Genomic DNA, 72089 nt, shown 5'->3' with positions numbered 1-72089 from the left:
ATGGTGACAATACACAGGGCCACCTCAGTGATTTGTTTTCATTGTGTTCTGAATCTCTCAGCCAACCTTCCCATCTGAGCACAGAGAGAAGGATTACAGGATTGTTGAGGTTTTAAGGGATCTTTTTAAGTCACCTGGTCCAGCACCCCGTTCAAGAGTGGTAAATGAGAGCTGGTTGTCCATGTCCATGTCCATGTCCAGGTGACTTTTTAATATCACCAGGGATGGAAACTCCGCAACACCTCTGGGCAACCTGGGCCAACGTTTGGTCACCCTCATGGGCACATTGTAGCAAAATGTGCGAAGAAGCAAGTGCTCATCTGCATCACTGAAGTCCACACCTGTAAAAATGCCTGCTGGATTTCAGGAAATTGGACAGTGTGTTAAGTCACCTGAGAACTTGAGATATGATAAAGATGGGACTGTTGTTCAGTTATCTCCTGTCTAAGGTGATGTAACTCCTTGGGGAAGAAGAATGTATCCACAAGAAAAGCCAAACACAGCAGCTGCGTTGAAAATCAGCTCTGGCTGGATCCGGAGTGGGGAAGGCCATAGCGCACAGACTCATTTGCAGAGGCCACATTTACACACACTTCCCCACAGCTGAGTTGGGGAAGGAGAGTTTTTGCATGTGTGATGGTGAAGCCTCTGGTGTGGTTAAGACAAAGGAGATGAACACCCACCACTGGCGGCTACAGGCAGACACTGTGGAGCTGGAATGGTCCTCCCTTACACAAACTGTCTCAGTTGTAAAACTCACAACCACCCTGGGAAGGTCACACTAACACAGAACATTCACAGAAGAGGCCGATGTCATGTCTTAGAAGGTGCCATAAACCACCCAAGACCCCCAAGTCGCCCCCCAGACCCATTCCTGAGGCCTTCCACCAGAGGGCTGCGCCTGATCCAAGTGTTGCAACAGATCCAGAGTCTGCTGCAAAAGACAGTGTAAAACTTCTCCCTGCAGAGGAAATTCCTGGGCATTCCCATCTGTACCTGAACATTTATTAACCCACTGAACTCTATGTTTCATGGGACTCCCACCACCAGAAGACCAGAAGAAGAGGACCAATGGGGCACCATTGGATCCACAGAGGTCATGACCTCTTTCTACTTAATCTGTCTCTCTGTCACTTTCTTTCTCTCCCCAGGTCTCTTATTTTCCTATTTCTTGCTATCTCTCTATCTCACATTTACTTTTAAATAAAGTCTACACTATTGACTTAGACATGTGGTCTCATTTGTACCTTAATTTGTACAGAAGCATCTCTCTAATAATGGTAATAATCGGATCATAACAACCTTTTTGAAAACAGGAGAGACACTTGACACACTTGATCTGTCTACTCCTAAAAGAAATGTCTGTGAACATAGTTTGGCTTTAAAACCTCAAGGGTTTGGTGGCTCCAAATAACATTTTTTCTGCACTTTAATTCAGATAAACCTCTACATTTTATGTGACTTAAATCTCAAGGTATCTGAAACACTAAATATTCAAAACAAACCAATATCCCTTGTCCTCCTGGACTGGCATCTTCCACTTAACAATATTGTGATTTTAGAGTCCAGGAGTTAACCTCAGCTAAGAGAACTTTTTACATTATTGATATTTTCCTAATTTGGTACTTTGAAATATGCCTCAGTCCAGGACACTACTACAGTAAAATAAATCACCATAATCTCTACAGTAGTCAAAGCTTAGTGAACCATTAAAGACAAACCAGCTCAATGAACCAGGCAGCAACAACAAAATAAATGTACACTGAAAGCATGCCTAAGGCAACAACAATTTTTTTCCTCACTCCCATCTCTACTACTGACTTTAACAAAGGACAAAAAGCTCCAATAATTTATTTGCTGGCCTTCCCGCCTGGACTTCCAAGACTTTCAGCCAAATTTTCAGCATAGCCTCTTGGTTTCACAGTCTCCACCGTAAGTTCAGTGTTATGCAAAAGCACTGATTGCTTTCCATTCCATTTCACCAGATGGTATGTGCAGGATGAATGTCTACCTCTGATAATACTATTTTTGTGTGTGGATCCTTGTGTGCAAGCATGTGTATGAGGTGTTTGCCTACTTACCACAAAAAAATGAGTTTCATTCAAGACATTATAATTGCAACTCTACTGCACTGACCAGAGTGGAAGTCCCTCTTGGATAACTTCAGAAAGCTGCAGTTTACAGTTCACTGAGCTTGCAGCCTTCAATCCTAGGTCTTCTTTAGCCTGTTTAGCGCAAGTCTATCCAGTGTGCAGCAGGCATGGCATATTTGTTGCTATGATGGAATCTTTTTCAAACTCTTTAATAAGTGACAGCTGTCATTAATGTCATCTAGAAATGACTGAACAAGAAGTCATTGGTCAGTATGAGAGTTCATATAATATTTTCTGTAAACTTGCTGCCATTACCGTTAGGGAAAAAAAGTGCACCCCATTTGAAGAACAAAAGAAGTCCCATTATTTTATCTGCCAACTTCATCTACAGGGATATACTGAGTTCTTTGGTTATGAGTGCTTTACTGTCCTTGAGAAAGATGGAATCGGATTTCACTGAGATGTACAAGAAAACTGACTATACTGATGAAATATGGGTAGGGTATTATCAAAGCTTCTGAAATGATGTTGAGCTTTACCTCCTTTTCTTTCATACATAGTTTGCATTTCCTACTAGTCACAACCAGTACCAAGGCTGGCCATCCAGGTAGCTGGAGGACTGCTGAGCAGTAGTTGGAAGAGAGCAACTAAACTGCTCAGCAGAAGTCTTTGCTACTCTCTGAATTTCATTTCCCAAAGTCTCAAACTACCCAAATGAGAAATTAATTACAGTATTTCATAATATTACAGATGAGTTTAGGTGAACAATGAGTTCTTCCTTTCTCCTGGGATGTCTGCAAGGTGGAAACTAGACTTGTAGACACATTTCCTATGTCTTTCCTAATCAGGCAATGAATACGGGAGAGTTGTACCACTTCATAAAGAAAGAAAAGACAATTTTAGCTTTTCAAGTTTCAGAGCAAAGCTTGAAAATGCAAAACAGGTAGTGTCCAATGGCTCCAAAATCAGATGGCAAATACAGTAATGCTGACTTTGCTAAGATTTGAAAAGCTTCTTATTTTACGCTGAAAGCCAAGTGTGAGAGGGAGCATATGATGCTGCTTTTGTGATATGCTTTCATCTCTAGGGCTTCACAGATGATGCAATGGCAATTGATATGAAGATACATGACTTTTGGCATTATTGATCACGTCTGCACTATCAGACGTGATCAATAAACTAACTGGCAAATGCCTAATCCCAGCATGCATTAGGTTTTAGCAAGCAATGCAGTCAGAACAATTTGGGGTCACTTTTGGTTTTGGTTTAGGAGAATTATGAAGGGTTTATTGGACTCTGTTTGTTGAACTAATATTACCCAACAGCCATGAGAAGATAAACTTCAAAAACAAGTTATAAAAGCGTCAGCTCTTTGTCTCAGTGTTCCCCATATTTTAAAGATGAAATTTTGTTTAACCATGAGTCTCCTCTCTGCATGTTCTCACTTGGTTTATGACTTGAAGGACATCTGAGAACAACGTGGGGGAGTAAGACAGAGGCCAGCTGCTTGCGGCAAATAAAGCATCAAGAGTTAGAAGTAAAAATAACAATGAGGCTACTGTGTTCAAGCTATTAGCAAAAAAGGCCAAAATTGGACTTTAACTGAAGTCAAAGCATCCCTCAAAAAAGCTGGCGTACTATTTAACCTGGTGTATATTTTCAGTTATTCACAAAACTTGATATAAACACTGTCTACATTTATCAGGTACAATCACTTGCAAAAACCCCCATGTGACCTAGTACATTTCCAGAAGATAACATGGGTATATCAAGATCATATTTGGAAGAAAGAGTATTTGGCTTAATAATATTTTTCAGAATACACAAAAATGCATGTGAACATTATTCTACCCACAGTGTCAGTATTGTTCTGACATAGTGGCTCTCAGAAAAAGCACAGGTAGCAAAACTTCATTTCCCCAAAAAGCACTTCAATTTATTTTAAGTATAAAAACCTAATTTAAAATAATGTCAGCATCTTTTGCCTCTAGAATATGAGGCTCAGCATCTTTAAATTATTTAAGAGTTCCTTAGAGAGTCAGTTGTGCTTATAATGTCAGATTTGCTCAAAGAAATGGAAAGAGCAAAGCAAAGTGTTGAATAAGGACTTCCTGTGTGATTTTACGAAGTTATTTTTTACTGCCTGTAATTGAAGCAGCATTCACACCTCACACCATTTTAGCCAAAAATATATGTTGTATAACTGTAACTTGTTTTACTTGGTTGTGTTTCTTTTTTTTTTCTTTCTCTTTTATAAATAGAGTAGCTCTACTGAACTGCTCCTTCCCCCATGAGGATTCATTCACAACTAAATACAAGCTCTATCAAGACTCAGTTGAAAGTACACTTGTACAAGGGCTTACAAATTCTATGTATGTCTCCTCCTAAAAGGAAAAATACAAACTACAAAGGAAAGAGTTTACTATTACCATCTCTGACATATTTTGTTTCCCTTTTTGTGTTAGAAGGAGGAGAGCTAGTACTCATAAAGCCACCTTAGCAGTTTATATTCAAACAAATGATGAATGGCAGGATTTGTACAGAGTCACATCAGTGTCACAGTCTGTCATTACAAGTACATTTTCAAGATATAGCCAAAAACTTTATCCTAGTATCAGCCATAATATTAGGTTAGATGAAAATAAAGATTCTTGTTAGTGTTCTCTTTTAAATTTTCATAGTGTTATCTTTTTTGCTAGGCATTTTGGAGGCCTCTGGATAAACCAAGTTTGTGTAAGACATGTTATATTTTCCTGTGCTTAGGTCCCAATTTATGGGTTTTTTAAAAATATGCTTCCCAAGCACCAGTATTTTATCAGTAAAATAGATAACGGAGGTGAGAAATTATAAATTACAAAAATTAGAAGAATGCCAGGTACATATTTTCATTTAAATACTCTATACACTTGCCACACTTTGTCTTAACTTGGATATCTCTTTCTAATTTAATGAGATCTCACAATTCCTAAAACCAATTTGAGAGCTTCATCCATGTTCTGAACCTGTCTTTAATACCACCATACAGTTGTTGCAATTAGAAATTTGGCATGCACTTAACTGCATGTATCTACAGAGGAATGTCTTCATCGGGATGCATTCCTGTTTTCTGCAGCTAGCTGCACCAACATGCTGATCAGCAGCACCTCATGTTCTCTCTGCAACTTAGATATTTCTTATGGCTCTGTAATTAAAAAAAAAAAAAGAAACTACCAATCCGTCTTTGCTTTGAGTCTCTTTCATTACTAATGAGGAAATTAGAGTACACAGAGAACATCTATCGTAACTAGAACAAGGAGAACAGGTCAGCTCCTACTTTACCTCAAAACACCTTGCACTGGCATACTATGTACCGTCTGTGCCTGAAACACTTTGTATTTGAACTAGAGCACAAGCTCCCTGGGGAAGCAGCACATAACTTCATTTGATTTTGATCTGAGTGCAGTCATTATTGACTGTACACAACAAAAGGGATTGTAGCATTCATAACATTAATATTCTGCAAAGGATTTCTCATTACCTGTACAAATAACGCTCCTTTTAAACAACAGCAACAAAAGACATCCCAAGTGCATTTACACAGTTCATATGATGACATTCAGTGACCATACCGTCTGACCCAAGGAGCTTTGGGCAGCAGTCTTGGCATCTGAGCACAGTCCTCTCTGCTTTCACTCACAGGCTGCCAGCCGACTTGAATCTTGAAACTCACCCAGAGCCACACTTCACTGCTGCTGAAGTACAGCTTTTCCTGCAGACAAGAGCTTCTCTCCAGGGTGAACAGTTCTCCACTCCTCAGTACTGCTCAGAAGCTTAGCTCTGGGTCTGAGGACAGTCCTTTACAGAGTAAGCTGCAGGCTGAATATTTTTAAATGGATCTGGATATTGTGAATTATAGAGCAGCAGCAGGAGCAAAAAAAATTAGGTGGCAGAAATCTGTGTCATTGTTTCATGTGTTATCTTCACCATGGACAGATTTTTCTACTCACTCTTCTCTTAACTTTGACCAACATATTAAGTATTCTGTGCCCAGTGAGGTGAAATACAATCAAATAATTTGTTATGAAAGGTAACATTTTTTTCCTGTTTAGAGATCAGCCAACCCACGTAGATTAGTCTTAGTCTTAGGAGGGTCTTAGATTAAGGAGGAGCTGAAGACCCAATACATGCACCACTCACTCATCTCTTGCTTTCACTCTTTGACTTTAATATACAATTTGAGATTATATTGTATGGAACTAAATGGCTCAAGGCAGATGCTTAGCTTTAACCTTTCAATTGTAGATTGAAACCTTACACTTGGAATAGCACTTTATTCACATAGAAGTTGGAAGTAGGGTAGATTTAAAATTATTCATTATTTCCTGGAAACAAAGATTCCTCACATATTCCTGAATTCAGTTGGACCACTGTTTTTTCCTTCACACTTCAACTTCCCCCTTTTCCCTCAGCAAATGATTTTGTGTAACACAGGAGAATTAGGAAGAATTATTCAGATTCTAACATTAACCTCGGGCTGTACTGTTTTGCCTTTCCCTTTTTATCCCTCCCACCTTTAATTAAGATATCTCTAGATATCTCCTCTATGTATTGTGACAATCTCATCTGGTACAAAATAGTGAAGCTACACTGAAGGTCACTGTTCATTGAGATAGCTATGGATTCCTTAGCCTTCATTTTAACGTCTGACTTCAGCTTCTGTAAGTTCCCTTCTCCTCTATCCCACATCAGTAAGCTGGCTGTGACACAGCCCTCTTGGCATTGCAAAAAGGATGCCTTCTTTGTCTAGATCACTTGCAGCAGTGCTTGGACAGCAAAGGGGCCTTTGAAGTAAATTCATGGCTTCTTTCAAAACCTCTCTGCATTTCAGAAAATATATTGATTATTTTGGTAGTAAGTTCAGTGACTAATTTCTCTTGAGGTTGCAGGGAAAAATCAGAGAGGAAAAAAGTTGGAGATGATAGCAGAAATAACATTTTGATTTATTTTATTTCCTTGCTAGCCTCATATTCTATTGTCATTTTTATTGTTTTTATCGATGAAAGTAGAATGTTCCCATTGTCATCTATTACTACACAATACAAAATAGCTTTTTTCTTAGTGTTCTATGTAATATTTTGTATGTATTCATTTTAACAATTGTATGAAAAAATCTTGAACGTATACTTGAGAGTTTATTCAAAGGTTGTCATAAAAGGAATGAGAAGGCATAATAACTTTCAGTTTGAAAATGGCACTTGAAAGATTGTATATCATATGTGGAATCCCCAAAATGTGTTTACAGAGGTCTCCATCAGCTCTGAGTTTCCTCTCTGCCTACACCTTGGTTTAGTTGAACTAATTTTGTTTGTATATAGCAAAATACCTTGTGAGATGCCAGAGCATTTTTTTTTTCTTCATAATGAGGAGAACTAAAAAGTATTGAATGAATAGGAAAATCCAACACATAACAGCTGCACATTTTGGATGCCAGCCAATTTTTAACTCAGTTTTCAGTCTGGAATAGAAATATATAATCTCCCACTGGTAGCTTTAAGATAGGAGTTTACAAGATATACTCCAATGACCTCATATCATAGCTCAAAGTTTAATGAAAATTATTTCCCATATTCAAATGAATCTATTTCTAAACTGCGCATAAAAGTCAGAAGAGTTCAAATAATCTCTCTGAGCTTCACCATAGGGTGAATTAGAAATAATTTAATGTGCAATATGCATTAAGAATCACAATCTTTAGCAAAGAGCACCACATACCGATTTCGCAGATTGCAGAGCACATAACACAGAAAAAAAGGAGTGGGGAAGGCAATGCATCTCTGTACACAAAGACTCAGTTTGTGACCGTGTAAATGAAATGGTGTGCATAAACATGCATAAGAACTATGCACCTATGACTTGATAATTTCAGCATCTCCAAGAACTTGGCATAAGTTTTATTCACCATGCCTGCAAAAAAGTTGTGATTTTGAAATAGGTGAAGAAAACCACATTAAAATATGTAGTTTGACTCTCCTTATCTAAAAGCATTTTAAACTGTTTTTTGTAAAGGAACCTTTTTCCCAAGAATATACCAGTGAAAAAATTCTTCCCCAAAATCCCACAATGTGTCTTTGGTTTTGTTTTCTAGTAGAATTTCTAACATCTTATCTATAAGATTCCGTGTCTTGCAGAATATATATATGAAATAAAATTATGTCCCTCTACACAGGGTCATCCAGTTCTATGTACCCTGATACAGCTACCTTTATTTAAAAATCCAGCAAGATCATTTCAAAAATTCGTTTTTGATGGACTCTCTTCAGATTTTACTATTTGAACTGACAAAGAACCTCTTGAACAATTGTTGCTTATTCTGCAGAAAACTTTTACTCCAGGTTCAAATTTTGATCCATTATGTCTAACCTAGATAATTATTACCCTTTTCATGCAATAGTGTTTTTACCAATGCCCAGATTGCAGATTGGACATGGTTGCAGTTTCTTCACCTATAATTTTGTAAAAGATCAGTAAGGTAAAATTGGAGTCCTCTGTGACAATATATCTTTTCTGAAGAGGATTGTTTTCATAATAAATAATCTGATACCATAAATTCTATTTCACATATAACATGCCTGAAAATATTAATACAATTTTTTCCTCTAAGCCTTTCTACATACCTGTCACGACAGAAATTAGCTGAAGAGTCTTCATCATAAAGTGCTATTTGTCAAGCTCAGAGAAAAGAATATGGAACAGATCTCAGTAGTATGAAAGATTGTGAAGAATTAACAACATCCAGTACATGTGAATTTTATAGTTTATGTTATGGTGGGCTTTGGAGACTTTGTGCGATGATTTTCAAAGACACAAATGATGCTTAAAACAGATGACGAGTATTTTCTAAGTCATTGATGAGCTTAGAGGCAACTACTCAGTTTATGTAAATATTTCCTTTGATGAAAATGGTTCTGTAAAAAGCAAGTAGGGCAAATACTGTGGAATATCAACAGTTCAGAGGTTTTTCTGGATTTTAGTACAATCATCTGTTCACTGAAATATTTTAAACTTTAAATGAGGATAAAAGATATTTGCCAGTGCTTTTTTAAAAACACCAAAACTCTATAAAACTTGGAAATAACTTGACTGTTCTAAGAGTGAGAATACAAACAAGGTTCAACTGTTAATAAAACTATAAATAAAAAGTTAACATGAAATACTGAACTATGCCACATAATATAAATGAGAATCACAAGGTACAGGATGTAGTACTCTCTGGTTATTTATACTTCTCTCATCCAATACAGGGTAAGCTCCTTAATCTACGTTACAGCAGAGATGACACTAAGATATATTGAATCCATACCCTTTGAGTGAAATACTGTTTTCTGATTTTAAACTTTCTTTCAGGGCCACATTATACAATTTAATGATTATAATGCATATAGAAATGAAAGAAAAGTAAAAGTATTTTCTGTCTTTGATACCATATGATCTTCTCTTTTTTTCCTATTAAATATTTGACAACTAACAAGTAATTCAAGGAACTATAATTCTACATTTCTGTTGTGCGGATAAAGCATCTGTTTCTTTAGTACTGGAATCACATTCTAGAGAAGCACAAAATTTAGGTTTTTTCCTCATAGTATTATAATTTTAGAGTTGATTTTACCCCATCATATTTTCATTATAATATAAAGGTATTTTAGCACTTAATAATATCTGCTCTGTAAAATATGTTGTTTAAATTTTCAGCTTCAACCAGAACACAATGTGCTGAGTCTGAAAGGAAAAGGGAGAGATGCCCTTTTTTCTTCTGAAGAAACCCCTTATTTCTGTTTGTTAGATCAATTGCTTCCATACAAAACACTAAGGAAACTCCACTGATTTAAAGTAATTATTTCTATTGGCTAAAGTATAGCTAATTTAGTTCTTGTTTCTCAAATGAAGGTTTTTTAAACAATTTTGATTGACAATGTGGCAGATTTTTTACAAGGAATGGTTATCTAGTGGAGACTACCATGTTACCAGTTTTTATTTTCTCTGGTATGCACCAAGAGTCATGTTTAGAAGGTCATTGCAATCAGTGAGTTACTGACAATCTCAAATTTATTCATGTGCTTCAGGGATCTGTTGGACTGAGGCCAGAATTCCCATCACTTGCAGCAGAAGCAGACTAAGGGCAGAATTTATTTCATGCTGACGTCTTGATATTTAGTGAGTATAGTGCCTTGTAGAGTTGCAGCTGCTACTCTACACAGGTCTGCAGTTTCTATGTTTCTTCCCCCAGATCAGGACAATATTATCATCCAGACAGCTTTTGTTCTGAAAGATTTCTTTTTCATGAAACCAATAGAGCAAACATCTTTGGCAATAAAAAGTACTGTTGTTCAACACCTATTTTTTCTGCAAGCATGAGATCATCTTGTTATGCATGACACTTCATCAACCTTCTGATATCAGTCTAACAGAGAAGACGAAATATTGATATTGTACATAATATCCATTGAAACAAATGCTTGGATCCCTCAAGTTTCTTAATAGAAAAAAGATGAACATCTGGTGCAGTAGTAGAACTTTTCATAGGCCTATCAGAATAAACCAACATGGAATGATTTTTAATTCTGTGCTATAAGGCTTTTTAATTTTTCTCTGAATTAATTATAAAGCAGGATAAGAGTATCATGACAGTGCACATTTGGCTGCAAGTTTAGACTGCATGACCTGATTTGGATATCCTCAAGAGAACTGTTAAGTGCTCAGTGTTTTGAATACCTGAGCTTTTCATACAGGCATCTACTTTATCTACACCACTATCATCAAATTCAGAATTTTCCTGTTCCTTGAATTGTGATGCAGAATCACATTCCTGAAGTACAACTGAATTTCCTCTGACTTTCAGACTATGGGCATTTTTGGTAGCCTGAGGGATATGCCGTACTTATTAAGATGAAATGTATATTTGGAAATGCAAACAACACTGTTAGTATTTCAAGTAAGTTTTTGTAATACAGGAATTTCTGCTGACATTAAAAGCCATACTTGGGTTATTTTGAGAATACCTTTTGCTGCTTGGGATATTTTGAGAATACCTCTACTTCTAATATGACAAAAGATGACTTTCATGACCTCATAAACCAGAAACATGAAAGCATTAGTAAAAACTGCTTCATAAAGAGTTATCAGCCTGCTCTCAGTGAAGGTGTTCAGATGTGGTAAAATTTCAAGCTGAACACACTGGACAACTTCATATACTTCTAGCCAGCAGTGCTGTAAATTTGATAGTAATGGATATATAAGCTTAAACAGGACAGAGGGAGTTTTTTTTTTTTTTGTGTCAACATAGTCCATAATAAATATTTTAGGACAGGAAAATATTACACACCTCCTCAAATCCAGCCACACTTCAGAATCTTGTTTCCTTAGTTATTACCATTGAACATTTGTTCTGTGTATTGTCCAGTCCTGTCATTTATTTTTGTAAGTGTGATATTTAGTTCCATTTATCCAATGAAATCAGTCACTTTAGGATCTTAGTATTTTTAAGACACAGAGGAGCTATACTCTGCATTTCTTTTCATTAATTATTTATCTTTCTGCAGGGTGAAGTGCTTCACATGTTCCATTCTTTCCCCTCTAAATGCATAGTGGGCCTTATGAAATATGAAGCACCTGGAAAAACAGACTTAATTGTAGGTAAGATGGTAGTCATTTTCTTGTGGAGGTGCCTGCAGGAAAGCTTAGAGAAAAGTTTTTGAAGATCATACTCCTGTTCAAAGGCAGTAGATTCAAAACTGTCATGGACTTCTGAAGGTCTAGGATCACTCTCATCATAAATTCTTTAAAATGCTTTTGGCAGCAAAGATTTTAGGAAAATAAAAATTGAAGTATCTAGTTCTTCATGCAGTTTATATTTAGATCAGCATAACTCTTATAATTACAATCTAAGGAAAAGAGAAAGCATTTTTTTTTCCTGGAAAATATTCCAAACCATATATCTGTTTGGAGAATTGAGACTATCAAATGTTCTTTGATTGAGTTAAGGTAATGCCACATTTTAATTAAATGTGAAATAATGCCTTCATAATAAATATAGACAAAGTCCTGCAAGAACTTAATGGGACATACAGCAACTTAAAAATCTATTTCTGATTACAGAACCAAAGAATAGGTATACATAATATATTATAAGCTAAAGTAAAGACTCCATGTAGATATAATTTTCTCATAGAAACTACTGGAAGAAAACATAATTCCTACTATTGGCATGCCATTTTCATATTGTTGCATCCTCCGGCTTCTCTCTTTGCCTCACTGCCCTGCGCCTGCCCCCAGCCTCAGTCAGTTTACAAAAGATTTCGTGCATTATAATGGAGTTGAGGTAGCAAATGAGGAAATATTTGACTCACAGAGATGAGAGTGTGCAAGTCAAAACTAGAGAAAAAACTTCTGCTGGGAAGAGGAATGGAATCATCTCAAAGAACATAGCTTTGAGTGTTACTTACACAGAAAATCCACAGTGTCTCAGGATTATTCGGATGCAATGGAAGTCATAGGTGGACAGTGGTTTGGGTAAGGTTGGTCAATAGTCCTCATGCTGAAAACTACTTTGGCAAAACAGTTTTATATTGATCATATATGTACATCTTGCAAACCTCTTAGATTAAAAGTTATTGGTCCAAAATGTTCCTCGCTGCATATAGTTTATGTTCTATTTACAAGTCTGATAGCAGATGCTCTCTGGTTGAAAGGTCACCAAGAATAATGCACAAACTGTAATTGAAAGCAAGCAAAATGAAAAAGGATGAAGGGGACAGAATTGTTTCAAGTCTTGGGTGCTCTGGCAAATCATCCAGCTCACCTTCATGGTGTACTCTGGAGAGCAACCACTAGAGAGCACCTAGTTACAATGACATGAGTACCTCTGCTGAAAGTCAGGTACTGACTGAAAGTCATTAAGTAAAAAATGGGAAATATTTTTTCCATATTTCTTAGTTCTCAGGGATTTTGTGAGCTAAACAGTACTCCAAACACACTCACTAAAGAATATTTTTTAAAAAGACAAGAAAACAATTTATTCATCGCCTTATTAACAATTTCCCCAGCCAGCTGGAGCTTTTAACCAGGTGTAGCTCATAGCTCTGGAAGGTCTAGGAGTCATGCTTTCATTCAGGTTGTGATTAAAGCCACTTGTTTAGAAACCATGGGAAAAAGTCTTTCCCAATTGACATCAGGGTCCCATGAAGGGTGGAGGTCAAGGAATAAATATTCAACCATCAGTGGCCACCTATAATCTTCTACTTATTGCAGTAGCTCATCAAAATATCTGCATGGTATGGGAGGTATGGCTGACCTCCACAGAAGGCACTTAACAGGCTTGTGGGATTTTCTGTTACTTCCAGTACAGACAGCCAGAGTCTGGACTAGAATTAGTAAAGGTACCAGCTGGACATTTCTGCTAATTGGTTTAGACGCATCTTAGTATCTTACTGAGACATCAGGATGTTTAGACTCCAGCTTTTCTGTTTAACAGACAATGGTGCTGGAAGGCACTTACTGTTTCCCTGCTTTCTTGCGTGGTGAAAGGCAGCAGCAGAAAGTAATCTGACTCCTCCCTTTATTGTATAAAAATATCTGCTTGTATTTAATAACAAACAGGAGCACTTCCCATCAGTTTGCTGCATGAGTAGAAGACCATTCAGCCATATGTTTTCATAAAATCCCAATGGAACACTTGAATCATTATTACTTCCACAGACAAGATGATCATTAGCATACTTATATAGGACAGACACAAACTTGTCTGGCAACTGAATTTTAACTATAATTTGCAGTTTTACAGCATCTTTATTTGTGATGCACCGAAATAAAACATTCTGAGAAAGACAAGAGTGATCTGCTTTTTAAGACTTACTAGTTACGCTAAACTTAGGAGATGGTTGAAGTTTAGCTGGTTTATAGAAGATAAAAATCACAAATTACTATTCTTTCATATAATTAATTAGGAAAAGTCCAGCCTAAATAACATCAGTTTTTTAATACTCCCAGTATAAGGGCAATTTTGAGATAAAATGAAATGGAAATGAGCTAGCAATGTGATATCAGTTGGACCAGTGTCCCTAGAATCTTTAATCTGTATGTTAAATAAAAACTGCACAAGCCCATTCAAAAATTTTTTGATGAAACATATCTATTAAGAATACTGCTAAAGGAACTGACAGAATATAGTTCAACGCTAAAGTAAATTTGTTTAGAGCATTTAATTTTTTCTAGCTCTCCTCTCCTCTGGTTTTTTAATTCAGACTTCAAATATTCAAAAATTCTTGATAAATGCTGTGCTGATATCTGTGCTACAGGAACAATCCTGAAAAGATGTGCAAATCCAGCAGCAGACAGACCTTCTATGTGTGCAGGGCAGACCTGAACAGAGTAGCCATTGGGAGAACCTTTTTTCCCAAGGTGTGCTTCCTGCATGGGCAAAACCAGATTATCTTATGCCTACGGTCTTCTTGCAACAGTGGAACAACACTGTATAGCCCAGATGAACTTCCATTGCCTTAAAAACATCACTAGACATGGGTGTTACAGGAAAGGAAAAAACACTGTCTTTCTCAGCTTTGAGTATGAATCCATTGTACCTGGGCCCTGGGAAAGTTAGATTTTACTAGATTAGATTTTACTAATTAGATCTCTAGATCTTACTCCATATTAAATCTTTTAGCCTGGCTGCTGTGACCGAACACGGTGCCCAGTCTTTCTCCTGCTTCTGTTCTCCAGTATTGTGTTGCACCACGAAAAATGCAGACATTTCCCAGCCTGCTCAGTATACTTTTGGCAGCATTATGCCTTCACAAACATAACAAGTGCAAACCTAAGTTACTCACACCTAAGGGGTATTGATTAATGCACTAAGACACTCATCTTGTGTGCATTGAGACCTTCATCCATGAAGAGGCACTACGTTGATGTGAGTAAACCAAAGAAAGTAAGAGCAAAAGGAGGAAAGCAAAAGAGCAGAAAATAATCCCTCTGAGCAATTTGGGCTTGTTGAGACGAACACACCCGTATGTAGTCTGAATTCAAAACAAAAGAAAACAAAGTAAAACAACAAAAATATTAATAAAAATAACAGAGTGTGACTAGATGAGCAATGATAAACAGTAGGAAGCCTAATGGTCCATAAAACTTTTTTTTTCCCTGTGTACAATGAGAACTGTGGAAGCCAACAAAGGAGAGACTTGGAAGGAAACCATGAAGAAAAGCATCCTCCCAGGGTCCAAACCCACATAAGTACTGCACAAATACAGAACTGCACTGATGATGCTGTCAGCCTGTTGTGGCTAAAGGCCACTGTGTCCTCCCAGAAAGCATCCTAGATGAGGCTGCTTCAGCTGGGACCACACCACTCGGCACTCAGGCTCCGCACAACAGAGTTGGGATACGCCCACAGAAGCCATGCACACATACACCACCAGATAGCTGTTGGGTGCGTCACCAAGTGTAAAGAGGCGGGAGGGGTCCTTCACATAAAGTTCCACGGGAGTTTATGGCTGAGTGCATGAAGAATTCCAGGGGTGAAGGACCCAGAATACAGGAGCTTCCAGGGTATGAGGGTGACAAGGGGCAGGGAGAGCATCAGGGACCAATGGTTTGAGGGCACTGGGGCAGTACATAGGCGGGGCCATGGTACAGGAGCCAATGGGGAAATGAGGAGGGAGGAGTCAAGGACCAAGCGCTAATGGAGAAGCGGGGAAGGGAGAACATTCTAGAACATGAACTTATAAGGGGTACAGGGGGCGGAGGGTTAGCAAACCAATTGGGGTAACAGAACTGGGGGTACATTGACATAAAGTGACAGAGCACCTTGGGGGAAGCCCTTTTGGTCACCCTGCCTTAAGGCTTACCCAAGGGGGTTGATTCAAACTTCGGGGCTGTCTCATGACCCCCAGGCCCACAGGCCGCCCCTGCCATGGGGGCAGCCACTGCAACACGCTGATTTGCACCAGCCAGAGAACCGTATTAAAATGATGATTCTGCCATGTAATTTGAACCCTGATTACGTATGTAGCTCTCTACTCAGTGGTGATCCCAGTCTGCTTGTTTTGTTCCCTTTGTGTTTCCTTAGTCTGAAGGTTCTCCAAAGAGTTGAAGGTGGGTGTTACAAAATGAGAGCCTTCAGTGAAGTACAATATGTTTACTATCAACAGCCCTTAAACAAATTCAGTGTTTCGAGATTATAAAATGGGGGTAATTTCTGTTTTCCATTGACAAAATGATCCACCAAATTAATTTTTCAAATACTGAAATGAAAAACAAATATCTGAACATTAAAGTCTGAAAAGCTTGGTGCCTATATTTTTCTGTGTGTCTGACAACTAAGTTGAGGACTGTTGTTTCAAATGCTTTCAGCTATTAATTATGTTTCTAACAATATTGTAGATCAAACACTCTGCGATGAATTTGTGGTTTGATTTCTTTTTTAGTACAATGATTACAAGCTGTAAACAAGTTCCCTTTTCCCTAAAGATTATATAACTTTACAAGAAACAGAGGGGAGGGGTGGAGGGTGTGGAACAAAAAAGAAAGAGAATCTATTGAAGTACAAATAAAAAAGGAATGTTTGATATGATTAATAAGGACTATATAATGGGTTTCACTGGGATATGGAAATACATTCCACAAAGAGAGCAAAAACCTGTGTGAAGGGGCTCAGAGAAGGGCAGCCTCAATCTGTTTTTCTTTCCCGTATCCTTAGGGTTGTTGTCATCAGGCCAGGGTGTAAGAACAAATAGTTGACTCAGGTCACCTGGAAGTCTCCTTAGGAGTTACTGCAGTTAGAGGAGCAACTAATGGTCTTACTGTTTCATAGGCTGATGGAGAGAATAAAAAGTAGGAGGTATTCCCTGTATCCAATTCTTGTGGAAAGAACACAAGTATAATTAAGAGACACTGTTGACACTTAATGAAGACGCCTCCCTACAATATCTAATTCTATTCATCTTCTGTTGAGTGCTTTCACCTTATTAGTTGCTTGTCCAACAGACCCTTGAACATCTGACAGCCTGTTGGATTAGACATCCTCTAGAAATTTGCCTTTGTCTGGGACAGCAGTGAGTATGCCAGCCTCAGGAAGCCAGAATATCTCGCCTGTGTCAGGTGATCTAGTAGCACCTGTCATGAAAACAGGTTTAGGACAAAAATTTACATTCTACTAAAAAGCAAGTATTTTCAGTAATGGAATAAACTTACGTGAAACAAAAATTTAAATCTTTAGAATGCAATTTAATGATTACTGTCCTCATTAGCTACCCTAACTTGTGAGGCTGTCTCATTAAACCTGTCTCAGATCTGTTGAGACTTCTCCAAAACCATGTAGAAGTCCTGAAGCCCATTTTCCCCATCTCTATCAATGAAGATTGCTCTTGAAGTAGTTCAAGCAGAGGTTTGAGCAATCTGCTGCTTGTTTAGTCTGAGATGCATTAGTTCATTTAGATGGTAGTTTTGTTCTACGTTCCTTTTGATGAAAAAAAGTATTCTCCCATAATAATTTGGAGCATAGCTTTCTGGACTCCCCAAATCTAACTTTGCCAAATTCAGTGAACAATTTTATTTCTTAATGAGTACAGATTGGTTGCATATTTGTTTTGCCTACCTAAAAGCATTTTACGACATTTTAGTAAACCCAGTAAAAGAACCAGCAAATACATATATCCCTCACTAGAGTAATAATTTTAACTTTCTATTGAGGAATTAGGACATACTGGATTTTATATAAATTCAGCAGAAGAATGCATTCTCTCACTACTACATCATTAGACTTGGGGTAATTACCCAAAGTCAAAGGTCATAAACCTGTCATATAAGTAAAATCTGTCATACTTATTTTCACAGAAATTGTAGCTGTGACATGTCTGTGCTAATATACCTTCTTTCCTTAATGGGAGCTATATACCAAAAATACCCTAAGGAAAAAATCCACACTAACACAACTACTTTAAGAAGACATAGCAATAGATGACACATTTTTCTTCCATGGTTTAATATGATATATGTATCATTGCTGCATTTTATTGTGCAGAATTTTATTAGTAAGCATTATTTCAAGTAGAGGACTGAGGAGGAAGCCAGTTAATTCCCACCAGGTGCATATAAAATTTTTATTTATTTCTAAGTAAAGCTTTTATTTTCTTCCATCTAAAGTTTTTGTTATGTGGACTTTCAGAGGAAAGGGGCCATATTATTGTCACATTTTAGGTTCCTTCATCAATCTGTGTATGAAAGTGATTAACCCATAGTGCTTCTGCTTCAGTTTTAAATATTAATGTGTTCTTTTTGAAATGCAATATTCTAGGCCTTTTGGTGCACAGCGTCTTATAACATTAAGAACACCTGCAAATCTGTAAGTGATTGTTTCAAGGACTTTGGCACCAGTGACCCTATGACCACAAATGCTACATTTGAAACTTTTGTTTAATGCTTTTACTGACTAGAGGGTTTTATTTTAATGCAACATTTTCACTGCTTGTGTTCTTGAAGTTGTCAAATCATACCTACAAATGCCTTTCATTCGGAAGAGTTTATACAAAGAAAAGCAAATAAATATTTTTCAATCCCTTAATCTTTCATATCTTAATAAGTAGCTTCCCCTCTTTCAAGCTAGGCCATTTCATTATCAATTATTTTAAACTTTCCCTTAAATAATACCATAAAGGAACTTTCAAGGGAATCTGGAGGGCTCATTAAGACCCCCCATAACTAACCTTGGACTTTTTAACACAGTTCCTCCCTTCCTTAGCCTCACCAACTTGAAATGCAACCAATCCTTATATCATCATTTGTCTTGAAAATCTAGTTCACAACTGCAATTCTCTTTCCAATTCTCTCATCCAGAAATGTGTCAGAATAATTCACAATTGCTTCTATCACTGCCTTTGAAAATTTGTTCCATTATTCAGTAATCCTCTGCATAAAGAAATTTTGTCTGAACTGCTTATAGATTAATCCTTTCTTTTAGATCTATTTATTATCTCTGATTTTGTGTAAATTATTATCTCAAACAGTGCCTTAGTGACAGTCTGGTTCTCTTCCTTCAGGATTTTACATGGGCCTAATTAAGGCCTCATTCTCCTAAGATCTATGCACTCCATGTGTCTGAATTCAGATATTTTTAACATCTTTTTCCAGTGAATGAAAGTGCCTTTTCTTTTTCATCTCTTACAGAAAGAAAGCCAACAACAAAACCACAAGACCAGAATCAGAGGCAGATACTTGTTTACATCAGTTTAGCAAAGTGAAACATATGAAAAAGCCCTCATGTTTGACAAAACATCTTAGCATACAAGTGTTGGGGTCCCTTCCCCCTGCCATGGAGCCCTGGGAGATGGGTCCTGGGGGGGAGACATGGGGTTTCCCTGCCCCTGGTCAGCCTCGTTCCCCATTGGTTGGTTTGTGTTCCCTGGTGCTGATAACTCCAAGGACCCTCGGGTCCCATGACTGTGGAGTTCCTGGGCAGGGCCCCGGCCATGCGGCTGGAGAAATAAACATCTCTGAAACATCTACCACGAATCTGTCCATATATACTTCATTTCCACGGGACTCCTGGTTTGAAATATACTTGTTGCAGTAATCCCCGCTGCAACATACAAGGAGTCTCCTGGCTTGGTTGCTCTTAATACAGTTGTGACAAAAGGAGACTTTCAGGAGTCTTCATCTGCAACATCTGTTCTCCACTACACAGCTCTAATGAACTGGCAGAAATACAGGTACTTGGTTTCATCTCTGTTAGCATCAACAGGACTTTGTAAAGGTTTTCTTATGACAGGTGTTTTGTATTTCTGCAGTAATGGAAGTAGCAATTTAGTGCTCTACCCTTTTCTGAACAGTCCTCCATTTTTTTGTACCACTATATATTTTTGTACTGTGTCCAGATGTCAAAACAATAAGCATGGGGGGTGTGGGGGATGGAAGCAGTAAGTTAAGCACTCAACACAAATATGGATTAATGGGTTAGCTTGATGGCTGCATACTTGCATAAATCTCTGTATATATTTTTCCTGCTCCCACGAAGACTTTGTTTACTCCAATAGGTTCTGCATTATATTGGTTTTAATTCATCATTACTTCATAAGCTGCTTTGAGATAAATATACAGACCTGAAGGATCTACATAAAGACAAAGTTTCTGCAATTCTTTAAAAGCATTGGACATCAATGCTATACTTGGTCAGCTCTACTGCTTCTGATTGTCCTAGGTAAGGAGCATTGTCAGGAATCTCTGGTGATGCTGTCTTTTCTTTTATTATAGCACTTTAAGTTGGTACTGCACTTTAAATATATGAAACACTGACTTATGATTCTTCTATATACAGTTATAATTTCCTTGAGAAATTTTACCTGCAGAATCTTTATGGAGAGTGTTGCATCATCTTCGGCTTGTTCTGATTTGCTAACTAATTGTATGATGTTGATTGTGTTGATGTTGCTATCTATTTATAGAATACCTGGGGTAAATTACTCAAAAATTACCTTATTTAAATCCTAAATGGCAAAGATAATAGTAGTCAATACTCCACAGACACTTTTCTTTGTAACCATCAACTGGGTACCATATCCGCTATTTAACACTTTTGTCCTAACTTTAGATTACAAAATATTAAATTATTTTTGTTAAGGTGAAAAATTCCTATCATTTTAAAAAGAAAGAGACATCATGTTTTAATTTGGCATTACACATTCAAAATGGATTCTTAATGATTTGTCAATTTCACCACGCTATTAATTTTTACTTTTCCATAATGCTGAACTTCTGCTTGAGAGCTGCATTTTTTGTGATGTTTCTGGGGTTGATAAAAAAAGAAAGAAACCAAAGGAAAATGCCCTTCCTCCCCCCAGAAATACCATGTCTCATGTCTTCCCCCAACATTTTGATTTTTCAACAAATGTGTTTTCTATTAACTCATAACAAAAAATTATCCACTTCTTTTCTATAGCAGTATTTTTATTATTATCTTGCACCATAGTTGTATGTGTTATTATATTTTAGTTTTCCTCTCCACGGTTCTCTCGCTAACACTAATAACAGTTGGTCTTTTCACAACAGTGAGTTCCGGTTAGGGGTGAGTAAAAGTAACTTTTTGTCTGTGCAAAAGACTCTCAAGAAGCCCACTGAGTTTTCAGTCTTCACCTTCTAACCTAGAATCAGAAGACATGTTATTATTAACCCTGTTTCAGAAGAAAAAAGCCAACAAACTATGGAGGTGTAGCATGTGGAAAGAAAACAATTTTATTGCTTTCCATTTCTTTTCCTTTTTGAACACCTGAGGAATTTTTAATTTAGATTTTTCCTAGTTTTAGATTGAGTATTTAAAGTACAGTAGTTTAAGATTAATGCATTTTTAAGTAATAAAATCCTAATTTTTCATTTTAGAAAAGCTATTTGGAGGAAATGTTACTTAAAATTTCTACAACTGAAAAACTGTTCTAAGTTGTTACTCTCTGCTAAGAAAATCCTAGTTCTGTTGAATTGACATTTCACAACAAAAGTAACAGTTTCTACCAAGCCTCCATGTTTTACAGAAGAGATGAGTATGCTGTGTAAAACTGCTCAGTAATTTCATACTTACAGGAAGTGGAGGAATTAAAAAACTGCACTGCATTCCTTTTGTAATATTATCTCTGAATCTAAGTGTGTTTTCTTTTTTTTTTTTTTTTTTTTTGACATGAACATGGTTCCCTGCTGGCTCATCTTTTTCAGTTAATTGTATTTTGAACATTTTAAACTTCCTGCATTTTAAAAACTTACTCTGCCCTGTTCATGTCTAAATAAACAGATAGATAGATAAGGGGTGGACATACACTTACATAAACTCTCATGGGATGTCTGTATTTTCATCATCCTACTTTAATATTTTATATTTTTGCTCTACTGATGTGTTTCCTTTAATCCCTCTGTGAAGCAATATATTGCAGATATTTTTACTCCTGATGTGCTATTACTATGTAGCACATTTTTTCTTCTAACTTTCTGTTTTCTGTAATGATTATCCTACCCAGGTCTTCTTGTTTTCTGATTTCATACTGTCCACAATTTTTTGTGTAGTCATTGTACAGCATTGTCAAAAGATCTGTACTAGTTTGAAAACAAACCAGTGGGAGATCGCAAGTCAGAATTAAAATTTAATAGGAAAATTAAAATGCAATAGTACAAGAACACTAGGAGAGTCAGGATACAACCTGACACCCTGTTAGTCAGGGTGGTGGTAGCAGTCCAGATGAAGTGGTCCTGTTGAAGCAGTGATTCTGTAGAAGGGTCTGGTCTTCACTTGAAGGTCCAGTGGTAGCTCTTGTCCTCTGGGAATCCAGTAGGCAAGGCTGCTTGTGCTGTTCTAAACCCCAGATTACATCCAGGTAGGCATTCTTGGCTCCTCCCCCTGGGCGGAGCATCTCACAATGGGTTGATGTTATTCTGTGAGTCATGCCATGGGTCCTTGATAGCACATTAAACAGAGATAGACCCCGGAGGGAGTTACCAGGGATGAGTCATGGTAGGAGATAACAAACATTGCCCCACCTGCTTTAACAGCTTGTGAAGATGATAATCGAATACATACTATTGGTTACATCTTACATTGTAACCTAGGACAAGATCATAGACTCACATTCTTAAAAAACAAAACAAACTGAAATAAGCCACTCAACAAATATTTAACTTTTTGGTAGTAAAGATTCTACTTTCAAGAGTCCTTTTCCCCACCTTTCATTTGTCTACTATGCCCAGAGATGTGGTAAAATCGCCTACCTGGGCACAGACACAACCACATTCACATATCCCAGTAGATACACAGTGAACTGAAGGAGATTTCAATCAAAATACAAGCACAGTGATACAATGATGAAATTTAATTTTGAATCAGGATTTTCTGAAGTTTCTGTTTGCAGACAGTATTTCCAGATTTACTGCAAGGCACTTTTTTTTTTGTGTGTGCACTTTAAACCTAGAACATAATGGGTTTTTGTTGTTGAAGAAATATATACCTGCTTAGGCATTCTCTTCTCTGGTGTACATCATCATCTAGTCTGTTATCTGCTCGCCCAAACACTTTATACAGCTACTTCATGGGTCTTGAGCAACTGTGATCTCATTTGAATAGAGCATTTTAGGGAAGCTAAGAAAATAGAGCATTCTCCACTGTTTCAATTATGAAAGCAGATGAATTGCACCCACAAAAGAGCAGCAATAGGTTTTTTTTGTTTCATTGATAAGATAAGGTCTGAACTTCTTGGTGGTAAATATACACCTGTGATATTTTCCAAATGCAACTTTAGCATAACTACCCTCTGCAGTCACAGTACAATTCTGCTTCTGTAATCACTTTCCCCACGCACTCCCTCAGGAGGTAAAACCCTCTCCTCTCCTGGGTTGAGGTAGCTGACATGCTGAGAAGACCAAGGAAGATGCTCTCCCAGATGCTTAACTTGACACAGTCCTGTTGTTGTTTTACTTTGGTTGTTTTCCAGCTATTTTAGAATTTCCTTCTCCAAAGAAGCCTTGTTTTTTTTTGTTTCTGTACACCAGATGGAGCAAAGATATGAAAATCAGCATTTTGAAAAATTTATGTCAGCTTAGTTCCTACGTTGAGTAGATTAGCGGAATTATAGAATCATAGAATGGTTTGGGTTGGAATGGACCTTTAAATGTCATCTACTTCCAACCTTACTGCTGCAGGCAGAGACATCTATCCTAGGTGAGAACATTTTTGTTCCCAATGCCCACACACTTCCGGTGTGGTGGAGCAGCCCAAAGGTTGGGTCCTGGGTGGTGCAGAGCTGTCAGCAGTCAGACTTGCAGCAAACTGAATTGCAGCAACAAAGCTGGTGAAGTCTTAGAAGGAGTGGCTGAGGGAGCCAGGGCTGTTTAGTAGGGAAGAGTCTCATGGGGGAACCTTTTGTTCCCTGCAACTGTCTGAAAGGAGGTTGTGGCAGTTTGGAGGTTGGGCTCATCTTCCAGGTAACAAGGTCAAGAGGAAATGGTCTCAAGTTGCATCAGGGGAGGTTGAGATTGGATAATAAACACAATTTCTTGATTGAAAGTTTGTCAGGCATTGGAAAAGGCTGCCCAGGAAAGTGGCTGAGGCACCATCTCTGGAGATATTTGTAAGATGTGTGGATGTAGCACTTAGTGACATGGTTTAGTGCTGGAATTGACAGTGCTTGGTTTACATTTGGACTCTATGATCTTAGAGGTCTTTCAAACCTGAATGAGTCTATGATTCTACTCTAAATAGTGCTGTCAGGCTGGGGCCCAACAGAGCTATTAGGAAATACTAGTTTTCTTCCCAATGTCTTTATTTCTTGCTTACAGTGTGTTTTTTATCATGAAACAAATTTTAATTAAAGGTAAATAAATGAAAATCAGAAAAATTAAAAAAAAAATGAAAGTATAAAATACGTTATTCTGTGCACAGCCTTCTAATACATGCAGCAGATATATTAACATTAGTATTCAGATCTGTGGAACAAAATATTATTAAAGCAACTGAAGAGTTTTTAATATTATAAATATGTATGACTTTGTAGAACAGTAAGGAAATATTCTGCTCAAAGCTCTCCTAACGCTGAACATTTTAATAAAACTTACAGCATTTTTCTACAAGTGCTATAAATTATCCACTTTAAAATTAGATAAAAACTATTTGAGAAATAATTGTGGGTATATGTTCATTAGATTAGAGTTGGAGGACTGAGAGATAAGGGCATTAGGTCAAGTCTTTCAATCTGCCTCCAGATACTCACTTCCACTATAATACCTATAAGCACATTATGGCAACAGAATCTCAGTGTTTAGAGAATTCAAATTCATTCCCACTCTCTCACTACTAGACAGTCATTCTTGCAGTGTGTACAAAAACACAAACACAGAATTTGAGTATGCTCATGGCATTTCTCTCTTGCCCCTTATTGCCCCCCATACTTTTTCTGCCTTGTCTTCAGGCTGCCTGCTGAAGAAAATCAGCATGCAAGACTTACCAAGCAGTAAGTAAATGTTGATTCAGACTGCAGTATTTGCTTAATAATAGCGTTGCTTTATCCTTGCTTTTAAGTTAATCACAAACAAACCTCCTTCAATCCTTGCCAGGAAGCCTCCCATAAGTCCATTGCAAATCATAGACATAATCTGTGTAAATAATAAATCTGCTTGAATCTTATGCCAGCAACACCTGCACCAACACTGATTACCAGACATGTAATTACATTTTGTTTGTATTTAAATAGATTTGCCTCTGCTTTCTGTAGTGGAAAGTGCCTCACCTCCCCAGTGATCGAGGGCAGAATTTCTTGACCTCTCTTTGGTTCCCTGATGTGAGTGGTCACTGAGGAAAACCAAAGTGATGTCAGACCATGAGGTTGCACCTTGTTCAGTTCTGTCTGAAGTTAGACGTCAATGTGTTGATCAACAAGGGACAAAATAAATATCTCACAAGCTGTCTCGGTTTGAGACAAGTTTAGGGGGAAACGCTCTGGAAGGAACGTCTTGTCCCCAAAAGACAGGTTTCAGCATTCCCTCTCTCACCAATAGAAAAGGAATTTCTTGGATGAAAGTGAAAAATGAGCAGAGTGCTGGCAAGACACAGGAAACAAATGACTAATGTCAGATAATACCACCCCGATGCAGAGAAAGCTGGTGGGTGGATTTAGAGTTCCCTCTGCAGGTGGCTCGGCCCCTCCTGAGGTCCAAGGCTGGGATGCAGTGTCCCCACTGCCTCCCTCCTGGTCCATGGCGTCCGATGACCTGGTTCTCAGATCACAGCTAGGCTGAACAGTTCCAGAAGAAGTTGTTCTGGAGGATTTTTGTATGCAGGTATGCCAGTATTGGAAAATTTCTTGCCTCAGCTAACAGACTGGCTAAAAGCAGGAAGGTGCTCCCTCGGCTCTGCAGCAGTGAGAATGTGAGGGGGTGTGTGTGTGAGTCCTTGAACACAGACTGTGCTGAGGAATTCACCTGGCTTGTCTCCCCCCTCTTCTGGACCCAGCTTAAAGCTATGGGACCCATTTCTGAGCATAAAGGAGATGATAGGGAAATACAGTATTATCATAAAATCACCCCAACACACAAGCTCTAGTAATAAAAGAAGAGAGGATTGTTATTGTATGACCACAGTGTTTTCCATTGACTCAGAAATTACCACATACACTGACTTTTGTGGTGGGTTGACCTTGCTTGGTGCCCACCAAGCTGTACTATTACTCCCTTTCTCAGCAGTATGGAGGGGAGAAAATAAGATGGAAAAAAGCCTTTTGGGTCAAAATAAAAGCAATTTAATAAAGTAAAAGTGAATGCCACAAGCAGAAGCAAGGGAAAACAAAATATTTATTCTCTACTTTCCGTCAGCAGGGGGCCACTTCCTGGGAAGTAAACTTTGAAGGACAAACACTGTAAATAACAAATTTGTGTGTCATCTTCCTTCCTTCTCATAAGGTTTTTTTTGCTGAGCAGACAAATACATTGGTCAGCCTGGGCCAGTTATCCTGGCTGTGTCCCCTCCAATTCACATGGCAGGGTTAGGTTAATGGTTGGACTCAAAGCTGCTAGAGGTCTATTCCAACCTAAATGATTTTATGATTCTGTGATTCTATACGAAGTGCTCTGTTTAGTAAAACATTACTAGTTAATTTTACTCACAAACCTACATAGCCCACTGCTTTTATGCTGTCCTACTTCAGCCTTTTTTTTTTCTGTTGTTCTTCCAGGCCATCTGTTCAAGACATCTTTCTTGAAAGGCAGGAGACCAACAAAGCATGTCTGCTTGTATATGGCTACAGATTTTGTCTATAGCACTTTTCTCTGAAATAAAATGTTTCAAATTAGTGAAAACTAACACCATGGCTTTCACTGTTGTTTCAGACACATATATAATGATTTGGGGCCATCTTTTGTTTAGCCATATATTTTGTCTTTCTCAAAAGTTTGAAGATGTACTATGTAATAATATGGTATTTTTCCCTGTTTCAGGTGATTGCAGAAATGAGTGTCTTAGCCTAAACACTCATTACACATAATGACTTAGATGAAGCAAAGGGATAAACTGGATAACCACGAGGACTGTACTCTTCCACACAGATTTTACAGATGACCTTAACCTCCTGTGCTCTAGACAAAGGCAGACCAAAACAAGCTAATTTATAGTTATGGGATTAGAAATCTTCTGAAGCAACAACATAAACTAAACCCACTAGAACAGGGGCAAACAAGAACACTGTTGGGGTTTTGGGAGTTCCCCTTCTGTTTCCTTTTTTCTCTTGAGGAATTTTCCCCATATATGTTGCCGGGGCGACAAATTGCTGGGTGCTTGGGACAAACAAAAGACCTGGCCACTGAGGGAGGAGTCCAATGAGCTACTCTTTTTGACCTGTGCTTGTGGGCTGTTAGTTCTTGTCCTTTGGACCAGGAGAGATGCTGGAAGGAATTAGTCAGCACGGCAGGCTTCTGCTTTTTTCGTCTGCCTGCCTTCCTTCTACCGGAGAAACCCCAGGATTTCCAAGCCCGCTTTGCCCTGCTCTGCTGGGAGCTGAGCTGCAGCCACCCTGCCCCCACCGTTGCTTTGAGCCTTCACTACTCTGTAGCCCCACGCCCTGCCTGACCAGACCTCCAGGGGGTTCCCACCAGAGGGGGATACATCTCGGAGTTCTGGAGCTCGATACATCTCGTCTGCCACCCAGGATTTGTGCTTGTCCCTGCCGTTCCAGAGCCTTCTGTTCCTGAGAACACCGGCCGGACACCGGGATCGGCTGCCCAGGGCTTTGCGAAGCCTTTGTCCCATCCCTTCCCGGCATCCCAGGCCACCAGGGCCGCGTGCTCCCCGAGCTCGCTCCGGAGCGCCCCCTGCAGCCGCGGGGGAACCATCGCACCTGCCCTGCTCACCGGGAGCCGCCAGCGCCCCTGCCGGCTGCGAGCGGAACTGCACCCCAGGGGAAAGGGCCCGACAGCCCAGAGGGCTGGCACTGGGCTTGGGATTGTTTGCTGTTACTGCCACAGTTATTGTTGTTTGTTTGCCTTGTTATACACGTATAGATATATAATAGTAAAGAACTCCTATTCCTATTCCTCATATCTTTGCCTGAAAGACCCTTAATTTTAGAATTGTAATAATTCAGAGGGAAGGGTGTTGCTTTTTTTTTTTTAATTTCAAGGGAGACTCCTGCCTTCCTTGGCAGACACCTTTCAAACCAAGACAAACACCAATCAACAATATATTGAACTGACACTGATGAGGGGTAGAACTTCATATACTTCAGCAATATTGTTAAGCAAAACAAAACTTTTCCTCTGACAAGAGAAGGTCATACATGTCTTCATAATCCTAAATAATCCAAAGAAAGAGAATTAGTACCCTCTGGAGTTAACCACATATTGAATTCTGGTGTAACAGCTCTCCTACAGATATTTTATCAAAATGTTACCATCTGAAGTCTAAGCCTTCATGAACAGTTGTCATTAGCAAATCCTTAGCATCCTCTGACAAAATAATCAAGGTAAGTGTTGTGAAGAAGGATGAAACAGAACCAGTGAGATTAGAAATATGTTGTCAAAATGGCTGTGATTAATTCTTCCAGCTGAAGAAAACATGGCAAGGCAGGCCTTACGTTAGAGTGCATAAGAAAAGATAAACCAAGGAAAACAAAAATGAAAATGGAAGCCTGTGATTCATGTGAAATTAAAAAAACCCCCAAGTTTAGAGCTACACAGGGAGAAGATAAAGGACTGCATGAAACCAAAAGCATGAGAAATGGAATGACAATATGTTCCGTTACTTTGCTTCTAGCACGCTCTCATCCATGAATACTGAATACATAACAATTGATAGCTGAGAGGGAAACTGCAAACATACCGGTGATGCAAAACAACGTTCCAAGGAGTTCTAGATCAGTCTTCCTTAGAGTCTTTGGGCTGCTTCATGCCTACCCATGTGGGAAGAATGAGACAGAGTCAGTGGCTGCAGGTGCAAACACACTGTCTGCTGACAGCAATCAGGGATAGTTAATAGTTTCCAGACAGTATAAAATATTTAAAGCTGGTTATTGCAGTTTAATTTTGCTTCTCAGAAACTAATGTGCTGCTACTAATGGCTACTGTTTAATACTTTGGGGCTGCTTTTTGCAATCCTCTGGGGAGCAGTGAGTTACACTTTGTGAAATGCCATGAAGAATGGCTGTGCAAAGTCACAGAGTGTTTCTTGTACATCCCCAAATGCAGGTACCCATTCCAGGTGAAATCTGTATGCTTTTCTTGTTAGTTGTGTTTGTCATGTGAGTGTCTAATAAGCAAAAGTAATCAAGAAGATGTAAATGTCACTCATATCACCCAAGACAAATAACAAAACATACACAAAGGTAAAAATTTAGACTAACTTCTGATAGACTGAATTTCTATGATTCTTGGTAGCTGGGTTTTATTAAACTGACGAAAACTTTAATTTTTATTATTAATTCTGTGAAGTCCCCATTGTTTTAATTTCTGGAATATTAAAGTAAAAATTAGAACGCCAAAGTGAGCAGTGAAGTAAAGTACATGCTTAATGAGCGTGATGTAGGTAGACATAATTTTATTCCATATGCTTTACTGAGACATTCCAAGTGATATAATCTAGAGAGAATTAAGATCAGGAAGTCCCAGCTCTAACTGAACAGAACCTGACTGTGTATTGTCTACTGCAGGAAATGAAAATGCTGCAGTACTGTGTGCGGGTGTCCCTTGGGCACAGTTCAGCAGACTCGCATGGATTTGCTGCTTGGTGCTGAACAAGGCTGTGCTGTCCAAAGTACCAGGTACCTGCTGTGCTCCTTTCTGTGTGCATCTAGCTGTCACCCCATGGGCTCCATGTATATGAATGAAGGAAAAACATGTCCCTTTGTGTTTCAGAAATTATGCATTCAGAACCACAGAATCAGTAAGGTTGGAAGGGACTATGGTGGGTCATCTGCTCCAGTCTCCCTGCTCAGGCAAGGTCATCTTAGAGTGTGTAGCATAGGAATGCATCCAGACAGTTCTGGAATGTCCCCAGTGAGGGAAACTCTTCAGCTTCTCTGAGCAATCTGTTCCAGTGCTTGGTCACTCTCACAATAAAGAAGTTCTCCCTCATATTCCTGTGGAATTTCCTGCGCATCCGTTTCTGTCCATTGCCTCCTATCCTATTGCTTGGCACCACCAAGAAGAGCATGGCTCAATCTTCTTGGCACCACACCCCTTTCGATATTTGTACACAATTGATGAGCTTCTCTCTCAGTTGTCTCTTCTTGAGGCTGAACAGGCCCAGCTCCCTCAGCCCTTCCTTGTAAGAGAAATGCTCCAATGCCTTAATCATCTTTGTTGTCCTCACTGTCCACTCATCCAACCCATGCTTCCTGAGTTTGCCAACAAGGATGCTGAGACACAGTCTCAAAAGCCTTGCTGAAGTCAAGAAAGACAATACCTACTACCATACCTACTGCTCTCCCTTCGTCTGTCTGGGTAGTTGATTCATTGTAGAAGGCAATCAGGTTGGCCAAACGTGACTTATCTTGATCATCTTTATGTCTTTCATGTTGGTAGAGATGGCCTCCAGAATGAGGTGCTCCATCACCTTTCCAGGGACTGAGGTCAAGTTGATGGGATGGTAGTTTCCTGGATCCTCTTTCTTGCCCCTTTTGAAGACTGGTGACAGTTGCTTTCTTCCAGCCCTCAGGCACCTCTCCCAAACTCCATGACCCTTCAAAGATGATGGGGAGCAGCCTGGCTATAGTGTCTGCTGGCTTTATCAGCCCTCATGGAAGTATCCCATCAGGGTCCATGGACTTTTGGATGTTGATTTTGTTTAGGTGTTTTCTGATGCAATCGTCCTTGATCAAAGGAAGGTCTTCCCCCAGCATTCATTTAGTCTGGTCTTCTGAGTCAGAGATTTCTGAGGAGTGGCCTTATCTGTAAAGTCAGATGCAAAAAGGGCATTTCATAACTCTGCATTTTCTGTATTCTCTGTTACCAGGTTTCCTGTCTCTATTAACTATTGGGCCAACATTATCCTTTCTTTTTCTTTTGTTATTTGCGTATTTGAAAAAGCCCTTTTCTTTTTCCTTGACATCCTTAGCCAGATTTTATTCTAGATAAGCCTTGGCCTTTCTAGTTTCAACATTAGTTACTCTGTCCATCTCTCTATATTCACTCCAAGTAGCCTGACCCCATTTACATGCCTGTGTATTTCTTGCCTGTAGTTGAATAATGCACGAGTTCTTTATTCACCCTCAGAGGTTCTTTGCACCTTTGACTTGATTTCTTCCTCATTAGGATGCATCATTCTTGGGCCTTGAGGAACTGAACCCTCAATGTTGTCCAACTCTTTTGGACCCCTCTTCCCTGTATATTTCCCCTTTTCCAGTCACCTGGGTCTTCACCTGACTTCTACAACTTTTTAAATATCATGGAGATTGTCTCGGCTACTACATCAGCCAATTCCCTCAGGACTCTGGGATGCATCTCACCAGTTTCCATAGACTTTTGGGTTCTTCAGGTGGTCACAAACCTTGTCTTCTCTTCCAGTGGGAGAGACTTACCTCCCCCAGTCCCAATCCTCGTGTCCATCCACCTGAGAGGTGTGGGAAGAAGGATTGCCATGGAAAACTAATACCGTCCCTGCCCGGCTCTGTGGGGTCCCACATGCACCCACCGATGCACGGGTGGGTACAGTAATAGAGTCGGTAGCAAAGAGTTGAGAAGAGCATTTGCGTGCGTTCCAGCAGGAACATTTATTGCTGCTACACTGTCGAAGGTTGCAGAGGCAAATACGAACATGATCCTGAAACTCACAGTTTTATGTGGGGGTGGGGAAAAGGCAGGACTAAGAACGGGGACCAATGGGGAGCTCTGGGGGAGTGACAAGGGTGTAGAGGCTAACAGCCAACGGGGGAATCCAAACTGGGATAGATTCACATAACAGAACAATGCATCCTGGGAGAAGCCCTCTTGGCCACCCCAACAAAAAGTGGCTCCTGTGGTACTAGGGACCCATCTTACTGAGAACTCTCTGTAATGTATGTTCACAGGCCACCACAAAAAACTGAGGCAAATATATTACCAGCCTTCTCCTAAACCGTTACTGGGTCATGGTAGACAGATCATGGTCTTACACTAAAATGAAAAGCCCTGTGACTACAGCAAGAGAGGAATGAGGTCTTTCCAGATAGATTAAAAAAAAAAAAAAAAAATCCCATTTAATTAGGTGGATTTAGAATCAGTTTCACACCTGATGAATAACCAAATATACAAGTGGTTTTTTACATAGGAAAATATCAGTCCCATTAGTTTTCCAATGGGTGTCCAGGCATTTAAGCTTTACTAAAAGTTATTGTTAAAATATTTTATAGGCACTATTTTTGCATGGGTTAATACACATCCTAACGTCTTGGAATTTGATTTAAAAATTTTTAGTTCTTCTATAGTTATCTGTGATTCATGAATTGTGTTTAGTGCTATTAATTCCCTGTCTTTTGTGACAACTGTGGAGGTGAGTAGTAGGAAGCGGATCTTGCTTTATGCTGAATCAAAATCTGGAGTATTTTCCCTTATGAATAGGGCAGTAAAATTAAAGGGGCTATTCATGAAATGGTAGACCTCTGTACACTATTAGCAGTTAATGCATGGCCTCTTCCTATCACAATAAAATTAGTTACTTGAACTAACTGTGTGATAATGTAAAGATACCAATTTAAAAACAGATATGTGCAGCCTTGCATGTTCAGGGAGGAAACATCTAAACAAACCATCAGGAAAGAATGATAAAGACTTGATTTTTGAAACTTCATCTCTCTCTGGAACTAAAACACTTTTTTTGAAGATTAGAGCGAAGGTGTCAATTTCTGCATAGGATTAATAACACTGATTTCCATCTACTATGTCAAACATTGTATCCATTTGCAAAGTAGGAAAACAATAACTAGGGCTTTTTTGTATCTTTTATCTCCCTCCATCCAAAACAAGAAACCATTTTCTGCCTTTCCAAACACACTGTATAGAAACACAAATGAATTGGAATGGCTGTTGAGAATACTGTTCAAGTATTTAAAAAAATTACTTTTAAATTCTTACTTAATTCATACTTAAATTCTCCTCCTTAGATGATTTTGGTTTTAATCCATGCATCTATTCTTAAAATTCATTGTTTTCAATAAAAACAGCCTTTCTCTGTGTTGAATACCTGTTGTAGTCCCATGACCCAGCTGGATTTATAAGCCTTTGCTGCTGCTGAGGACTACAAATTTCTTTTATTGTTTTTAAATGTAACAGAGCCATCTCTTGTTGAATTTTGAATACATACTAGAACAAGATTGGATGTGGATGCAAATTCTCACCCTGGAAAGGCATGGATTATATAAAATAATTAGAATCAAGTGTCAACCTTAAAAATGTTCCATTCTAAGTCCAACATTATAATTTCTCTAATTTATTAAAAACCTATCAAAGTGGTATGGGATATTGCAGCTTTCCGGCCTGCAAGTGTTCATTGCTGGCTCATATCTGATTTTTCCTCTAACAATATCCTGAATCCCTTCCCTGCAGGACCACTCTCAATCCAGCCATCACAGAGCCTCTACTGATATTGAGGATTGCCCTCACCTAGGACCTTGTAATAGGCTTTGTTGAGCTTTAGAAGGGTCAGAGGGTCATGGGGGCCCACATCTCAAACATTTCAAGGTCCCTGTGGGGGGCATCCTTTCCCTCCAACTACAATAACTACAACTACACCACTGAGCTTGATGTCAAACTTGCTGAACATGCATTCACTACCGCTGCCTGTGTCATTGATCACATTATGTAAAAGTATTTATTGGTTCTGGTATGGACCCCTGAGGGACACCACTCCTTACTGGTTTCCACTTTAAGATATTGAGACTTAGTTTGGATGCGGCCATCCATCTAACAGTTTACCTACCAATCACCGGTCTGTCCAATTCAGAGGTAACTCTGTTGGGAGGGAACATGTCCAAGACCTAACAGAAGTCCAGGTAGATGACATCCGTAGGAGTTCAGTTGTCCACTTATGCAGTCACTGCAAGGTAGAAGGCCACTCGATTAGTCAGGCGCAATTAACCCATGGTCAAGCCATGCTGCCTATCTCCAGTCTTTCATATGCATTGACATATCTTCCAGCAAGATCTGTTTCATGATCTTACTGGCCACAGAGGAGAGACTGATTGGTCAGTGTTTCTATCATCCTTCTTTTTACCTCTTTCAAAAATAATGTGATGGTTCCCTCGTTCAGATCACTGGGGACTTCACCTAGCTGCCCCAATAGTAACAACGTCTTTGCCATGTCACATTTCAGTATTTTGAGTAACAAAAAAGAATAGTTTATCACTCAGATTGCCTGGAGAACTGAGGGCAAGAAAATAAGTATTAAGGATTGGCCTCCTTTAAAAAAAAACCCCACCAACCATGAGAGTAAAAATCTAAAGAAAACTCTGATAAAGAAATAGTAATTCTTTTCCAATTAGAGTTGCCATTTACACAGCCTTAAGCAAAGTAGAGCAAACATTATTGTCAATCCAATCAGTGAAACAACAAAAATAGGTATACACACATTTTACATGCATATGCATACACACATAATTTTATACACGCAGAATTGCATACAGACACACAGATACTTTTCCACAGAGATATTTATGCAGAGATTTATTAATTTATTTTTTTATTTGTCTATTAATTAATTAATTAATTATTTTTTTTTCTTTATAGTCCTCACTTCTGTTAATATCTCTTGTATATTCTCCCTTCTTCATGTTACTATAACAAAACCCACCTATATTTTCACTCTCCTCCTTTCATTCACTCTTTGTCCAGTTTCATGACACCTTCTTCTCTTATTTCCAGCAATGATGTGTCCTACTCACTCAAAGGAGTCTTTTTAGCCTTCCCACAGATTAAAACAGGGTGGTGCCAAGTTTTCAAGTGTTTCTTCCTATATGGGGCAAAGTTTAGAAAGTCACCATGACTCGGGTCAGATACCTGACTTCACACTTCTCCTTTGGCACAGTGCTGGCTGGGCTGGTGCTGGGAGTAAAGCTCCATCTCCTTTCAGTCGTTGTTGGCAAAGCAGAAAAAATCACTTGGCAGAAGTCTTGGCTTTAGTATCTGCTTTGCAAATACCCTTTTCTCCCTGCTCAGTCTAGACCAGCATATTTATACAGTTGTATGAGAGTACTTTGGGCTTGCTACACATTATAACACACCTTGTCCGTATAGATGTGTAAAGAGAGGTGGAAATGATGAGGATCATGTACAATTTAAGCCTGCTTGTGTTTGCATGTCTGTGTAGACACTGTCCAGACCAGACTGGCTATAAGAAACAACTCAGTCCTCATTACACTCATACAATACTTTGCTTTTTACGGGTACATTCTTTATGGTTTACTGGCAATGTTTGTTTCATAAGCTGCCCCATTCTCAGTCCTAGAAATGCAAAAACGTTAAATTTTGATAGACTCAGCTGACAATAAAGTGGGTTTTCTATATGCTGCCCCTTAAGATGAAGCATCCACATGTGTGCCATGAGGGACATGAGGATTTAAATAATCTTTTCTAGGGACAGTACATGTCAAAGACAGTTAAAGGACAACTCAGAAATTTACAATTAGCAGCAAATATATTACAATAAGAGTTGCACTCTGCTCAGGTTTCTGCCATGAAGTTAACTCATTTTGGTAGATGTGATAACACTTTACAATGGAAATCCCACTGCAGTTTTAAGTGGAGTATGAAAGTACAGACACACACAGAAGTACAATTTAAAAGGTTAACTAGTGAAGACACATACATGTATTAACTAACATCTGTGTGCCTGTGCACGTGTGTATACATACGTGTGGGCATGGAGAGACACATCTTGACAGTATAAAGACATTCCTAAAATTTCAGTGATGAAGTTGAAGTAATCCATGTTAGGTGTAAAGTAAGAGTTCAAAATACACTGAGTGTAACACTCATTCCCAAACAACAGCTTTTGCTGTCCCCTGCTACCCTAAATGAGTCTTGAAATACACAGTATCAAATGTGTGTAAATTTTGTGGGCAGGCAATTAATGAAGGCAGGTTGCCTGCTCTGCTAGGTCTTCTTTAAATTGTTCAAAATAGTTTTATGAATATTTAGAATAAAAATGCAACAAACAAAAAGACTGCATGCAGAAACAAAGCAAAGTTTCAAATAACTACAGTAGTATGTATAATTCTGACACTCACACTGTGTTGTAACAGAACACAGAAATCAGGGAAATAGGTGTTAAATAATTGGGGGTTTAATTGCTTATGCCATTAAAAATTGTTAAAAGCTATTTGATCAACTAATCACAGAGTGAACAGAATGATAAAAGGTGAAAAAGAAGTACAGAATAGTAGAAGAGCGATATAAAGGTTAATGCACATATATCTCAGTTATATGGATTTTGCTTGGTTACATTCTTTGTTTTGTTATTAAATTGTCTAATGTCAGCAAGTTGACGTTTCAAGAAACAGAAAATTCCGGATGAGACAATCAAAAAAGCCCAGTATAGCACATGTATAAACTCAATAGCATAGGCATCTGCCTCACCAAATCATACAGAGCTTTTCCTTACAGAAGTTCTGTCCCTATCTGTTTAAGAGGTAAAGAAAAGGGATTTTGTCATAAGTGTTGTTCTGCATCATATGCAAGACAACCCTAAATGCTGAAGGAGAAAACTGTTAATAGAAGTCAAGATTTTGTGTTTAAAAATCTGATGTATCTCACCCTCAGCTACAATTGTCAGGGTTGATAATGACAATTGAGTCAGCTGTAGACAGTCACGACAGAGAGGCAGTGTCTGTTAATTTAACATTATGAACATCCTCACTGCGAAAAGTCAGATGTATGATATAACGGACTCAGTATTTCCGCTATGTAAGATTTTCGTAAAAATCTTTTCCAGTTCAGCTGAGAAGTTGAACACCTGAAATTCATAGGTTAAAGAAATATAAATAAAGAGCTTTGTTTGATTTTAAAAAATCTTAAGTTTTTTTAGCCAGTTCAGCTTTTTTTTTTAATATCTAGATCTAATCTAGGAAACCATTTTAACAAATCCCAAAACCATGAAGATCAAATACTTTAGAAGTTTTAAGGATTTTTCAATACCTTAAGAAAATATTTTTAAAGCAGTCTTTTCCAATTAAGAGCTTTCAAATTACCTTCATTGTCAAAAAAGTTTTTTGTAATACAAAATCCTTGTGAGCTAGAGCACAAGTTGTGTGTCTATTGCCCTACTGTTTTCCATTGAGCTTTTCTTGCAGAATGCATTCTCTTTAAAATTTTTATCTAACTGCTATTTTTCTCCCCTCCTATAACTTTTAAAACAATACTAATAATTTTGCAACTTAGGGAGAAGAAAAATCTGTAAAATACAGATATTATTGCTAGTAGCTAGCTCTTCACTAGGTCTTCAAATTTCCAATGCTGGATATCAGATTGGAAAAAATAACTCAAGAATGTGAAAAAACAAAGAATAACTGAAGCTTCAAAGAGGTTAATTTGCAGTGAAATTATGTTTTGATTCAAACTTGCCTTTACTGTTTTATCTAATCAATGTATCCATTACTAGTTTTGAAAATATATTCATATATTGGAGCATATTCTATAATGTGAATTTATATGTCATGTTCTTGTATAATTCTATAGAGCAGAATACTCCTATATGAAACATGTCATTAGGACGGTTTTTATTTTCAAGAGGGGTTTTTTTGTATAATAGCTGGTTATTTACATGTAAGAACTGAGAGCATAAATACACACATCCCTTTGTCTATCGTGATGCCTGCTAAGAAAGTATAAGGAACTAATTTGCAGGGAGTTATCTGCATATGTATAGGCAGCATATAGGTGTGCAGTTATGATGCTTATTGAAAAACAGAGATACCAGTAGTTCTTTTGCTGACACCAAAGAAAAGAACCAAGAAAACTGAAAGTCTTTTCCAAGAGACAAATCAACCAACCAACTACACAGAGATCAGGGACGTCAACTAAAAAGTAAAAACTGAAAATATTGGAGCCTCCATAAACTCTCTGGCAAAGGATCAGGATGCAAAAGCAAAAAGAAGCAATGCTCAGAAGAAATAAGCATATTGTGAAACACATTAAGATGAATATAACAAAGCCACGAGATGAAAGGTCTTCCTGAAAATAATTTCTTAGTGTTTAGGGATAAAAGCAGATTCAACTTTTAAACACCAGTATGAGGAATGGCCTTCGATTTGGAAAACAAATCTTGGTAAGCAAAGATATTGCATACACCATCATTATGGCAGTCTCTCTCACTTTGAAAACTAAAACAACATGAACTTCCTCCACACCTGTTGAGTAAGGTAGCATGCTACTAAAGAAGATATATGACCTGGTATCAGGCTTACATGACTTTTGCTTTGGGTATTTAGACATCTCAGACTGAGTTTTCTGCAGAAATTAAATGAAAAGACAAATGTGGATACGATGTTCAGTACTACAGGTGAAAGGCTACGCTTCAGTTTGGCAAAATATGTTTAAATTAGGCCTTATACAGGTTGGTTCCCCATTATTTTGTGCCATTAATTTGGTTTTAGAAAATGCTTTAAAACACCTTCACTTGTGAAATCTTTCACAGCCAGCTGATTGTCTCCTGAACTGAAAATGAGAGGCAAAATGTCAAGAAGAGCAAGTATTATCTTAACCTTGTATTGCACTGATCAGAACTTGTCTCAAAGTCAATGATTGCAACTTGTTCAGAATAACCTGATGACTCAGTCTCTCAGAATGCTAATCTTCAAATTCAGCGCAGCAAAGGACAAGAGGATTAAAGCCACATTCAGCTGTAATGAGATCAATCATTAAAGGCAAAACAGAGTCCATTGATATGAGGTGTCTAACATGTGTAAATGCTTTTACTTTAATATTTTCATTAGGACAAGGATTTAGAAGCATTGTTCTGTCATTGCATTTTGCCTATTATTTTCATTTTATTCTTATTAGGTTGTTAATAAAGCTTTCAATTTTCTGCAGACACCAGGGGATTTTTTGTTTGGTTGGTTGGTTTTAACGAGAAAAGGAATCTCTCTGCATAGCCTCTTCCTATTATTCTTCTGATTTTTTCCTTTTTGAATGTTTGAAAAGATTGTCTCATTCTGAAACTTGCTTTTTCCTGCTTTCTGTAAGAAATAGAACTAGAGCTCCCTATTCCCCTCAGAATTATTCTCTATGTCTGGCCAATGCATTTACAAACTGGATTGAGCATCTGCTACTGGATGATGCTCCCACTCCCCCTCCCCTCCCCAAACCTCCCAAAATACCAGGAATTTAAGAGAAGTGTGGAGCTTTGCTCCTTTGAATTTTTGTTTTGGGCAAGGTAGAAATAAGCAATCTTCAAATGCTATTTTTTTATGTTTCACTTTGCTTTGCACAATTCACTCAGAGAAAGTTACAGTGTTTCATTTCCAGAAAGAAATTTGTTAATTTATTTGGGGTGGGGAATAGCAAAGGGTACTCTACATGATTAATTAGCCAAAAGTATGTGCTAAAGGCAAACAAATAGAGAAGGAACAGCGCCAAATTGTTCATGATTTCCATTCACTTTGTCTAGGAAGAGCAATACAGTTTGAAAATGCACAGCTTTTGACCAAGCCTTTCTTTATACACAAGGAACCAATTCTCATTTAAGCCACATAGCACTTTTTTTTCTATTATTGAAACTGGGAAACAAGCTGGTAAACATGTATGAATCATGAGTAACATTTTAAAAAAAACCCATTCTATAGCAACTATCCTAAAAAATACTTACTTTCCATTTTCTTGTTATGTCACCCTCCCATTTCTTGCTTACACTTATTTATTGCATTTGTGGATATATTTCCTTAAAAATGTGTTTTGAAGAATGTTAAATGGATGACAGAGGCAGGATTATAAGAAATTCGAGGTAAAGTACATGATCTTCAGAAGAGTAAAGTAATCAAGACAGGCTTCCACACTTAGAATAAAATAATACTGTAATATTTTCTCTGTTTCAATGTGTGTGAGTTGGCTCATTAACAAGGTACAGCTCTTAATTCCAGCATTCTTTAAGACTCATGTCTACTCCAGTGTTACATTGCAATTCTAGATTTTTTACTGCTACATAACAGTACAAAATTGCTGTAATTACAATTACCTTTGCTTTCAGAATCTCCCTCTCTCACACAGCCTCTCTGGGAGGTTTTAAAGCAAAATAGCTAATAAAATAGGTGAGTGAATGCTGTAACATAGTCGTCATATGACAGACCTGAAAGCATTAGCTGCAGATTCACTACCGAAGCATGTGGCTCTTCAGATGTTCAGTGAATGAAACAATTTCTCCTGACTTACCCTTGATGGAGTCTAAGACATAAAAACAGAAGTGAATAATACAAAACTAGAAATCACACAATTTTTGGAAGTGAGAAGTTTTTAATGGAAGAGATTTTAGTTGCAAGTTGTCTGTTTTTTTCCTACCATAAGTATAGACTACATAAAAAATTATTGTCTTCTTAGATAGTGTTTCCTGAATTTTGTTTCTGCCTCACCTGAACATGACAGAGGCAAAGAAGGGAAGAAAAGAGAGAAGGGTAGAGGAGGAAAGAGAGCAAGAGAAGAAACCACTTCTAAGGAGTGATTACTAAGCTAAGTGCCAAATATTCAACACAAAACATAGACTGTTGCAGTAATGTCATAATTATCAGCTGGAATCTTGCCATACAACATGTAAAAATAGCTATGTGCCATCTGGTAAAAATTTTTTTCTCAGGCAAAATGGAAATTAAGGACTATAGCAAAGCTGATCCCTTAGCCTTGGGACAGTGTCAGAACAAGCATATACCACTTCTCGGTATATTTGTTTCCTAGGCTTATCCCTTGATATTAACATAATAACTCAAATAAAAAATTTTTGTGTTCTAGAATAGGTCTTAAGGATCTAGGGCAGTTAATAAAAAGAACAGAACATCCATAATGACAAATACTAACTACATTTCTCTGGACTCCAGGTTTCACTTTGCTTTCCTGTTTTGAGTCTACTGTTGCAATGACGTTTAAGTGTAGATCTAGAATACTAGCTCTTAATATGAAAATCACAACTTTCAAAATTGAGTTAATTTTACTTTTATACATGCTGATTTGAAGATGATCATGCATGCAGGTATCCTAACTTAATTCACATTTATGACAGTATTTAGTATGTTTTTTACTGCATCTAAGCAGTAATATATTTCTTCATTTTGATAAATTACATAGCATTTCAAATACATTCATTTCGTTTATATTTACACATTTTGCAAGGCATGGTATGATTTTTACTTTAATTGATTTATATCTTACTTTTTCATTTCCATTCAGGTGAACAGAACAGGAGGATAGACAAGAATAATAACAAATGATGATGCAATCTTTCAATTACTAACAACATACCTTTCTCGTATTTCTCATAATTTCTCGTATTGCCAGAAATTACTTGCAGAATGTACATGAAGACCTTAATATAGTTGTACTTCTCCAGACCTTCATCTAATATATGTTTTCAGGGGATAAAACCTTTCATAACTTAACTCATGACAAATTTGCTGTGACTAACTGCTCTAATTGCACATGTAACTAAAATGCCTCCATCCTAAGTGTATTGGCTTCTTGACAACACAATTCTACAAGTGTTGTTTTTGTCACATATTTCCCAAGAAGTCATCTGCTATTATAATCCTAAAGATTGGCATGTGTTGAAGAAGGTCCATTAATTTTTCTTTGTTTTATGGCTTTTATTATTTGTATGCAAGATCCTATTGTCTTAAGCACACAGAAAAATCACAAGTGAGGCATTTCCTTTACAATGGCTTCCAAGCATGACTTTGGTGAAAATATTATGCCTTGTCCAGTGACCTTTTGCCTGTCTCTTGCTTCTACTGCCAGCAAAAAGAGTATGAGTTTAACCAGTCTTGGCTGATAGCTAAAACCAATTAAACTCTTTCTCCTTGAACTCAGGCTGAAAGAATGTAGAATTAATGTAGAATGAAAAATCATATTTCTGTGCTTGCTGCCATTGCTGATTTTAAGAATTTACTGTGTACAATCTGTTCTGTTACTACAGTTGTTCAGCATAAAAAGGAACCCCTTTTAGTTTCATAATGAAAAAATTCTGATAGTGTGAAATGGTACAGTCCCTGTCAGAATACAATCATAGCAATTTTTTATCAATGACTAGTGGGAGCTACAGACTACTGGACATAATAGCAATGAAAAGTTTATGAGAAGATTTAGAACAACTCACTGTTTTGATCTTTCCTTAAAGCAGAAATAGAAAAAAGTATGCTGCACACTGTAGCTGGAATAGTAATTTTTAAAGAGCTGATCATTTACCATTTTGAACACCTCTTCCCTCGATCACAGTCACACTACTAGAATAGTGTTTCCTGTGTTAATGATAAGGTGAAATATTCCCACACTTTCTGTGAATTTTAGTTACTTCACAGCTTTATTGTCTGCTTTTCACTGAATATCAATTAATAAATGAAATCAATAGAAGACGTATTGGTAAACAATATTTCAGCCCTGAAGATGGATCTTTTGCCACAGTTTTAGGTCCAAGATGAAAAATGTTTATAGTGGTTTATTCTGCATAGTGTTTTTTAGAGAAAAATAGAAGTTATGATTAGTGAGCAAAATTATTTTTCAGCATTATTCTGTCTTCAGAAGTAAAACATGGAGAAAATAACTTGATTCTATGAAAAGAAGCTTTTTCATTAATATAAGCATCTTTAATATAAGCATCTGTAGATAAACTTCAGATTCAGAAGAGTATTGAAATATTCATGATGATTTTTTTTCTGGTACTTCTCTGTCCAATATCATCGTGTACTAATCAATCACATACCAACTTTATGACTTACTCCATGTAAAATTTGCAAAGAAATATATTCTCTATATCCTCTCCCTATTAATCATTATTTTCTCTATTTTTTTGCAAACAAAAGACATGGTGGATTTTTCAGGGAAAAAACTCAGAATCTGAAATATCCTAGAAGTTGTTGTTTTTAATGAAATGTGCATCATATGGGTTCTGATGATAATTTTCTGCTGCTTTTGACAAGTTTCTTGAGACAAGGGCTTTGGACACTGCAGGTAAAGCCAAACGGTCTCCTGGTGCTGAGATTGCTTTCTTTTATAGGCTTATAAAACAACAGATCCACAACCATCTGTTGGCAAGCTTCACTGTGGTGAAAAAACAAAACAAAAAAAGACACAAATAACCCCCCACCCAAAGAAGAAAAACAGCCTTCCCAAAAAAGTAAAACACCAAACCCAACTGATACTATTATAGCCTAGACTTACTTTCATATTTCATGAGGTATCAAAGCTAAAAAAGGGGTTAGTGTCACTTTGAAATAGATGGGTTAGCCAAACTTCAAATTAAGCCTCAGCGAAGTATTTTGTCATCTCCATGGTGCATTGTTAAATCACAGTAGGACTCACAGTCTCTTGACTTGATTAGGGCAGAAAGGCATCTTAAGCAAGTTGATCTAATTGACATTACTATTTATTGGAAACATTATTTGATTTTCCATTTGTCATCAAGGAACTGCATTAATTTCTGAGTGTTAGGACAGAAAAGTTGGTGTGTACTTATGTGATAACAGATGTAATGGAAGTGAGTCTGTAAAGCATTGAGAGTGATGTGAAATCTTTCAAGCCTTCAGGATTGACCATTTAGGGTGAAAAAGCCTGGAAATCAAGAAGGAGAGACAATTTTCTTTTGCAGATTGAGAAATGTGGACAAAGCTCACCAAAAGTAAAGCTGAGAAGTAACAATTTCAGTTTCTGGTTAGGGATGCACATGCACAGACTTCTCCCAGGCCTTCCGTGGGCTACATATACGTTTAATGTGCAAGACCCCCATCATCAGTGAATCTAGGGACACATGCTAAACAAATGTCAGCACAACTCTTGTACCATTAAAACCTATTATTTGCAAGGGTTTCTGTCAGCATTAAGGGAGTCCATTGGCCAGGTTTTGCTCTGTCTTTACTGCTTTGTGTGGTATGGATATATCTTAACACATATTGTTTATGCAGCTGTAGAATATGCACACTACACTTACCAAAATTTAGCCTGTCCTTCTCCTGTTGCCACTAATCAAGTCAATAAATAATTGCATGAGTTGTTTGCCTGGATAAGCATCCTCTCTAGGCCTCAGAGAGCTTACACAGCTGGAAAAAAGCTCCGTTAAAAAATCAGGTCTCTTTATTTTTGTGAAGTAGAAACATTCCTCTCCTCATTTTGAGGATACATGTAGCGAAGAAATGAAAAGTTCACTACTCATTAAGAAATCATTGGGCTCTGGGGTCTCTTTTGGAAGCTAGACTAAGTAATTTAAAGGAATCTCTACTTTGTGCAGTAAAGATTAAAATAACTGGTACAGGTGCAGGAGTCTGTAAGATCCTGGGGAGGCATATGAAGGGGAAAGATTTTTTTCAAACCCATTAGTGATTTTAAAGGCCAAATCTAAGCATGGGTCTAAGCTTCTGCAAAATTAGTGAGACACTTGATTACAAAGTGAGAGGGGCTTTCAATTGCAGGTAATGCTTTTGCCTCTAAACCTGTGAGAATGGGGTGAAAGCAAGTGAAGCTCGCAGCAGACCAGGGACTGCACCAGAACCCTTGCAGGGAGCAGAATCGAGGACTGCCCATGCTACCTGAGCAAGCAGGTCAAACATGTCCCCAGTAATGAAAATCCATTCATTACTATAACTTGCAGGCTAGCACTGTAGATCACTTTCATGGTCTCCAAAGAAGCTGAGCAGTTATCAGTAACGTTCAAAAATCCACTGGAAAGTCATTCATTTCACTTTATAGTCCTAATTAGCCATTTGTATAGTTCTATAATTAAATATGCTCCTTTCTCATCAAGTTTTTCACTTTAGTAATGATACCACTGTGCCACAAACAGGCCCCATGCTGTTTGGTTTGGGACTTATTCATAGCTTTTAATTGGTCACCCAGTGGTTAGCCAATAACCCCTTCTATGGGAAGCAACACTCTGAATGCTGTTAATGGGCTAGAGGCATAGTGATTGCCTCCTGGTACCCAGCAGTACTGGGAATAAAGCAATTTCCTCCACTGTGTTGTGTGCCCAATAGCTAATCCTCTCCACTCCTGAAATGTACACTATTTGGTTATAAGTATTTGTGCTGGCTTACTTACCGCTGGGTTGTTAATAGGCAGTGATTCTTCAATGCTCCTTCAGTGAAGTTACAGTCTGGTTGCTGACTGCTAATTAAAATAAGTTTGTACTCTAACACTGCAACTAAAAGGTAGCAAGGTCATATTATTTAATGCAGCAGTCTTTTATTTAACAATGTTTATATCATATTTATTTGTGCACATTTTGCAGATACACAAAACTATTCTTGATCATGACAATGTAGTCAAAATGAGCCACGGACTAATCTTTCCTTCCTTGGAGTATGATCACTACATTTTCCCTGCCTCTGAGTGCACAGTTAAAGAACAGTGCATGCATGCAGATTTCTCCTTCAGTCTATTTCTCAGCTTGGAAAAAAAAAAATAGTGGTAGATGAGCTAACAATGTTCTAGAGGGACTCAATCTGCCAGGAGTGTTTATAGAAATCAAAACATGTATGAAGGAGCACTGGAGTAATTTGAAACCCAGTAAGGCTAAGAAAACCAAGTGGTTATGACTTTCAGAAAAAAATTTTATTTATTACTTTTTTGATACTATTTTAACATGCTGTTTGAATAAGAACCCCTATCGTCAGGGTGTCTGAATGTAGTATTAATCTGTTGCATGTGACTATTTCTTTCTGCTTGCCTCCAGCAGATGACAAGCTCTCTTCAGCAGAAGTAACTGTGGTCCATTTACTTTTGCTTTCTACTTTCCTAACAGGAACGCCACAGAATTATTCTTTGTCATATTCTTATTGAAATTAATATCTGAGACAGAAATAAAAAGTTATGCTCTTTAAAAAGTTGCTTACAATCTTTCACTTCTCCATATAATAAAATGGAAGTTCACTTATCTAGTTCACTTATCTCCAACACAATGTCAAGCACTTCAGTTTCAACAAGGTGCTAGCACTATGTGTATTTTGGTTGGAGAGATTTTCCAGATATTTTTTTCTTAAATATGATAGACATGCAAATTGGAAATGGGTTCAGTGTTTATGAAAAGCTAATTATCAGGGAACAAATAGCGTTTGCCCTCCTAGCCTTCAATATTAATATGGATATTCCATGCCAGTCTAAAACAGGCACTCTTTCTCAAGTTTACATCAAAGTAGAATGTACACAGAGCATTACATATCCCCTAATCGCTCCCTGTAAGCTGAAAGAAAACAATATTGAAACAATTTTTTTTCTGCAGTGCTGCCATTTCTTAATACCAGGCTTTATCTAGTAGCACTGGCAGGCAGCATGCTGCTCAACCTTCAACTGATTTTGCAGTTCTGAAGAAATTCGTGTGACTTTGCTTCATCTTCCTAACCTCTGGACTATAGGCAATAGTTATAAATCAGAAAGAAAAATAAAAGAAAAGAAAATCACCTGAATTACTGATATGTTTGATATCCATAGAGTTTCTGCATGCAGATTTTGTTAGAAATTTCACTTCCCTGTGTGATTGTTCTTCAGTCTCTTAATTTGTTTCTGTTTAACAGAACAATAAGACCTTATTAACTTCAAACTCAAACAGAGCACATTTTTTATGTTCTTAAGGCACAAAAGAACACTCTCAGGCTTTTGAGGAAGGCTGATGGTCAGGAACTGTTCAAAATTGATTAGCCTATATTTTGTGTACGAGGCATTATTTTACAAGCACTTCTCCTTCTCTGATTCAGGAAAAAATTGTGCATGGGAATAATTTCAGCATATTGAGTCCTGTTCAATAGAAATGTTTATATGCAGAGGTGATTGCACAAATTTCACTTGAGTTTTGATGGTCTAAGTATACTGGAAAAAAAATCCTTAAGCATCCTTAAATATTACATTGAATAAAAAATACAGGATTGCTTTTATGACCTTTACATAATACTGTTGACAGTATAGTTTAATACTTTTATAGGGAAATCTCTTTGTAATTTTAGTAGCATTCAGAAGACCTACCTAAGTATCAACTGAGGATCCCTTTGTGCATTTTATGCATGTGCAGAAAAGTCAGCATATTGTTCAAATTGTACAGGACAGAGCCCTGCTGGAGACGGGGGTGAGAGCAAGGAGAAAGGATGCTTTTTGCCCAAAGCTTATCTAGCTACCAGTCTACAATTCTTAGCAGATAGCGTGCCCATTATATTTTCCTAATCAGTTCAGTTACCCTTTTAATTCATCGTTATATGGTTTGGAAAAGATCTAATTATAAAAGGTGATTTTTAAAATTACTGTCTTAGCTAGCATCTCCTCCTGTTCCTCAACCCTTCCAAATCCTGCCCTGTCACCTCTCACTGGATCTATAGAGCATCTATCGCCTCAGGTCATTTGGGCAGGAAGCACACCATTTACTCCCCCTCACAGAAAAAAGAAAAAACCATATTACTTGGTGCATAAAAATGTGTTTAATTTGTTGGGAAAGTCAATAGAAATATTTTGATTGATTTCCTTAAGTCTTGAATCAGATTCATACCAAATACCAATTAAGACTAGCCATAGGTTCAATCTCTGCAAAAGGTGTGATATTGTTCTGTTTGTTTGATCTATGGACACTAAAGCTCAGAGAGATTAAAGTAATTTGCTATCATTGTGCAGGAGTCTATTCTGGAGACTGACACACAAGCTGTAACTACTGAATCTCAGGCTGCTCCCCACCCACCAAGCATAAGGATCAATATTTTTGTTTAACAATGCAGTTCTCTATTCACTCTTATTATGCTAGGCATTAATATCTGCCATTATTAAGTTTTTGGTCTTTGCGAAAGAGAAGAAGAACATGTTAAAACCCACATGAGCACTCCCTGTTCCCTGTAAGCAGAAGGAAGGTGGATCCGCTTTTGAAATGTAACCAAACCCAAGAAATTTTGCAAGAGACAGCCCCAGTAGTTGAAGCACTGATTTCAGACACCCAGCCAGGGTTTGCTAGTGAACATGACCGTGCTATCAGCACAGCCTTGTGCACTGCATTGCAGTGGCTCACCAGCTTCGATGCCCCTGCTCAGTAGTCTGCTTGTTTAGATGTAGTGTTATTTTATCGTCTAAAGTTGCATGGTGGGGAATAGCTGACAAACTCTGTACGCAGGAGAGACAGTGTCCTTTTGGGTGTGTTTAAAGACACCTGAAAAACAAAAGATAACTGGGTGTGTCTGTGGCAGCCAGCGGGAGGAATGTGTGCACCCTTGCTTCGTTAAAATAAAACTCCAAACATGCTCAAAAGGCAGAGGTGGAGATTTGCATGCAAGAAAACTGCCTGCCATTTTTTGTTTCTATTTTTTCAAACCAACAGGACTGGGTGAACTCTTTGCAAATAAACTTGAGTATATCAAAGAATACTGTAGGTTCATATTATCAATTCGTTTTCCTAATGAAAACAGATCCACAATATTGGCTGTTTGGGCTAAAGGGGAAATGATGTTATTATCACCTGTTTGGAAGAGTTAATCTACTCCACCAAGCATCATGATTTAATTATTCCTAATTGATCTTAATAGATGGATGTCAAGTCTGGCCTTGCTTGGCTTCAATGATAGCAATTTTGCAGCCTCACTTTGTAGTGGATCTTGGAAAATATCTGGTGATTTCTGCCTGTCTCCATTTATATTGGAGCACTTCCAGATTTAATTAAACACTACTTGAAAAATTTATGCATTATGGCACCAAGGAGAAAGAGAATGGAGATTTTACAACAGATATTCTTTGTATATTGTTTCTGTTCATTTCCAGTTTATACAGTATTGGAGCTGTGTCAGTTGCTCTTCTGTCAGTAACTGGTATGGAAGTTTTAAGAAAGGATGGGTGAAAAACCATCAGATTTTTAAGTCAAACATGTTTGGGAGTTGTGCTTTTTTTTCATTTTCATTTGCTGGGATATTCATGTACCACCACCTTGTAAGAAAGAAAGACAAGTATGTTATTTCATGAACTAAGAAAATACCTCGGACACGAGTCATTTATGTTGTCTCCTTTTTGATATTTTTGTTTACATTCTAAATATTTTTTTTAAAAATTGCTTAGGCTGGCTATTCTTGTGGTCACTAGAAGATTAATAAAACAATATAATGGAATTGTGGAATGGTAGATAGAATATGCTGAGTAAGAAGGAACTCATCAGGATTATGGATCCCGACTTCTGGTCCTGTGCAGGACATCCCCAGAGAGTGTTGTGCCTGAGAGCGTTGTTCAAACACTTCTGGAACTCAGACAGGCTTGGTGCTGTGATCACTTTCCTGGGAGCCTGTTCCAGTGCTCAACCACCCTTCAGATGAGAAATGTTTTCCTGGTATCTCACCTAAACCTCTCCTGACTCGGCTTCATGCCCTTTCCTTGAATCTTGTCACTGGTCTTGAGAGTGAGGTAATTGGCACCTCCCCCTCCCCTTCCTCTCGTGAGGATGTTGAAGACCACAATGAAGTCTCCCCTCAGTCTCCTCTTCTCCAGGCTGAACAGACCAAGTGACCTCAGCTGCTTCTCACACAGCTTCCCCTCAAGGCCCTTCACCATCCTCGTGCCCTCCTTTGGACGCTCTCTGATAGCTTTATATCTTTCTTATATTGTGGCACCCAAAACTGCCCCCAGCACTCGAGGTGAGGCCACCCCAGTGCAGAGCACAGTGGGACAATCCCCTCCCTTGCCCAGCTGGTGATGCTGGGTCTGATGTCCCCCAGACATGTGTGGCCCTCCTGGCTGCCAGGGCACTGCTGGCTCATGTTCAACTTGCCACTGACCAGGACCCCCAGGTGCCTTTCTGCAGCACTGCTCTGCAGCCTCTCATTCCTCAATCTGTACACACAACCAGGTGTGTACCAGCCCTATACCTGGTTGTGAAAGACTGAAATGTTATGATTAATGGTTTAAACATTGTCATGAAGGACTTTTTGCCCATTATGGCAAAGCTATATAAGAAGCTGCAACCACCAAAGCCCAATATGCTTCCTGACTGGAACTTTGGACTGTGAGTTAAGCCACCTAATGGGAACTTGAGATAAGATAAAGGTGACACTATTGTTCAATTATCTCAGGTCTAGGGAGAAGTAAACAAGGCTGAGGGAGAAGAATGTATCTACAGGAAAGCCAGACCCAGAAGCTGTCCTGACAATTAACTCTGGCTGGATCGGAGGAGGGGGAAGGCTCTTTTGCTGAGGCCAGGTTTGCATACACTCCCCCACAACCAAGGGGAGAAAAGGGGAGTTTTTGCAGGTGTAGCATAACCTCTGGTCAGAGGGAAGTATGACTCATCCTCACACAAACTGGATCAGTTGTGAAAAACCCCCACCCTGGGGAGGCCACATCCACACGGGACATTCACATGGGAGGCAGTTGAGGCGGCATCAAAAACCATCAAAGACCCTCAAAGTGCCCCCCAGATTCATTCCTGAGGCCTTGCACCAGACAATTGCACGTGTTGCAAAGTGATGCATCAGATCCCGAGTCTGTTGGAAGAGACAGTGTCAGACTTGCTTCTTCCAGGGAAGGTACCTGGCCATTTCCACCTGGCCCGATGTGTATTAATCCATTGAACTCTGTGCTTTGTGGGACTCCCACCACCGAGAAGACTAGAAGAAGAGGATCAAAAGAATGCTGTTGGGATGCACAGAGTGGGGTTGGTTTGTATTTAATATGTCTCTCTGTCACTCTGTCTCTCTCCCCCCCACCCATTTTCTATTTCTTTCTATTTCTCTGTCTCTCTCTCACATTTACTGTTAAATAAAATCCATACTATTGACTCCGGCTATGGTGTCATTTGCACCTTAATTCAGGCAAAGTCATCTTTCTAATAACTTCAATAACTGGATCTTAACACAGGTGCAGAATCTGGCACTTGTCCTTTTGAAGTTCATATCATTGGGGATTGCACATGTCTTTAGTTTGTCAATGACTTTTTGCTGGGCCTCTCTCCCCTAAAGAAATCAACAGCTCCTCCCAATTTAGTGTTGTTGGCAAATTCAAAAAGGATTTCTTCAAGTCCTATGTCCAAGCCATTAATGAAGTGTTGAAGAGAACTGTGCTGAAGATGGAGTCCTGCAGAACCTTACACGTGGTGGGACCCCAGTCTGATGTTACCCCATTCAGTATAACTCTTTGTGACCCACCCATGACCAGTTGCTTGCCCATTGAATTATTCAGCTGTGTGCTGAACATTTTGTCCAGAAGGACACTGAGAGATTGTATCAAAAGCTTTGCTGAAGTCCAAAAAGATTACACCTGCTGGCATTGCTAAATTAACTAGGTGGGTTATCTTGCTGTAGAAGGAAATCAGATTCGACAAGCAGGATGCCATCTTAAAAAAACTGAATAAGCAGAAAGAGAGGTCTTAATCAAAGGATTTTTCTCCATTTCCCCCTCATTAGTACACTTTCCTAACACTAGGTCAACCTTAATGGTTAATTTTTTGGGGGGTGTGAGAAAGAACAAAGCATTCTATTTTTATAACTATTTTTTGCTAAGCATTCAACACTACCAAAAACATGCTGAATTAAGGCATGGAAATTTACAATTTCTTTGAAGACATCAATAACTTCTCTGGTACTATCTGAGAGAAAAGTAAGTGGTCACATTTCATGGGGTATGTGTTCATAGGAAAAATACATAATTTCTTTTTATACAGCAGAGAGCTGTAAACAGGCCAGAGAAACATCAATAAAATGTAACGTAAAACTATGCCTTTTGGCTGTCCTTTGAAAAGGTGCAGGTACAAGATGAAGAAATATGAAATGTTGGATAGTTAACTATAAATAATCTTTAAAGAATATAAATTAGAACATAACTAGAAAATTAATTTGGAAGAAGCATGTATAGACATTGAGTAAATTCAGTTGCTGCATTCTCTGATTTTTTGTTTGCACTTCATAATAAGTAACTGTAAAAGGAAAATTTTATAGCAAGTATCATATTATGCAAGTAGGTAATATTAAGTGTACGGTAACCCAGTGATCTGATGTATAGAAATTCAGAAGTTTGAGGTCTATTTTTGATAATGTCCCTACAAAATTTCTTGCCACTTGCCAGCTAGTTGTACAGATGAATCTCTAAAACACCAACAAATCAAAAAATATTGGTCCTATGAGGAGTTTTAATATTGGTCTGAATATTTTTTCTCAATGACACTTACAGAACTTGCTGAAAGAGCTTCTTTTTCAAAACAAATATTTCTACTGTAAACAGAATGCTGGATGGAGACGAAAGAAAAGTTTATTGGTTGGCCTTTCAGACAGTCTTTTCTTATTTCAAGGGAAGTGGTCACCAGAAGATAGAAGGAATCCATAAGCATAAAGTCCACATCCACTTTTTTCTATTTACCTTACAAACTTGGTAAGCATTAAGGACAAAACCCTAACACAAAATCTTTGAATCAGCAGCATGAGAGTCTTTTATGTCTTTGAAATGAAGATCTGCATTTGTCCCTCAGCAGCTTGGTTGTATCATGAAATGCACTTGGTGTTACAGAAATACCAAATGGCTTTAATGTCTCTGTTGCCTCTTCACACAGCCTACACAGCTTCACCTCTGGGGTGGTAAGTCATGCAATAAGGGCTTAAATACAGCCCTCCTCCACAGCACAACTTCAGCTGCATCCAATCATAGATAAAGGAGCTATATTTGTTAATCTATTACTTTCTCCATGGGCATTTCTGCCAGGGCCATGACTGTCATAGCAAATGTATTTCACTTAGCTATTTGCACATATTGACTCTAGCAAGGTTTCAGTACTTCCAAGCAAGTGACCTTGATCACTTTTGATAGCAGATCAGTTGCTTAAAGAGCTTCTATTGTGCACTGCTGGAAAGAGGATATATTTGAGGAAACGGCATGTACTTCACTGAAAAAAAAATGATTACTCAGCAGACATGTCACTCAGGCCCACACAGAGTACAAAAATATGTTCCAAAGCTAAAATACTATATCTTGTTTGCACTTGAAGGGACCAAAAATTATTTACTGTTGGCAGGCTTACCCACAAATATTCAATTTGAATGTGTTTTGAGAGCTGTACCAGTGCTATCATGTCTCACTAGGGAGTAATCTAAGTGGAAATGCCACATAAAACACTGACTGAAAATCAATATAGAGGCAAGATCTCCATTTTCTAAACATATCCCATATTAAACAGGTTTAGGATTTGCCATTAATAGAACATGAAGAGGCATAGCAGAGGAGATAAATTGACAGACATTTACTTCTTTCACGCTTTCTCAAAAAAATCCTCCACCATATTTTTGCTTTTCTCATTAATGTTGCCACTTTATCATAAAAATGGGAAAGGAGCAATAGGAGGGGGAAAATTCTGTCCTACTTTACGCTGAAGATCAAGGAATCTCTGAAGCTTGTGCAAGGCCTTATAACCACTGCTTGCATGGAAGGATATCAAATCACATCTTATCTATTCTTCAGTGCGCCAAACTGCGGTCTCATCCACTTCCCCTTCAGTGATGAAGCCTTTTATAATGGTACATGTCAGTTAAATTAGAATCCTGACAGATCCATGCCTACTGGCCAGATCCGAAGTCCTTTAAAATCAATGAATAGATTCAAGCCACCAATGCTGCCTCCTGCCAGCTTTTCTATGTTTGGGAAAGGCCACAGGCTAAAGAGTTGTGTTGGTAAACATCAGAGTGCCCAGCCCATCTGAATAACTTGGAGAGAGCCAACAGAGCAATGCCTAATTAAAAAAAAACCCAAACGAACAACAAAACCCAGAGGGAAACTTCCAGTTCTTTCTATTCAATAGATCCAGACAAGTTGTTCTTAATAACCAGAGCAAACTATTTTCAGTGTTAGAACCCATTCCAGAGGATTTGCAAAACCACATCAGCAGCTCATCTAATCTAGCATCCTCTTCCTAATTCTGCTGAATATCTCAGGGAAACTGCACAATTTCACAATTTGTCTAATAATATAAATCTACACAACTGGGAATCTTTTTTTTCCCTTTTCCCAGCTGCTAATCAGAATATGCCCTGAAGCATGAGGATTGGTTGGAGGGAAGATAAAAGCACAGAAGAAATAATAATGTAACTTATTTGAAGTATTGCTTTAGACTCTAATGGATCCCACTACAAATTAATTCTTCGTAGTACAAATGCCCTGTGGTAATGCCCTGAACTACAGATGGATCAGCTGTGTCATGTACACCTAAATGGATGTGCAAAGGTGTTAGGTTTTAAAGGAAAGATCACTTAGTATTTGTATCTAAAACACTGTTGGGTACTGACAAAAAACAGTGGGACCATAGCTTTGATGCCCTGGAAATAAATGTATTCCTCCTTCTCAGCAGTTTCACTGTCGACAACACTGGATAGCCCAATCTTTGTGGTCTTATTCTTTATTCAGCCCACCACTAAATAAATTAATAAGACCAGAAAAGGAGTTAGAGTGCCTGAGGACAGTCAGAATAGTAAATACTCTGTATTTCTACCTGTGCTGTGCTCTTTAACACTGCCAAGGAAATCAGAGGAAGGAAGCAGCATGGCTTGTCCCTTCACGGGATTGGCATTTGCAGGTCGGTAACCATTACGCTTACCTTTAGGCAGTCATTTTGCAGGATAGTACTTGAGGTACTGAGGAAGCAATAACCACAACACCAGCATTGACTTGCACATCTTTGTTAGCTGTCTTTATATTTCAAACCCAGCAGAGCAGCCTGTGGGAAGTGGACTGACAGGAAGGCTTGGCCATTAGCAGACTCTTTTGTGCTGTTGTCCCGTTTATTATGTTTCAGAAAGGTTTTTTTCCTGCAATGCTGAAAGACATAGCCTGCAGCAGTAGCCTAGAGAAAGAAGGCATCACCAAGATAGGACAGGGATGAGTGATGAATTGCACTGACATGTTTGGGTTTACAGGGTCCTCTCTCTTCTTAGAGAAAGAAGGCCAAGAGGGAGACATTGCCTTGAGTTCAGTAGCAAGAGAGAGTTTGTGCAAGTTTGTACCGGTTTGGCCAAATTTAGAAATATATCCTCTGAGAGAAGGCACAACCACCCCTCCCCCACCAGATTCAGGAAAAATAAATTTTCCTCGAAGGAAAGTGAAGAAGATAAAACTATTTATTTAACAAACACACAAGAAAGGAAAATAATGTTAACTGGTAAAATCTTTTGCTGTGGAGGAAAAACCTGGGAAAGTGTTAGAGTCCTCCCTTTGGTCTCCTCAGAGCTGGGGCTTGGCCCAGGGCCAGGCCCTCTGTGCCTGGTGGAAAGTCCTCCTGATGTGCTCTGAGGTTTGAAAGCAGTCCAGTAGGAAAGGGAGAAAATCCGGAATTCCAGAGAAGGAAAAGCAAAGTCCAACTCTCAGTCTCTCTCTGGAGAACAAGAAACTGAAACAACTGGCCAAAAGCTGACAGGAAAGCAGCAAGCCGGGTGCTTCCTCGCTCCCCTGCCGCAGCTGGGGGGAAAAAAACCTGCTATCTTTATGTGACCTTGAACAAGCTGCAAACTGCTTTGAGAAAGTTTTGCTCAGTTTTTTCCTTCCCCCTCTCAGGCTCAGTTTAGAGGCATAGAAAGGCCCAAAAATTAATTTCTGGGCATAGGCAGCGATATGGGATACACATCATAAGGTCACCCCAAGACAAAGTTGAATGTCTGTGCTCGAGTCATATGTGCTTGAATTGAAGTCAAGGTGAGGAACATACATAACACGTTCCTTCTGATGTCTGCTTTCTATGCTGTCTCCCAGATTAACATACTTCATAGAAATAGTAATCAGAAACTGACAATAATAGAACAAGACTGGAAAAGAGAATGAAGGTTATATGACTTTGTACGTTACCTTTTATTGCAACTGAAAAAGACACCATATGAGGACAAAGTGAGTTGACTGTGTGGGGTATGTGACTGTATGTGGTGTATGTGTGATCGGGATCTCTGCCATGTTTCACCGTTACCATTAGATATGCTTGACACCTTCTACTGAGTAATAATCCTTTTAAGCACAAACCATATCAGGTTAGGTTGCAGCATGCAGCTTCAATCTCACTGCTGGCTGGGAATGCCACAGTAGCACACGTCACTTGGCAGTAGATGTGACATTCAGCACTGCGTTGTTTGGAGCACAAAGTTACTAAAGAGACACTCATAATAAATACAGAATTGAAGTGACATAATCTTTACTCTCATACATCCAGCCAAAGCACGCAGTTGCACTGCTTCAACTGCTAGATTCACAGGAGGTGTGACTGGAGTTTAATTTAAAAGGACCTCTTTTCTGTTGAGCACTATTTTATAAAGACCATCTCATTGTGGACTTTTGCTCTACAGAAATCAAGAGATTTTTTTTTATCTTAAAGTTCTGGTTCATCACTTGAAGAAATTGGCCACATCCTCTTTTTTTTTTTTTTCCTAATGGAAACATCAGATCCTGTTGCTACATGGAGCAGCAACCCCTTACAAACTTTTTGAGAAAGCACAGATGCCAGCAAGTTTGCAGTAAATGTCACACATTCTAGATCTGTCGGTCTTACTGTGCAAGCACAGCTCAATGGTTTATCACATAAACAATTGAACTGATGTATTTTGGATGCACTGCACTGTGTCTGCACTGTATGTTCCTGTTCAGAAATTACTGAGTGAAAATGAGAGGGTTGAACAGGGCCAGTTTAAAGAGATTGGCAAAATGGGTCTTTAAATGATAGCATTCCCTTTTTAAAAGATATAGATGTTAGTGGAACTGTGCAGCTAATACTCTCCAGTGTGTTTGATAGAGTTTTCTCAGCATCAAAATTATTAACGTTGGACAAAAACCTAGCACTAGAGAGTAAATTTTCTCAAAGGAATGAAGTCTAAAAAACCCCAAAAAATCCCCCTTGTTACTGAATAGGTTATATTTCTTAAGAAGAAATCTATGCATAACTGAGGGAAGATGTTAGAAAATTCTTTTAGCTTTAGCACAATAGTGTATGATACCTATATTTGGGATTAATGCTTAGTTTTGTACCATATATAGTGCTTAGTATAAATACCAGAGGTTGATATGGCCTTGTGTTAACTCTCTACATCTGTGACTAATATTTTTGTGTCAGCTTATTTACATGTATCGGTGACTAAGATGTACTAGTAGATGTCTTTGTTTTGAGAAGAGATAGAATGCCAGTGTAAAGAATGACAAGAGAAGTGCATCCTTACCTGACAACATATTTGAGAAACTCCCAAGGAGAGAAGATTCATCAGAAGATCTGGAAATGTAAAAGGGAATTTTGAGGAATGAGATGTTCCCAAATGACCACGAAAGACCCTCAAAAGATCGTTACTTATATTCAAACAGGTTCATGGAAATAATTAGCATATATGTAAATATTCAAGAAATGCAAAAAATATATAATAGAAATGTGATGAATATGTATTAGTTTCATGGCTATAACCTGGTCTGTTAGGTTGCTTATGCATGCTTTAGGAGAATTCCCCATGCATCCAGCGCTGCTAAACAGTAATGTCAGCTTTCTAACCTAGTAAATTGGTCGGAGAGTTTATTTCCCAGTTTTCAATCACAGACTCAACAATATAACAACATGACTGTTCATAAGCCTTTAATCATTGTAAACCAGACAAAAGTATTAACTAAATTTCAATACAGGTCCATATCTGACTTCATTTTTTGAATGCCACTCTGCACATCTTTCCAGTGCTTGAATCACAGGAGGGAGAATAGTTGAAATTTTTTAATGTTTATTTTCTCAGAGGTGCTAGTTGAAAAGAAAATAAAACATCTGTAGGAAAGAAGACGAGAATAACGCATCTGGGAGAAAGAGCATATGTTACCTTTATACCTCACCTAATTCCTCTTGGGTACAGCTGAGCTTAAGTTGGAAATTGAAATTAATTTTTCCACTGCTTCTCTTTTGTATTGCCACAAGAGAGGAAAAAAAGAAGGCCTTTCCAAAATTCACGTCTTTCTTTTAAAATAAGCTCAGAGAAAATACCACTGGGAAAAATTAAAAATTCTGGTAGTTTGCTGTGCTTTCCTTAGTTACTCCCATGTTTCTTCTCACAGCCAAACTGTAACAATCCTGCACTTGACTGCTTCTTTGCATAACTCTTTTCTACCTATCCAGATAATTCACATATTCATCAACATCTGAAACGCTGTCAGATACCAAGATAGTATTTGTCTTCGAAGCTAAATCTAGTTTAGGGAAACAACCTGCAAATCCTCATGAATATATTGTGAACTCCTTGTCATCTTCAAGGAATGTACTTCCAACAGATACCCATATTTTGTCTCTTTCTAACTCAAGATACATCACAATTTACTGATATTTCTGTCCACATCTCATTTAACAATATTTGCAAAGATGGTGATTATCACTTTGCATAGTGATTGCTCCTTTTTGCATGCATTATTTTTTGATTACACCTAGCAATTTTGTTTCATTTCCTATGAGCTCTAAAAGTATCCTTGCTATACCTTTACATCTTCATTTATTATACTTGACCCTTGAAAGCCAATTTTTCTGGATGTTTTTGTGTAAGATAATGATGATGGTGATACTTTTTTCTTCCAAATTAACACTTCAGAAACATGTTTATCAAGCTGACTCAAGAAAAGGCTTTAAACAAATGTAGATGGTAGGTGAAATTCTAATTGGAGGCCCTTTCATGATGAACTAGATGATAGAAATGAAGTTACACCCCAGTCTGAAGTAGCAATATAAAGCAGGAGACAGATTTAATCTCTTTGCAAAACTCAGCTTGGAGCCTCAGAGAGAAGGGGGTTTTTGCACTGATCTAGGGGATAAAAAAATCAAAACAAGAAAACAATGAAATATTCATTCATTGTAAGAAAGATGTCTATTGTTTCTTAGTATTTCCTAAAGCCAAATACCATCTAAAAGCACAGGCATCACTGGAGTCATACCTGTACTCTACTGTAAGGCCTGTGAAGGAAATGGGCTATGTTCTGACCTCATCCAGTTAAATAATGGAAAACTTGAGGGCTACATTTAATTTACATGGATTTTGGCTGTCACTGTAACTAGAAGCAAAGACACGGCTGTTCAACAATTAGAATACACCATTGCATTTCAGCTCCTGATTCTATTATCAATATTTTTCTGTTATGGCTTGGTAGTGGAAAAGCCCTAAAAAAGCCCTGTTTCTTATACATTTGGTTTTACCCTCAACAGCTAAAAAGAAATGAGGAACATTTTCAAAACATAATTCAGGTTAATGTCAGTAAATTAAAAAGTGCTCCAAGAAGAAAAATAGGTTAAAATGTCTGCCCTTGAGACCAAAACATTAGAATGAATATCTGTACCATTTTAAAAATTCTACATTAAAAGTATGTAGCTATGATGAAAAGAAAGAGAACTTCCACCATACTGTTGGGTATAGCCAGTCTTTTTAACACATTAATCAGACTGGGAAATTAGCATTATAAAAAGAAAAATGCTTCTTTTTGTGAAGCAATAACATTAGAAAGGAAGGCACAGATAGTCAGTTAAAACAGCTATCAGTTCTTGACCTGCTGTTGCTAGGACAGCTCCTTTGACAAAAGATATGCAAGAAAAAATAATACCCAAAACTCTACAGAAGGTTCCTTCTTTTAAGTGGTCTAAACTTGTATACAAGACATGAACAAAAACATGCCCAACTTTTCCTGAACTATTTTGTAAATGAATCATTTAGTGTATAACCTAGGTGGTTGTTTGCCTCTCTCCATAACTGGTACTTTATAGTTGTCAGCATTTATTATAGTGCATTAACAGTGCAATGCACCCATGACCTGGAATAAAGATCCTCTAATAGGATCAGGGGACATTTAAAGTTCCTCTTTTCATATAGTTTGAGGTCTCTTATGAGCAGAACAATCAAAATTCATTGCCTAAAGGATCTTCTGTTGTTGGACATTCAGAATCATTTGCAATCATCGTTGGTTAAGGTGAGACTTACATGTTACAGAAACTATGTAGCTCAAGTTGACCATGGTCAGTGTGTCACTTGGCCTGTTGAGAAAGAACTATTAACAACAAAACTCCACTGCTGCAAGCTGTTTGCACAAAACGCTACCTTGCTGATATGAGACACAATCGTAATTGCTACTTATTCACAATTTAATAACTAGTCTAACTGGTCCTACAATAAACTCTCCCAGAAATGGCAAATATTCAGCACACTTATTTTCAGGCTAGCAAAACAATGAAACCATTACTGTTAGCTTTAAAAAACATAGGTAAATATTTGGGGTAGTATGTAGTGAAGTTCAATGCTCTCAGATAAGCACTAAAATATACTTTCATAGTTTAAATCAGCAAATAAATCACTTGTAATGCCATAAAGCAAAATATTCCAATGGTTAGCTATAGCTCTCAATAATTCCATTTATTTTATTTGCTTTCCAGTATGCTTAGAAATCTTTTTTCTGTTGCATCATGTAAACCTATGTGTATTGTGTATTGGTGCTCAGGCATTTGAGGGGTAGGAGCTATTCTGCAGAGGTGGCCTCTATGAGGAGAGGCCAGGAGCTTCCCTGTACCAGACACAGGTGGTTCCAGTCAGCTCCAGTGGACACACCATAGGACACACCGGAGCCCCTCAGCCAAGGTGGTGTTGTGTCTCTGATATTATATTAAAGAAAGGATAAAAAATGCTGCATGGATGTCGTGAGACAAATAGTGAAAGAAACAGGACTACAGACACCAGTACAGGGAAGTACAAGGGTAGAAAATATCCCAGAGGTGCTCCTGCCAAAACAGAGATTCCACTGAAGCTTGTGGAGAATCATAGAGTGGTCATGGTTGGAAGAGACCTCAAAGATTATCTAGTTCTAACCCCTCTGCTATAGGCAGGAACACCTTTCACCACACCAAGTTGCTCAGGACATCATCCAGCCTGGCCTTGAACCAGGGATGGGGCATCCACAGCTTCTCTGGGCAACCTGTTCCACTGCCTCACTTACCTCACAGCAAAGAATTTCTTCCTAATTGCTAATCTAAACCTACCCTCTTTCAGTTTAAAACCATTGCCCCTTATCACTACGTGCCCTTGTAAAAAGTCTTTCTCTAGCCTTTTTTTAGGCTCTCTTCAGGTACTAAAAAAAGACTGCAGTAAGGTAGCCTTCTCTTCTCCAGACTTCACAGTCCAGCGTTTCATCCATCAGCACCCCCAAGTCCTTCTCCACAGGGCTGCTCTCAGTCTGTTCATCCCCCAGCCTGTGTTTGTACTAGGGTTGCCCTTATCTAGGTGCAGCACCTTGCACTTGGTCTTTCTGAAGCACATGAGGTTCCCATGTGCCGCCTTCTTGAGCTTGTGCTGGTCCCTGTGGGTGCCATCCCGACCTTCAGGTGTTTCAACAGCACCACTCAGCTTGGTGTCATCTGCAGACTTGCTGCGGGTGCACTCAATCCCACTGTCCATGTCATTATGAAGTTTTTGAATAGCACCAGTACCAGTGTAGATCCCTGAGGGACACCGCTTGTCATCAGTGTCTGTCATGACACCACTGACCACTGCCCTCTGCATGCACCTGTCCAACCAACTCCTTATTGACCAAACAGTCCACCAATCAAACCCATATGTCCTCACTTTAGAGAAGGATATTTTGGGGAACCATGTCAAAGGTGCTACAGAAGTCCAGGTAAATGACATCTGTAGCCCTTCCCTTGTCCACTGATGTAACTACAATGCCACAGAAGGCCATTGGGTTGGTCAAACAGGATTCTCCCTTGGTAAAGCTGAGCTGTCTCTCCTGAATCACCTCACTATGCCTTAGGAGCTGCTGGAAGGATCCTTTCCATTATTTTCTCAGGCACAGAGGTGAGGCTGACAGGTTGATAGTTCCCAGGGTCCTCTTTTTTATCCTTTAGAAAAACAGTGTAAAATATAAAATGTTTCCCTGACTAAAGACTTAAGGTACCTTTGTTAAAGGAAGACTACATCTGGATTGAGTGGGCAATAGATGACTGAATGAAGAGTGATTGTTCTTTTGTTTTCATATGTGCATTAAACCAACTTTTAATTAGATGTTTTCTCAAGATCCACAATCTCCATAAATATATATGGGCAGATTGAGCTATACAAATCGACTGCCTTATGCAATTTTTCAAGCAATACACTTTTCACGCCTGTAGAAATGGTAAAATATTTCACATCCAATACTTATATTGGAGTAGTTAGGCCTTAAGAGAATTATACAATTCTAAAAACATCATATGTCTCTGCTTTAGCTACTGCCTTTTAAAAGCAAATATGTGTTTTATAATGAACGTACCCTCCAAGGCAAAATTACTCTTAAAACTAATTGGATTGTTATTATTTTCCGGCAATTTTTATTTGTTTTAATTAACTTAAAATCAGTCTAGGTTTATTCTGTATTGTTACTAAACTATGCACCTGAATGCTAATTTGGTCAATGTAACCTGTAATGCTATGCTCAACAAGGTAAATTAGATGCCATAGTTTCTGTTTGTTATAGATTCATGAACCCTTTGGAAACTTATTTTGCCTGTTAATGAGCTAATGAGCTTTCCCTCATTATAAATATCAAACTGAATGTGCTTTATTTTGAATTATTTCAATATTCATCAAAGAAAATTTAATACTGGAGTCTATCTTTTTTTCTTCTTTGAGAAACAGAGCATGCCTGACAAATAAGATAGAAAATATTTCTTTATTTACCAACACTTCAAACAGTCATTGAGGTATCTAGCTTCAGCAACAATTTATTGTGGAGCAAATTTCAGAGGGGAAAGAAGAAAGAAGACAGGATAAATGACAAGAGCTAAAAGACCGAGCACTTTATATGGGTAGCTTGGAAATAAAAGCAATTAGGCTCTGAAATGTACCTTTCTCTCCTCAAGCTCCTGAATTTGTTGTTCCCTGAATGAACTGTACTGCTATAGAGAGATTAAGGTGTTCAGAGGACCCAATGCACAGAGGTGTTTACAAAGAACACTGCAAGGTTAGGCTGAAAAAGTTTGGCAATACATCCGTCTATACAAAGAAATGCCCATTCACATATGTTACCCTGGTTTCAGATACTGGATGATTGTTGCTCTTTCCCCCACCTTTTTTAAAATGTGATTCTGAGAAGAAACGAAGTCAGCTAAAAATCCAAGATCACATTTGGATAGCTTAATCAACTGTCATGAATCTTTCCAAAGTGATGAATGACAGGCTTAAATTAACTGTTAAATAAATACTAGAAAACACCTTAAGCGTGGTAGCAAGATTTCAGTCCTTTGGAAGTTAACTGTGAGCTTATACAGTAGCTTCAAATAGATAGCTCAACTTCTTTTGGCCATGCTGGTGCCCATGAAATGATATCATCACAACATTTTACTTCTATCTCATTGCTTTGTGGTGTTTGGCTCCTTCACCTGGACTTGTTTTCTACTTAACAGGAAGCCCCAGGCCCCCTGGCTTAGCCTGCTGACATCTGTGACATGAGCCTGATGCTTCATACCCCAAGTCTAATATTGGAGTAGCTTAATTTAGGTGAAGGGTTGATGGCTGGGTGATTCAAGGTGGCTTAAACAGCTAAGCACAAATAGCATCAGATTCCCAACGCAATAAATTACTAGATACAACAGATGACCTTAGAAATCCAAAGGCTCTAGACATAAAGCAATTTGCTATAGACTGAATTAGCTCTTTGAAGGAAGAAATACAACTTCCCAATAAATGTTCCACAAGGGTTTATCTATAAAGTGCACAGACCTGTGTTTTGACTATCCACAGGTCTTGAAGTAGCCCTTGCTACTTTAACATAGGACCTGTGACTGAATTGAGCACTGTGAACACTGAGTTACCAGTCTCTTGAGCAAAATTTGGTGCTCCTGATCTACAGTAATTGCAGACCAGAGCCAAACACGAATCTGTAGTTTGTAGTTTAAACACTTTACATTATTTCTGGGAATTTTTTGTCCTAAAGCATCCAGACATCCACATAGTACCATGGTCAGACAATCACATTACAAAAATATCATATGGATTATATTAGTGACTCAGAATCACTGATTTTGCTAGTTGCTATTCACACTTTCAGATGTAGTCCTCTTGATCCTCAGGTTTTTTTTTTTCAAATGACATCTCAAAAAGTTCATATTGGAATATACTTTGTGCTCCTCAGTTGTACACATAACCAACATGTAATTTAACAAACTAACATGTATCTGGATTAAACCAAAGGCTTGCCATTGATACTGAAACCAGACAGAAAATTTCTAACACAGTTTTTGAGTATTAGAAATCAGGCATTATTTATTGCAGTGCACTGGTCAGTCAGAGGATCCTTCCTCTAATCGAGCGCCCCAAGCATCGGGTAAACAGAGGTTTTATCATACACACTGATTACATATTCATCAGCCATCCCTGATTACCTGATGTATATGTATTACTTTATTTTAGGTAATTGTACCCTTAATGGAAGTCCTTATGGGGTTCTTTGGGGTCTGTCTTCAATGCCCAGTGTCCTTTCTAGGTGGTTGGTCCTCAACCCCTGATTGTGAGTAAGTGAAATATTGTTTTGCACAACTTCTGCTTTGTCAGCCTAGCAGAGCTGGCATCCTGCTTGCTGTTTTCATGACTTATGTTTGTCTGAGATAAATCCTTTATCTACTTCTTCAAGGCTGTGCTGTTCTGTTCTACCTGTCCTTTCCAGAGTAAAATGCTGTTATGTTTTACTGCTCCTATCACTGTGAACCTGCGTTTGAGCTTAAAGTTCTGTGCTCAGCGTGTTCAAATACTTCACATGGTCTGTCAACATATATGTTTAGACATGACTAACAAAAGATGCATATAATGTAAGAAAATGCAGTGAAAATGTGTATGATATGACAGAAAAAATAGAACTACACAGGAAAGTTGCTTACTCAGCATACTTCAGTGTCCAGTAATGTACCAAAAATATATTTTTTTATCTAAAGACTTTCAAAAATTTGTGAAGATTATTTTTTAATTTTATTTGATTTTTACTCATCTTACTGGTTTGGGGCTTTTTGGAAGATTTTAGACAAAAAAAACACCTCACCAAACTTATCTTATATCTTATCACTTATCTAGAAGCAGAAAATTTTTCTTTTTGCCTTCAGCTGAAGATCTGCAGTATGCTGGAAGTGTGCATGAAGGCCTCCATTGATGGTAATAGATCTTAGATGCAACTCTTTGGCAGCTAGAGAACAACTGCTCTGTTATGCAAACTTAATACAATGCTTACATTTAAAATGCAGAACCCCAGTGCATAAACATAAATTTCTTTTGGAAACAGGGAGAATATGTTACGAAACTCTTGGGGTGTGAGGTATCTCCCAGAATATTTGGCAACATGTTTAGGCCCAAGTGGTAACATTAACATGTTCAGGACAGGAACCACTTGGTTTACAAGTCTGGTATGTGGTGGCTTTAAATCTGTTTTTAATCCAACTAAATTAAACTCCTTTCAGAACATTTTTATTTTGCCTCAAGAATATCTTAATTTGATGAAATTCAAACCTCTACCTAATAAAGAAAACTCCTAAGCATTTTAAACTTGAAAAAACACTCTCAAATGGACACCTAAGTTATTTTCATGGGGACTAATCAGTTACATAAAGAGAGGGCTCAATAGTAAATTCATTTTTATCCCTATACAATACTAAGCAGATACTTGTTCTAAAACTCTGGGGTTTTTTTCAGTTCTCAGTTAGGTTATCTGTTGTCTCACCCTTTGAGACAACTTTGAAACATATGGAAACAAACAAAGTGGAAAAGTGCTACATTTAGAATGCAAAATATCTTAATTATTTTTTACTTTTTTTCTCCACTGTGATGTGAGATCTAATAGCAGCACTGATTTGAATTTGCAAACAGTGTAAAAAACAATCTAGCAAACATGGTATTTTAAAACCAGCAAATTTATTTGACCATTTTGATTGTCTGCATCTAAAAGGCCATTTCTGTGCATTGATTTCATATGCAATGTAGTTTGACATCTAATTCGTGATTGCTTTGAAATGTCTGACCAGACTAAGATTAGTGAATCATTGAAAACAGAATCCACGGCCAAAATTGTGTCTGACTTGGCACCAAAATACCAGTGGTTTTTAAGCTTTGAGTTGTCAAAGGCATTTTGAGTTTCTGTTCCAAATCACATTAGGATGTTACATTTTGTACTGCATTGTATTGTTAAATTGTATATTTTCATTTCAGTGTGTCATCAGTACAGCATGCTTAATATCCTAAAAAAGCTCAGATTTAGGTATTACCTAGAATTGTATTCAGCAAAGGCTCTTGCTTCAAGAAATAATTAGTACATGAATTGCCAGATATTTAGGTTAACAGGGTACCATCAGCTATGTCCTCCTGAATTTAGCAGATATATTACCGCAGCTTTAACTGTTGTGCATTTAATTCTTTCAAACTGAAAATCAGCTGTTCCCATGACATGTTTGTAACATTTGATCTGTCAGAAAGGTCAAGGCCAGGTCCAGAGAGGCACATTTGAGTTCACAGACCAGCCCAACATGATGGGTAACAGGTTCACAGACCAAATTCATGCATTATTATGGAGGGACTGAGCTGGATGAAGACCATGTGGAGGACCACGCAATGCTACACACCTTGGTTGAATTAACCCTTACTTCCTCACCCATTGCATCATGGTTACTTGAGGACAGTGACACATTGTTGATAGAAAAATTGACAAGATCTCAATTGAAAAACAAATTTTTACAGACAAAAATTTCCAGTGGATTTCACTGCAAAAAATTCTTTTCGTTTAGTTTCAAATATTTTATGGTCTACTATGAAGTAATTATTACAATGAGAAGAGCTATGGAGCAACCATCCACTACTGATGGTCTATGCAGAACACAACTTTGAAAGTTAATTCCTTCTAGTTATCATAGGAGTGGCTGGAAGTGGGATGCAAGTCCAATATAACACAGTAGAAGTCCTGGATTTTACTGATGGGGCAAAATACCAACTGCAGACAGGTCAGAATAAGATTATATGTGGGGTGCTTTCAAAAATTCTCTGACTATTTAAGATGGTGTAGTGGTTTGGCCCAAAATACTCATTACTGTTTATCTTCTGTGAGATAAGAAGTAGGAGAAATGCAAAGCAGGCACCAAACTTGAAAGAAATATAAAGAAGTTTATTAACAGACCTAAAAGAAGGAAAAAAAAATTATACCACCTTCAGAACTCTCCTCCTCCCCCCCACCTTCCTCCCTTCTCCCACTGACAATGTAAAAAGACAACCCTTAAGATGTTCAGTCTGTTTACCACTTCCATAATAACCTTGTTCAGTCCATTTAGAAAGAGAAGTCTCTTCTTGCTCGTGCTATGAAAACATTATCACAACGAGACAGCCGCCCACTTCCAAATATCGTTCAGTCCATTTAGGAAGAGGAGTCTCTCTGCCTGCGTGTGAGTCCTTTCCCCCGACTTGCAGCTTTTCCCACAACTGCTTTCAAGGGTCCACTCTTGAAGTTTTTTGGGGTACAGTTTTAAGGTTGAGCCATTCAGAAACAAAAACAGAGGCCCTTCTCCTTCCCTGGGAGCAAAGGGTCTTCCTCATCTTCATTGTTAGGACTTTCTCTGGGAGCATCTCTAGGAACTGAGGTTTTCTCCTTTCCCATTTGGAGCAAAAGTCCTCATCTGGTCCATCTCTCCCGGTCCAAACCTCTCATGAAATTACAGCTGTGTCAGCATCTGCCTATCTCAGCACAGGTGCTTTTGCTTACGAGTTGAACACTCCACCCCCCATATCTTCATGAAATTACAACGGGATACTCTGATATATCATAGCTTCACAACAGAATTCAGCTTTAAGCATCTCCTCTTTCTCTTCCCTCAGGTTTTCAGCTCTTCACAGCAATAAAAGGGTTAATCTCACCTAGGCCTTGCAGCTGGAATGTGGCTTATCGCTGTTGGACACCTGACCTCTGCCGGACAGCGGTGCCGCTTTGCTGAAATCTTGGCCGCAGTGGAGGGGGGGGTTCCGAGCCGCTCTGGCTGCCCACAGCCCTGCTGGGGGGCTCATCCTGGAGCTGTGGCCCAGCCCAGCCTGGCCCGAGCAGGGCCTGGGCTGGGCCCGCTGGCCCCCACACGGGGCCCGCAGCCACCTGTGCCAGCGCCGGAAATGAGAGAGAGCTTGGAGGGGGAGTTTGCCTATTCTTAAATGTGGATCACAGAGGCGGTCACAACTTCAAGTGGCTTAAAGAATTGTCCATATTCAAACTGGCCAGCTGATAGGTTCTCTCAGGTCCCAGTGGAAGCTGTAAGCACCCCTTAGGAAGGACATCCCTTCCAGGACTATGCTTGCTAACCTATGACATTCTCCACCCCTCGCCTCTGTGAAGACACACTTAAGAATTATTATCAAAATTACATTCAACTTCTACCATATTCCACACCTTGACAGTTCAGTACAATTACAATGTAAGTGTCTATCATGCTACTTAACTTATGACTTAATACTTGCTTTGCCCAGTATTCCTCCTAATTAATCTTTATCTCACAGCTCTCATCAATTGCCCGCATTCTCTACCATTTTGTCGCAGGTTGGGTTTGTAACCAGGCAGAAACAGGCACCACTGGGATTTGAACCCAGGATCTCCTGTTTACCAGCAAAGACATCCCTTCTGGGACTATGCTTGCTAACCTATGACAGATGGATATGTACGTGTAACATTGTCAATGGTAATGAGCCATCCTAAAGGCACATTTCTTTCGTTCATTATTTTTCTAGGTTTACTGTTTATTTATTGTTTAGTCAAAAATGAGATATTTTGTGGAGATTTAGCAACACGCTAAAAGCAAGAAGCAGTATCAGTAAATACATGGAAAACATAGTCAACACATAATGAACTCAGGGTTTATTGATGTCTTGACTAAGAATATGATTTTAAATCATCTATTAAACCAACTCAAAGTAGCAAAATAAGCATACATAATTCAGCTTTAACTCTAGTTCATATGGATATAGTTCAATTGAGTAAAAACTCAGTCCAAGACATAATTTTACACATCTAAGTCAACAGGCTTACTTGCAATACAAAAAGGAATAAACAAATCATATTTATACACCATTCATTATTTCTCATAGCATCAAGAGAATCTCCATTCTCTCAGTAGTTAGAGACAGTAATTTCCAATTTTTGGCATAGTGGGCAGCTAAAATGAGGTTCTGATCAAAATCTGCTGTTTTCTCGCCATGCTTTCTGCCTGTAGATAGTTTTCCCTGTTCCAGCCAGGACAGGGTTAATTTTTGCAGTAGCCAGTAGAGGCAGTTGTTATACACCACTTCACATCATTGCTGGGGGTGGGGGGAAGTGTGTCTTTTCTGGTTGGGAACCGGCAGCAATTCACATAATACCAGGCTCCATTGCATTTGAATCCTTGCCTCTTGTATCTTCTGTCATTAGTATTGCTGCCGATGCTGTTTGTTATCCCATCAAATGTTTCCAGTAAACTTTTCTTATCTCGACACATTATCTTCACCTTTTGTGCTTCCAATTCTCCTTTCCAGCATGCTGCATGGGGGAGGGGTTGGAAGAGTGAGCCAGCAGCACATGGTTTGGAGTGTTTCAATGGGAACACTAAACTAGGGAATGTCAATCCTGAACGATGACAACAGTGCTTTAGCAGTAGAGCAAATCCAGGTTTTGTGCTTAGTTATGTAGACCTTCATTTCTACTGGACACTCCTGTGAAGATTAGAAAAATAATTAACACCTGCCAAAGTTGATTTGTCATTATATATAAAAATTAAGCTAGACTTGCTGCACACATACATGCACATTCTGTGGACTGCCAGGGAGATTGTGTCCTTCTTACACAGATAAGCTACCCTCCTGCCCCCCTCCACCAATTTTGGTGCTTATTGTTTTTCAGGTGTTTTCAGCGTATTAACTGAATGCCATGATACTCACTTTACAGTCAGATATTATTACAATATGCCTGTAAAAAGTAATTGTACCACACAATTCCTTAATGGATTAACAATATGAAGTGGGGAAAGTGTTAATAAATATCTGCTGGTGCAGGTTGTACAGGAGCACTTTTTCTATGTGTGTGAACTTGGTTCTGGGTAAGGATTCATACTGACATGAATAATTGTGTACATAAACATTCTTTCCATGTATTGTGCATAACGTGTGTGTTTATGCACTCACGTGTATTTGTAGGTAGCTCTGTGTATGTTCCCAGGTGTGGGTTGGCCTTGGTCAGATATATAAGGGATAGCTGGTCAAAAGGAATTCTGGTCCATACTCCACTCCCAGATGGAGTTGTAGATAAAGGTGCTAACTTCAGTATATTTTTAAATATAATGTTTTAGTAATGTATGCCTACTGTATCACGGGTTATTCTGGGAGATTCTCAAATGCAGTTCAGCACTGCCGATTGGAAGGATGGATTTCTGGTTTTGGCTCACGGGTGGAGAAGCATTATTTGTTTTACAGGAAGTTCTCTCAGAGTTTGACTAAAACATGCCCTGCATCGACTTAGCGTTGAACTATATTATAAGGACTATTGACAGTGTGGAAAGGTTAAATTAATTTCTATTTAGCTATGTGTTTGGCAAATACATTTTAAAAAATATTATATTTTACATTTAAGTTTTATATTTAAAAAAAACCCCTAATTATATGTAATTCTCCATCATTGAAAAAATACTGGTTTTGTTCAAACATGGTTAAGAATTTTTAAGTTCATTATTTGATGTAGGTACAGTGATTGAAAGACCCCAACAAATTAGTTTAAGAAAATATCTCTAAAATTTGTTTAAAATTAGTTTTTCTTCATAGATGTTCTTCCCAGAGAAATTGTTCTCTCTAACTTAAAAAAAAAACCCCATGAAGCAAGCAGGCACAAACACAGTAGAAGGTTGGTTTTAATTTTAGTTAGTATTTGCAGAACATTTCTGGGTATATTCAGCTCTGTTGGAAAGTTTTGGATTCTGAAAACAGTTGCCGATGTTTAGATTATTATTTTGTCTGCATTACCCTTCCTATCACAAAAAAAAGATATCTGGGCAGTGATGCCTAGAGTATCAGAGCTCAGGTGATAAAAAAAGAAAAGGACAGTAAAATCAGGTGGGAGAAAGATATTTAAGCTGTTACTAAGACTTCATACAGGAACCATACTCAGTGCTTCTGAGGAAGATCCCTTTCACAGCTGCTGAAAGCATAATAAAGAATTTGCAGGGCTTTTCTAAGGATTGGTTATCTCTGGCACCAGCCACTTGATTTCTCTATAAACTAGAAACTGGCTTCTGCTTCTGAGTCTCAGAAGAGGTAAAACCTGACGCAAGATCTGTTGTCTTCCCTGAGGATCGAGAAATGTATCAAAATTTTGTAAGTGATGGTAACAGTTTTGTCTCATTTTAGCACCTGCATTTGTGAATATAAAGGCAAAACATGGCAGCCATTAGCATAGGTCATCCTTTACATAATATTGCTTTGTGGAATTTAACTCTTCTGCCCACTAACACACAAACCACATGTCTTCATCTTTTCCTGTGAGTGTCCATCTATCTGTATCTGGCTTAGATTTGAACCAGTTACCAAAGGGTAAATTACAATCCAGTTGACCTGTAGCTGTTTAAGTCTATGTTCTTTGCTTATTGCAAATAGAAAGTGAGATAAATGGAGATAGTTTAGCCTGTTTTCACTGAGAAAAAAATGTTGTCAGTTGGTCTACACGGAGAAGTGGGAGATATACCATATAGATCCACATACCTGTTTGGATTTCTTAGATTATATACAGGTATATACAGAAATGTACACATATCTGAAGTAAACATACAACAAAAACATTGTTAAATGTTTTCTTTCACTTCTTGTTCTTGGTAGTATTATTCAATTTTTATTAGTTATGTATACTATTATTAGTATTGCTTGTTAGTTATGT

This window comes from Coloeus monedula (assembly GCF_965178545.1).
Source record: "Coloeus monedula genome assembly, chromosome: Z".
NCBI lineage: Eukaryota > Metazoa > Chordata > Aves > Passeriformes > Corvidae > Coloeus > Coloeus monedula.
This window is presented reverse-complemented; position numbering follows the sequence as displayed.